Genomic DNA, 60265 nt, shown 5'->3' on the forward strand with positions numbered 1-60265 from the left:
ACATTATTAACAACCTTTTTCTCTAAAATACTCATATGAAATTTGAAATATTTTGGCCCTCATTTTATGTGTTTTTTTTGGGATTTGCTAACTAGTGACCCTAATACACTAGTTAAGAAGCATTTAATGAAACCGTTATTTCTTTATTAATCAAAAAATTATATTTAATGTGTATTAATTCAACCTAACAGATTCTATTTTTAAATGAATAATTAATACATATTTTCATATGTTAGGAAATTTTGATTTCAATAAATGATTCATTAAATGTTTCTTAACTAGTACACTAGGGACACTAGTTAGCAATTCTCTTTTTTTTTTTCAATTGGTATATAACCTATATAATCTATCGGATTTTAGTTTCTTATATACACATAGTTAGGTTTGTATGACGACGTTAGATAATTCGATGTTTCTTATATGTAATGATATTGTAAACATGCATATACATTCTTTGATTTATAATGTATTGTTTGCATCCATAATATAACCATATTTTATATTTATTTGAATTAATTTTAAGAATAGATAAATAAAAAGTAGCATGGTTTTGAATCAGTGGTAAATACTCTAGTCTCTGGAAACAGAGGTCATGGGTTCGATTCTCATCCCATGCAAATGTTTGAGGGCATTTTCTATCATTAAGGTAGAAAATAGAAGCTTCTACTTCGGTATAGGAGGTCTGGCTACATCTTAGGGCGCGTTTGGTTCACGGAATGTTTTTTGATGGAATGGAATCTATTGAAGGAATTGGAATCTGATGGAATGAAATTTGATGGAATGTTTTTCATTTTTGGAAGATTTAAGGGAGAGACGGAATGAGATTCCTTCCCCCATCATCATGGAATGGAGATTCCATCAAATGAGGGAATGTTGACATTCCAACGGAATGATATTCCTTTATCATTGAGCAACCAAACGCACTAAGGAATGGAATTCAATTCCAATTCATCAAATTCCATTAGAACCTGCGAACCAAACGCGACCTTAAAATCCAACATACACTGTCGAGGTATTAGGTTAAGGCCTACCTACATCTTAACCTCCCCATTTACCTTCAAGGTATTGAGGCTCAAAACTCACGAAAGACGCCACTGAACAATATCTTTCTTTCTTTTTATGAATAATTAATAAAAGATAGAAAATACCAAGGTTTTGGTAAGTTAAACTGAATTTAACTATAATAAACTGTGTAGAATTTTTTTAATGCGAAATTTACCTTTAAGTAAACTAGATATTGAACTGTTAAACATTGATAACGATCTTAGATTAATGTTAAGATTATATATAATCACTAGATTAAACTCGTACGTTGTACCTTGTACGGGAATAACTGAGAACGTAAATAAAAGTTGATTGATGTATATAAAATTGTTAAATTACGACCGATACAAATAATAAGATTATCATTTACGAATATATGATATATATCAAATATTTATATATTATAATGATCTATAGATATAAATTATTAAGAATTATTATGAAAAATAATTAAGAATTAAAATATAAACATAATTTTGATTCTGTATTTGACATTCAAGTATATGTATTTGATCATGATGTGTACCCATAACACGAATAGGTTTAATTTTAATCACCTGTCCTATGATAATTTGATAACAATTAGGATTGTTTTCATACTCTTTGATAACAATTAGGACTCTTGATTTGAGTGACAGTTGTAACTTTAAACATTAATACGCAAACCTAATATATGAAAAAGGAGAAAATTATGTACCTTTATGATTGAGATATATAATGAATTTTGAATGGAGTTCATATTGATTTCGATTTAGTATCCAAGTAACACTTTGTTGTAAATCATGATTTGTTATGTGATCATTTCATGTTTTGTGATTCGTATTGTGTTTAGGATAAAGATGTTGTATATCGTCATCTGTTATTATGTTTGAGTTATGTATCTAGAGTTAAAATTGTGTTTATATTAGATTAATATATTTATAACTTATAAAAATGTATTATAATATTTGTTAATAAGTCATTATGTTTTGATATAATTTTATGTAGACAATATTTAATATATTAAAATATTTTTAACTAAATAATGATTGTAAATTTTAAAAAGTTTTCTCAAGTTGATGCATAAAAGTAGATATAAATTAAATATTTAGGGCTAAAAAGTGTAAATTATTGATGGAAAACAAAAAAGTGTAAATTAGTAAGACTTTTTATACAAAATAATATAAATATTAATATAATAATATATTTGGATAATGATTATTAGTAATTTTAATTTATAGTTAATCTAAATGATGAAATAAGCGAAAGTCAATTTCAAAAAATTGAACAATTTGATTGGTTAATAAGTTATTAGTTCAACTGTCTTATAATATATATTAAAATACGTATATGTATATATGTTATAAATAAACATCCATATGTTATTTAAATGTAGCTCTAATTATGGATACATATTATATATATATATATATATATATATTTAAATTTACTAGTCCTAATACCCGTACGATGTACGGTAGCCCTCATACGGTAGCCATCTAGATTGTATCATAAAGAAATTTAAATATGCCTTATACTTGATGCATGAGTATGAAATAAATTATTATTAAAGTAAACCGAGAATCGAAGCTAAGTTATAATAAAAGGTAATGAGTAATGATAAATATAATATATATTTAGTTAAAGTTTTGGATTTACCTTAAATTTTTACAATTAGATCAAAATCGAAACTTGTAAGCATAGTGGATGACAACAAATAGTCTTGTGATTACGGATCGTAAATTCAACTTTTTAGAGTCTTCATGCTAATAACTTATTATTATAAATAAACTTTAAAAATTATAGTATACAGTCTGGAAAAAAAAAAACACGAAAGCTAAATCTGTTAACCTAAATCTAATCATATGCTCTTACCCAAACTAAACATATTGAGTAGCTTAAAAATTCATAAAGTAAAAAGTAGTTTAGAATATGAAAAACAACATCCTTATTATATAATTGAACTACTACTTAAGCATTGACCACTTATAAAAATATAATATAATAAGTTAAAACTAAAGTATTTGATAAATTACAACTACATGAAAAGAAACTTACTTTCAACAATTGCATGTGGTCTTTTCCCAACAAAGAATGTCTATCGTGACACATATTGGTATAGCTTTTTGATGGATTGAATTAATGTATAATTATTTCTAATGTTTTTCTTTTTTCGGGGGCATGTATTCAAATTGTATGTTAACTAAGTATGGGGTTTCAGTATGAGTCGATGTACGAAGATTATTAAAAGTATAACATTGTATGGAACAGATTATAAAATCTAAAAGTAGGAAATATAAAAAAAAAACTATTTCCATGGATAAATTTATATTATTACTTGCTAAAAGATTATATAAAATATATCGTATAGATTAAAAGTTGTTTCCATATAAATAATATTCACTAATTTAATTAATAATAAATAGAAACATAATTGTATTAGGATTCTATTTAAAAAATTATATAAATTATTAAATCAAAAGGACACATGTCGATCAAGGATCTTGCCACATGTCATTTCAAGAATACTACAATCCTGTTTTAGTATATTGGTAGATATTAATATGCCAACTAAGAGTCCATATAGAATTAATTTAAAATTTAAATAAAGACTATTAATCTAACAATTGACACATAAGAAAAAATAAGTTAGATAAAAATGTAACCTAACCTGTTTTCTATCAAATTAAAGTTTAAGTTTAAACTTTAAATTGATTAGCCAGCGAGCTTGATTAATAAGTTAATTTGAAACGTTCTGATTAAAAGTCAAGATCGAGTTCATTTCGAATTGTGCTCTCAAGTTTTTTGGGTAAATGTTTTACCCCTCAAATTTTGTGCTCTCTCAAGTTTTGAATATTATTCAAGCAACTTTTTTTATTCATCGAAAATTTATGCCACATTGAGTTTGGTTTTGTGAAATTCCTCTCCATCATTAGTCAATATCCAATAATTTCTTGCCACATGTCTAATGTAGATGAAATATTTCAGTCGATCTAAACAAAAAGGAATTTATTGGGCCTTTTATAGTGTTTTTTATGGGCCAAATGAAACGTTTGGTATGTATTTAATTGGGCTTTAAATTTAGGGGGCGTCTGGTAGGAGGGAATCATTGAGAATGAAAATGTAATAAAGAATGGAAATAGTAGGAAAGAGAATGAGTATTTTGGAAAGAGAATAATTACATTGTTTGGTAACAACAGAGAATCATAATAAGAGAAATATAAAAAATAAACAAATTAATATGAATTTTTTTTTAACAAAAACTAATTATAATATCATAATATAAATAATTAAAATTAATAATTAAATACATGAGAAAAAAAGAAAAAAAAATAATTTGATTCCATTCTCACTATTCTTCACCATTTTGGGAGGAATCATGAGAATGGAAATGATTCCCCCTTCTACCTCTTCATTTCCATTCTCTTGTGTAACAAAACAAGGGAAGTGATTCTCATTCCATTTTTACCCTTTCCATTCCACCCTATCAATCATTGATATAGTATTAACATCATGCACCCGAACAATACGTATAGGTTACATCTGTTTACAATTCAAATAGTCGCCTAAAAGAATTTGGCGGTTAGTTTCACTAGGTGCAAGCTATTTGTGGTAGTTGATATTAGTGATGTTAAAAAGAAGTGATCATTGATGGTATAACTTGTGTTGAAATGTCACCCATGAAACAAAGGACCTCTATAAATTTACGTTAAAGTATCATACATGATACATACATGTACAAAATCTAAAGATTTATAGGTAAAAGAAATGTACATAGTGTAAAATACCAAATTAAGAAAATTTGCCTAGTGGGCACAAATTAAGAAAATCCTCCATGTAAATAATAAATCAAAGAATATATGTTAAAATTGAAAGTTTAATATCAATCGAGATGTCTTAACAAATGCCCCTAGTATGAAACACAAGTTCGAATATAACACAAAGTAATATTTTTTGGAAAATAATAATGGCCTCCTTAAAAATTGTCATTAACAATTTGCTACATGCTTAAAATCGTGTACATCATATATTAAAAAAGAGAGTAATGATAAATCCTCCTAATAAATCAACATAATTATCCTCTTAATCATAAGATGAACCATATGGAAAAAATCAAGGGGAGTGATGTATGAAAGATAATGAGTGGATTATACATGTCAAAATATTGTGGTATTAGAAGGATTATTAGGCTAAAGTTTTAGGAAATCAATCATTTTCCATTAAAAAAAATCAACTACTAAAATTTTTAATCTATTATATAAATAAAGAAGAATTGTGATGACATAAGATTTTAAAAATTGGGTACTTTCATGCATTTTTTTAATTAATTATGACATCATCATATTAATTTTAAAATCTCCTTCCTTTTATAAATATATCTCATTAATATAAATTTTTATTAAATGTTCACACTATTATGTAAGTTTTTAATTATCTTAATTTTTTGTTATAATAGGCAAAAACTATAGTGTCTTTTTGGGCAGGTTTTACTTTTTTGTTTTTACAACCCATATGTGTTTCAATATGTGTCCACACCTACACATGTTCTGTTTCCCTTTAATTTCATTATCTACATCATAACTTATCATAATCTTTCAATTTATTTAACGTTGTTATTATACATTTTAACATGATAATATATTTTAAAACTACTCGGATATAATTCAATTAATTTGTAAAGCGTTTATAACTTAACCCAGTTTAAACTCGAGTTAATTAGCTAGTAACATAATACATTAAATTAGTTTTTACTAACAATCCTTGCGTAAAAAATCATCATTAACAAAATTCTTTTTCCCCTCAATATAGGACATAACATGTATGGAAATATGGAATTCTGACAGCTCTTTGTCGGACATGGGGTCATTATGAAACTATAGAATATAGATAACGTGTCAATTATCATGTACAATATATGTATCAACCTATCGGAGTATCGGGTGTCGATTATATGGAAACTTTAAATTTATTAAGGAAAGTAGTGTGTCTTGAAGTAGATAAGATCAGCTTAAACACCTTTCGTCAACATTCTACAAATGGTTTCATACCTCTTATAATATAAATAAATAAAGGGGTTTGCTAAATACAGCCTTTAGGGCTGTGTTTAAGGTGTATAAATTGTTTGTACATTTACCATGAAAATCAAGGGGCCGGCTTTTAATATGAAAGATACAAGTTTTTTTTATGCACGTTAAGTTCTGTATTTAGCATTTTCCATAAATAAATATGAAAGAGTTGCGTTTTTCTTATAATGATAGAGACGCATATTTTAGGTGTTTTTGGGTCCTAGACACGAGTCGAATCATGCATTAATCGCTCAAAAATATGATATGAAAACGAAATCGTTAATAAGATATTTTAAATATATTTTATCTAATCTAAGATAAATGCATAACTCGATCCTTGTCTTCTTTCTTGGACAACACACGTTTTATATCTCAGAACCACTATGAAGGTGGTTTAATGATCGGACGTGTTGGTATCTTTATAAGATGTTTCATAATATTGGAACGTTAAGATTAGGGGTGTAAATGAGTCAATCCTGTTCGCGAATTATTCGAATTCGATTCGGAAAAAGCTCGTTTTGAGCTGAGCCTAAAGGAGCTCGAATCAAATTTGAGCTTAACTATTGACTCGTTTACTAATCGAGCTCGAGCTTGAATTTCGAATACATAACTCGAATAAGCTCGCGAGCCTAAACGAGCTTTCATATATAATATAATAATATATGCATATTAATTATTAATATAGTATAGACTAACGAGCTTTTTTTACGAAATTTTGATAATCGAGCTTAGTTAACTTACTGAGCTCGAGCCCGACCTCGAACTTGTAGAGTTTTTTTGACAAACGAGCCGAGCTCGAGCTTTTTTAAAATATCGCAAGCCGAGCTTGAGCATAAACAATAAGGTTCGATCGAGCTAGAGCTTGAGCTAGAGCTTCTAAAACGAATTCGAACTCGAGCTTGACAGTATTCGAGCTCGGTTTGGCTCGTTTACACCCCTAGTTAAGATAAACACCTAGGGTGCAGTGGCGCATCCAGAACTAAAAATGACTTGCAACACAAATTTTTCCCACTAGCATCATATACGCATAATGTAACGATTATGAGCCGATGGTTACAACTTTCAACAATTTTTAAATATTTTTGGCTATTTTTAATGGGTCTTAAGAATTTTTGGCATTTTTGAAAGTTTTTTTTAGTTGCACAAACATCTTTATAAATTTAATAGGAATATCTTTCAAAAGTTTAAAATGACTTAAATTGACCGATATCCCATACTTATTTGACCCATATCACCGACAAAAAAATACATTATTTTTCAGAAATATTAAACTACACGAATTTAGCGGACTCGTAGCCCCGACTATCCCTATTACATATGTGGTTTTGACCCTGTTAGGGTATCCAGGGAAAGGACGCCGGAGAAATCTTAATTTTTTTTTTTATTAGAACGATAAGTGTTACATGTTAATTATTTGAACTCCAACAATGACATCCAAAGTGAATAGTATGTTGAAAGTTGGAACCGCACGTTGTAAAATGAACCAAAATGAGCAAAGTTTAAAAGTTTGTTGGATTCTTGAAACATGGAAGGTTAACTTTTATTCTAGACAAATATACAACACTTGTTTCCTAAAAATTAAAATTAATGAAAAATAAGTCATTGTATGAGCAGAATTATTTGGTAAATAAACAATCTTAATCATTCGAAGAACGATAATTAACATTTGGCAGTTATTGGTCATATCATAAAAAGGTACTTTGACTATGCAAAATCAAAATTATATAAGTTACTTCAGATGTGATACATATAGATATAGACATAAATAATGCATGTATTCAACTAATTCACATCCATGATCAAGATTATATTTATTGACTTCTAAGTAAAGTTTAAAGAACAAATTTATATTACATCTTGCAAGAAACTGTAAAGTTCTCTTACAACTAAACTCGGGTACTCTTCGTGAGGAAGAAGGGCTCCTGGCACTTCAACAAATTTGCTCACACCTTTAGCTTCTTTTAGAGCCTGCATTTCTGCTTTCGACCTCTTTGGTGCACCAGAAGTCGATACTACCAAAACTGGCAATTTACCCTCTAACCCTTTAAAGAGTTCAAGAAACTCTTCACGGGTCTTCACTGGGTCAAGTAGACCTGTCAAGAATGCAGCTGGGACATAACGGGCACCTTTCTGTTTTGTTAGTTCATATCTGTTTTCTATGATGGCGGGTGTCACATTTGTGGAATCAGCGTACACATGGGATTTATATTGAGATTGGATGGATTTTTTGTTGCTGACTAACACATTATACACCATCCAACCTACAGCCGGGGCCCTTAATGTCTCTCTAAGTAGTTCATATCTGTAAATTGTTGAATAACATAAGTGATTTGAACGAATACAATATGGTATGTAGAGGTGGCAATTTTGACCCATTTACTTGAGAAGTTGATTTGGGTTATGTTTTATCGCTAATGTCCGGTAGGCCTAAATTTAGATAATAAGCAAACAGGTCAAATGGGTTGAAAAGTTCATGAAATATATCTTCTATGCACAAAGACTAAAATCTCCTAAAGCATTTTATTAAAAAAGAAATATCCGACCCATGTTCTTGATATTGATATAAAATTGACCATATTCTAAGACTGTATTTGGGGTCAACTGAGCCCCATACAACCCATTCCAATGGGGACCAAAAAACTGCCATTTGTGATACTAGCCCGTTTTGACTCATTACCCAACTTGTCCATTTGACACATCTAATGGTGCATGTTTCTGAAGACATGTGTACCTTGATTCTGTCTTGGAATCACGACCGAATACAATAGGAAGAGGGCCAGACCAGGTAGGAGCAACAGCAGCAATGGCAGTTGGTTTGACCAAACCCTTTTTAGCGGCACGGATGGCTATTGTGGCAGCATGACCGCCTCCAACAATGACCAAGTCTTGTCCTGCATTCGAGTACACAACATATGCCAAAATAAGGCGAGTGGTACAAAGTAGTAAACACGAATTTTATAATTAACAATGCCAAATGTGATGATCGATATGTATTAGATAAAACATGCTGTGGGATCTTTTTGCTGGTTGAAGTTCTGATTATTGATAATTAGTTGTTTGATGATATATGTTTTGTAGATTATGTGAAGCTGATTATTCAACCCCTATATTTTTCAGATAATCTCTGCACTTATGATTAGTTTTTACGAATACTAAATGCAATATTCAAAAAATAAAAAGTTAGCATGAAAGAGCATATCCAAACACCACCAAATCAACACTGGAAACTAAATCTAAATGTAACACAGTAATACCTACCCAGGCTGCTTATTGGACTATTTGGCGCAAGGATAAAGTCAACAAGAAATGATTCCATAACATCTGCACTGTAGTCTAGCTTGGGACGGTCAGAATAACCAAGACCGGGCCAATCAACAATGGTAGCTCGCCAGTTAGCATTTCCAGATTGTTGAATGATATCTTTAGCAACTAATCTCCATTCTTCCACAGTGCTAACATCAGAAATAGTGGGCATCATGAGGATATTCTTGCTTGGTCCATTACTATCATTTGCATGCTCTTCATAATGGATTTTGATAGAGTTATCCTTATATTTCCATAGCCAGTTGCTTGTCTAAAAATACAACAATGAGATGCATAAATGGTACATAACACGAAACTTTAACCATGACCACTAGACCTATGCATGACAGCATGACGTTTGAATTGTAAGTTTCTGGCCTCAAAACATTAGAGACAACAAAACTGAACAACTTACTGATATAGTAATATCATATCACTTCCTTGATTCCAACTTAAAAAATTAACTATCTCATCCTCTAAATAGATATAACACACTTCAAAGTTTTCTTGTGACAGTAGAATACTACAGTATTTTTTTAAGTACACTACAAAATTAAACTCCAGTTTCCAGCTTATGCACATCTTATCCAGAGAGTTTCTAAATGTTATTAAATAGGGATGACATTACGGGTGTGGTTGATAATGTGCGAAAACAGGCATTTTTTTTACTACAAATTAAACAGGCTAGGTGGGATTGAGTTAACCCTCATACGACTGTGTTATTCTTCTATCAGTTAAAACTAGGGTACTATAAATAAATCATGTGTTATATGACTCGAGGTGCTGGTTCAAGTGCGGATGGTGATGCAGTTAGTAATTACATTCTATTGGAGCTGACGTGCCTAAGTATATTTAGGTGCGTCACAATTGTGTCATCTTTCGCACTTTAAGAACCCTCCCTTCACTCATGAACTTGACCTTTTGACTCAAAACTATACTAGTATCACTAAACAAAGTCTGCACTTTTCTTTTCTTTTTTTTTCTAATATGCATTTGTATACGATTACTCGATTAGGACAAATATCAGAATGCTAGTTCCATATCATTTTCAATTGAATCTTTTGGCTTCATCAACCTAACCATCTAAGCAAAAGGGAATTGGGTCTAGTGGACCAAGTTGGTCAACATACCGCGTAAAACATAACTCAAATCGACTCATTAAACTTAATAATATATTTCTATATCAAGATTGCCAATAAGATTCACTAAGCTACAATAAATGCCAATAAAATTTCATATATATTTCCCAACATCTTCAAAGTGGTTGGAAAACATTCCATTACACATAATATTGTTCAAACATTAAAAAGATTAATAGTACATGTAGTGGAAAAGGATAAAATATTAACCTTTGAAGAGATGGATGATTTTTCTGTTGGGTAGTCCAATGAAGTTGAAGCGACAACAGTGAAAGGTTTAGTAGAAAGATTATGAAATCGTGAAAAAAAGGTGGCGGCAGGACGGTGGATTTTGGTGGTGAGATTGAAGTATAAAGAGGGTGAAGCAGAGAACGAAGGTAACTGAGAGATTGCTGTGGAAACCATTTGACAAATTTGCAAGATTCTAGATAGAAGAAAAAAACAAACTATTTGTGTTGGAATACTTTTGGGGGAAATTTGAAAAGTTGTTATGGTTTCATGACCACAGAAAAATATATGACGTGTAAGAATTTGGAATACAATCTTTTATGGAAGAGAAATATTCATGAAAATGTAATGTATATTGTTTAAAAAGGAGATCAGTTATAAACTCTAACTTTTTTTTCTTTTAACAAAATTTAAGAAAGAAATAAACGGCTTATTATTGTATCATGCGGATTTTGAGCCTCAATATCTCAGCAGTGTTGTGGGAGGTTAAGTAGAGAGACTGCATTCTTTTTCTACCTAAATGAAAGAAAAGACTCTCTAACATTTGTATGAGATAAAAATCGAATCCATGACCTCAGTCTTCAAAGGCCAGAGTGTTTTTGACACAGATTGTAATGTTATATATTGATGTTGTTGGTTATACCGGTTTGGGAAAGCTAGATAAACCTTGGGAATTATTTAATATACGAGTTTGGATATTATCAAATTTTCCTCACGAGATAATCTAGTCATGAATACTCGCGAGATTATCTAAGCTTAACTCCTAAAATACGTGAAACAGACTCTGACTTAGCCGAGCGGAGCTTGAGATACTCGATTAGAGTTTTCAGTAAGGTCAAGTATCATAATGACCTGTTTGAAAAGTTTGCAACCTAATCGAACTTAACTTGCTTTATAAATTTGGATAGAGATTCTCTAAAGTTATAATAACTTTATAGGTAAAGTTAAGAGAATCTTGACCATTGATTCAAAGATGACTTTTTAATCTTAACCATTGATTTCAATCCAATGGTTGAAATCTCTCAACTTTACCTATAAAGTTCATTTGAACTTTAGAGGATCTTAATCCTATAAATTTCCCCTTGAATTTTGTATTTAATCAAATCAAGCTCAAAGTTGTCGAGTCAAGTATGAAGCTATTGAGTTCATATTGTTGTTTTTGATTATAATATGTAGTTTTCGTATCCTTAATATGTAGTTTTCATATCCTTAATAAAATTGAGTTGAGTGAGCTGTAAGAGGAGTGAGTAGTTAACTAACCTTGAGCTTGAAGATAAAGCTACATCGAGCACTGAGCCACTGAAGCTCAAATTGAGTTTTCAGCTTGGAGTTATGTAATTGAGACAAACTTGAGTTTGAACTTCGAATTGTGTGGACTTGACCTAATTACACCCATGTAACAAGCCGTTTTCGAGTCTAATTGGGAGGTTGATCGATAAACAACTGAGCATTGAACATGATTTAGTTCACGAACATTAACAAAACATCTTATTTAAATATGTGAATTATTTAATATCTCCATATGTCATTGTAACTGAATTTATCTAAAAAAATTTTAATTTAGAGAAGTAAAATAACTTAAAATAAACTCTAAATAAGTCAACATAAAAAAAATCAAGGTTTCGATAACGAATACTGTTTAGTTGATTTTAAGGAGTCTTATGTTTCGGTTTAAAGTCAGCAACCGGTAGATAGTCTCAATCATTTCGATTACATATGCTTGGATTAATGTTTAATTATTTTAGGGCCGAATTCGTTGTGAGTCCTGGCTCCAAGACCTAATATTATACGAGTAACATACACTCGCTAGTTCCTTTTTCATATGATTGAGAGTTTAAGTTCTCTAATTTAAGAGCATAAATGTACAAAATTCATATCAATTTATTGAATTATTAAAAAAATTTCACCCAAGCTTCCATAAATGAAAGAAAAACCAACCAAATATCACAAAAAATAAAAAGAAACGAATCTGAACCGTTAAAAGAGAAACAGGATGGACAGCCGTCAGATTTAGGGCAATAAGCAAAAGAGGAAAAAAGGGTTTTAACTTAAAAAGCTTAAAACAGCCTCCTTGGCCTTTCTTTCTTTCCGCCATTTTATATATTCAGTTGCAAAGAGGGGATCTGAAGAAGAAGAAGAAGAAGAAAGATGGTGCAGCGTTTAACATACAGAAGAAGACATAGCTATGCTACCAAATCCAACCAACACAGGGTTGTCAAAACCCCTGGTATATATTCTTATAATTTATATATATAATATATATATGTATATATTAATATATTATTTTGATTTGATATGTATTGTATTATAGGTGGGAAGTTGGTATTTCAGACAACAAAAAAGAGAGCTAGTGGGCCTAAATGCCCTGTTACTGGCAAAAGAATTCAAGGGGTATTCTTCCTTATTTCATTTTTTAAACTTATTATTTTTTGTTATTACAACTCTATATTGTATGTATAGTTTTTTGGGTATTTGTTGGATATGACCTGAAATTTGAACCTATTATTATGCTGTGAAAAAGGCTTGAACTTTAGGTTATTTGAATATGAATTTGGTAGGTATTGAGTGTTTACTGGGTATTTGGATATGTGTTTTTAAAAATGATTATGATTATATTTTGAGCTAGGATATCTGTTTGATTATGGTTAGCCTATGACCTGTTAGTTTTACGTTTAACGTTTTTTTCGTGTCTTTTGATTACTTTAGCTGCACCTAAAAACACTCTCTAGCTTTGTAGGTTAGTGGTGTGGAATGGTTTAATGATTTGTATAATGGATATTGTTTGCAGCTCCAAATTCTTTAGTTTTCGCTTGCGCGTCACAAGCCCGTTCATTGTAGTATGTGGTGTCAAGTTTGCATCATATTGAAGTACGTTATACGGTCATCTTGTGTTGGTTTGTTATTTTAATCAACTGCAGAGAAAGTGTTAGGGTTCAAAGCAAGTCGGATCTTTATATAAATAGATCTCTGACTGGACTCGTGACACCTAGTTTCTGTGACATTTAAGTTGAGAACGATACAGCTTTTGCCAGTTCTTTTACCTGTTTAATAGGGTCATTAGAATGTATTTTGATGGGTTTTGAATGACATTATTATGGTTTTGTAGCAATGACTGCAATGTATGTGCATGTCTTGATAGTGGGTGATTCGATGGTTTGCCTTTGGAAATGGCATTTTGACATGCCAATTGAGTGGTAATGTCAATGGGTGAAGATGAATAATAAAAGCTTTTTAACTTTTTATTTGTCAGTAATTACCTCAGGATGGCAGGTGTTTATGCTTGTGATCTGAAACTGTATTTCAAGATTGGTTACTTAGGTGGCCCTTTCTTCTATGGGAAATTGCATAAAAGGGTTAAATGCTCAGTTTATATGCTGTTTCTAAATGCGGTTTACTGTTGAAAAGTATGGTACATGCCCTCAAGTAGAGAGATTGATCTATGTCTCTATGATCCATTTTCTTACATCTACTGCTGCTGTCATATTGGAGTTGAAACTTTTATAACAAATTTGTTGCGTCTATCTTATATATGACATGCACATTTACCCTGAGAATTTGACGTCAAACAAGTAAACAACACCTAATGTTACATTTATCATTTAAGGCCCTGTATAAATAACTTTGTTGTCTTCTACCCATTCTATTTCATTGATTACACAATTGTGTTTTTACCTTTATGGTTGATCTAACTTTCGTTATCGTGAAGGTTTCATGCTAGATGGCTGTTTCATAGATTACATCCATCTATGTTGTCTTTTTTTTTAATTGACTGATGTTGCTTTGAAAATTATTAGATTATGTTTAATCTTGATCCTACAGAGTATCTAACTGCTGAATGAAATGTCTTTGCTGTATCATTGTAGATTCCTCATTTGAGGCCGACTGAATACAAAAGGAGTAGGCTATCAAGGAACAGGAGGACTGTTAACCGTGCCTATGGTGGTGTGCTATCTGCTGGTGCTGTGCGAGAAAGGTTTGTGAAATCTTCTCTTATGTTCATGTAAAATTTCTAGAGGTTGCAAGATGAATCGTATGGGTAAGAAGTTGAAGTCGTTATGGGTTAAGATATGCTCGACTATGCTGATGTTTATTAGCTAGATAGTTGATGTCAAAAAAATGATTACAAAAGCCAACTATTATAGCAGTCTAGCTGTTTTAAATAAGTTATTTTTGGAGGTTATATGCACCATGAAGACATTTTGGGTGACTTGATTTGTCAAAACTTGAACCTGCTTGACTTGTTTTGTTATTTAGTATTTCTCTGTCCGTTTTACACGTTTGAGATTCTGCACAACCCCAATACTCTCACTAGTAAGCCAAAAGTGCTCCGCTCTATTTTCACCAGGTCAATGTTTCTTAATCCGGCCCGTTGGTTTGTAATGGCAGGATCATCCGAGCTTTTTTGGTTGAAGAGCAGAAGATTGTGAAGAAGGTTCTGAAGGTTCAAAAGGCCAAAGAAAAGTTGGCTGGAAAGAGTTAAACAGGTTGAAACAAGTGATTTCGGTTAGTAGTGTGCTTGAACGAAATTTTGACTTCAACACAATGATTATAAGATGTGAACTTATAGATTCTTGTGGAAGATACTTGATTGATTATGAATGAGCTCGTTATGTTAGTTGCCTTTGATATTTATGTTTGCCATTTCATACCTTGTGGCTGGATCTTTATATTTGGTTTCCTTCGTTGATTTGTTGAATCCTTCTCTGGCAACTCCTTTAGTTTGTTGGTATGGAATGTTCATGGTTTAGGCTTGATGACAAAAATCATGACTTCATGGTATAGCTTTCAAGGAAACTTGATGCGTATAGTTAAAACCCAAATTTATACTTTCAGCTTCTCTAAGTTTTGTTTTCCGCCTCCCAACAGTTGAATTCAATCAGCTGACTACTTATCACTGCTTGACTGGCACCTTGCCCCTTGAGTCGATGCTAAAATTCAGTGTTCCTACCACAACACTTTACTTCATGTCTGAACTAATAAACATGCTTTTTGTTTAAGTATTTATGTTGTCTTTTCTTGCCGTTGTATCTAAATCAGAATATAAACGTGCAAAACACATCTTTGGACCAGTACCCAAACCTATGCTCTTTTGTAGACAGACCTGATTACAGTTGGATATCCTTGTGTTTTTTTCAGTTTCCTGCGAGTACATTACCAGCACAGTTATGAAAAGAAAAGTCACAGATAAACGCTTCTTCTAAACTATCACTTTACTGTCTTTAGAAACAAATAATAAATATTATGATGTATAAAAACTGCAAAATTCAAAGAAGTGGGGTGAAAATATCAGTGTTGAGGTATTTGCAGTATTTCACTAGGCCCTGTTTTTGTACATGGATATGTGATCTTTACATTGACTCGTCAAGTATAGCAATGAGTAAAACTTAAAATATGATACCATACTTGTGAGATGTGTGTATGATAGCCGTCCTAATGTATATTGCAGTATAAAAGAAGAGCAATGCTACACAAATAAATTTTTACCAACAAAACTTACAAACACATATGGCATCAATAACTACTAATAAAATTAGGGATAATGAAACATGCAGTTGAGTGCATCAAAAACTGGTGCAACTGAGTTATAAATGAAGGAGGTTTTTTTTTATAATTATGAAACTATATAGAGGACAAAATGGTAATTTCTGTTGTTTTCTCTTTATAACTGCAGCTATCATATATGCAATTAACTGCATATATAATTTCCCAATAAAATTATATGTACTTTTTCTTTTTAATTCATCCTTTTTTTTTCTATTCGTACACATGAGTTTGTAAATATTACTAATAGGCTTTTGTTTGTAACCATATCATTTCTCATAAAAGGACGAAATGAGACTCTCTACTAATCTCCCACAATCATAAAAAAGTTTATTTGAAGATATACGTAATAAATAAAGCTTTTAATTAATATTATATCCAATACGTTATTAACTTTGAAAAGTATATATATTGCATAAATGTTTTTCTATTTCTAATGCTATAGTTTTTTTCGAACATTTTTTTTTCCCGAACATTCTAATACTATAGTACATACATAGCACGTGGGCCACGTGAGTGTATAGATATGAGCCGAGAAAGAATAACTTGTAAGTTTTTAATTAAATGAACACATGTGTAAAAAAAATAAAAATAAAAATGAGAAACATTTGATGTGTCTCTCCCCGTCTGAATGGCCGGTTACATTCCATAACCATAAAATTTCCAACACGACCCACAAAAAAACCGATCATCTTTGTCTTAATTGTCAAAACAGTAATTTCTTCTGTTCATTCCATCATCATTATAAGAAGATCCGTAAGATTTTTCATCTTCTAATTAGAATTATTTACAACAATATATATACGTATATATATTTTCACGAAATCCAATCTTTCCCATGGTTTTATTCACTCCTTTTAGTGTGTACATGTTTTTTTTTAACGTTCTTCTTCTTATTATTATTATTGACATTTATGTAAATTTCCATCATTTTTGCACGTTACATTTATATTTGCAATTCTGTTTGTGTAAATATATGAAATGTAAGTATGTTGTTTGGTGACTTGTTACATGTTGCACATAAAGTAACAATGTATGTACTTGTATCATGCTGAATCAATTAGGATTAATATGGCAAACTTAATCGATAATCACGAACCAGTATTAGTACTCCGTAGTAGGCAGTTACTCCGCATTATTTCGGGTCACCTTAAAATAGTAAGGTAGACAGTTATTCAAATAGACCAAAGGTGAAAGTATATTGTTATTCTATGACAGTTGCTTGTTAATGTTTAAGTGTTTTATGAACTTAAAAACAAATACTACTAGCAATTCATGAGCAAAATGAGGGTGCAATGTAACACTTTTGTACGTGTAAGCGTGTAGCAATTTATTGATTTTGTGAATGAATTATGCAGGTTAATTATGAAAACCAAAGGGAATCCAGGAGACAACAGGACTAGAAGATCTTTTTCGTTATTTGTAGTATTTGGTTTGTGTTGTTTCTTCTATCTTTTAGGTGCATGGCAAAGAAGTGGTTTTGGTAAAGGAGATAGCATAGCTCATGAAATAACTAAAAAAGCCGACTGTAGTATCATATCAAATCTGAATATCGAGACCCACCATGGAGTTGGAGTAAAAAATTCTGACGAGTTACGTTCGGAGAGTAAGGTTTTTCAGCCATGTGATGATCGGTTCATTGATTACACACCTTGCCATGATCAAACACGCGCAGCATTTTTCACTAAAGAAAAGTTAATCTATCTGGAGAGACACTGTCCTCCTGATAACGAGAAATTACACTGTCTTATTCCTGCCCCAAGTGGTTATGTGACCCCGTTTCCATGGCCTAAAAGCCGTGATTATGTTCCGTATGCCAATGCACCTTATAAGAGTCTGACAAATGAAAAGGCCGGTCAGAAATGGATACACTATGAAGGTGATGTTTTTAGGTTCCCAGGTGGAGCGGGAGAAGATTCTCAAGGGGCTGATGAATATATTGATCAAATAGCATCTGTCATTCCAATGAGCAATGGAATGGTTAGAACTGTTTTGGACACTGGCTGTGGGGTAAGTTAACCTACCTATCTTAAGTAGAGATTGCAATTTTGAACCTTTACTTACGCATTCGTTTGGGCTGTGTATTATCTCAGTTGTGTTTGATCAAAATATTTTTAGCTATAAGGGTATTGAGTGAACGGGTCAAACGGGTTGAAAGTGCCTAAACTCTATTGTTAATGCATGCGACCTTGTAAGTAGTTAGTATTTAGAGATTCAGGTTGTCACTGCAATGGTAGTGCCTAGACTGTTGTTTCAAGCAGTACTAAAAGCGACCTTTATCCACCTGAACCGGTTTTGACCAGTTATCTAACCCACCCATCTTACCTCCCATGCCTTAAGTTTGATATGTTATTGTGAAAATTGTTTGCTTTATTCACGTTTGTTTTCATTAGTTTCGTATGATGGTTATTCATAGGCTGGAAGTTTTGGTGCATACCTATTCAAGAAAAATGTTATAACCATGTCATTTGCACCAAAAGACTCACAAGAGGCACAAGTTCGGTTTGCTCTCGAAAGAGGTGTCCCAGCATTTATAGGTGTTCTTGGTACTATAAAGCCTCCATTTCCTTCAAGATCTTTTGACATGGCTCACTGTTCTTGGTGCTCGACCCCATGGACCCTAAACGGTATCCCCATTAACCATAGTTGATTGACTTAAATATTCCAGAAACACTTCTTTCATAGTATAACTCTTCTGAGCAGATGGGAAATACATGATGGAAGTGGATCGAGTTTTGAGACCGGGTGGCTATTGGGTGCTTTCTGGTCCTCCCATTAATTGGAAGGCCAAGTATAAAACATGGCAGCATTCAAAGGAAGAACTCGAAAAGCGCCAAAGAAAAGTCGAGGAGATTGCTAAACTTCTTTGCTGGGAGAAGAAACACGAGAAAGGTGAAATGGCGGTTTGGAGGAAGAGAGTAAATCCAGATCATTGTCAAGAAAGAAAGTCTCATGTTACCTTGTGTGAACCAACAAGTGTTGACGATATCTGGTAATAGTTCACATTAGAAAAATGATAGGTTTGGAAGGGTAAGTAACAGGTCAAAACGGGTTTGTGCCAAAATAGAATGATTTTTCTACAGGTTAATAAAGGTTGTCATGTTGACCCTAAACACTTTTGCCCCAAAGTGAATAATTTCTGTTAGTTTGTAATTCTATAATTTATAAAAATACATTACTTAGTACAAGTAGTAATAACTTCTTTTTCTAAGAAAACTTTTTTGGGTGCATTAAAGTTCACCTTGGGTGAGTCTGACCCATTTGACCCGTTAAAACGTATCTATACTCGACCCATTCATAGTATTTGTCCAAATTGCTACCACTGGTGCACATTCATGTACAGAAACCTTCTGTTATTACAAAGCACCCATTGGCATGCAGGAACAAGGAGATGGCAGCATGTGTAACCCCTTACCCGAAGACAAGTAATAAAGATGAGGTTGCTGGTGGTGAACTAAAACCGTTCCCACAGAGACTCAATGAAGTTCCTCCAAGTATTTCGAGAGGATCCATTAATGGAATCTCTGCTGAATCATTTGAAGAGGACAGTAAATCATGGATCAAACATTTGAACGCTTATAAAAGTGTGAATAAGATTATTGGTACAGGACGTTATCGTAATATTATGGATATGAATGCGGGACTTGGAAGTTTTGCTGCTGCACTTGAGTCTCCTAGATCTTGGGTTATGAATGTGATGCCTACCATAGCTGATAAAGATACTCTTGGTGTTATCTATGAGCGAGGCTTGATTGGAATTTACCATGACTGGTAAGTTTTGCTTTGAATTTGTTATTTTTAGTTTGGAATCATTTTCTCCAGTGAATCTATCATTTTATACTTTAACATCAAAAATATATCTAGAATGGTTTTTGACCCACCCCACAGATACTATACTTTGAAGGTCTTAATTTAAACCTCCTCTTTGTTTGCTAATTTAAGAATGATGTTGGTTTGTTTTCTTGTTTTTTGTACTTTTCAGGTGTGAAGCATTCTCTACATACCCTAGGACATATGACCTAATTCACGCTCACGGTCTTTTCAGCTTGTACAAAGAAAAGTAAGTCCCTGCTAAGATACATGGGTTGGGTGGGTTGGAAATCAACAGGTTCTGGATATAATATGTGGTCAAAACAAGCTAGGATGAGTTGCTAGCATCTTTCGTCAATTAATTAAAAATGTTAATAAACAATGAGCGCGATAATTATGATTAAACAATTGATATTACTAGAATAATAATCTAAATATTTGAATAAAATTATTTAGGAAGCTGTATGCATTAAGTATAGACTTCTTTCACCTGGTTCAATGCGTAATGTGTGCCTGTTTTTAAGTACATGGATCAGAATTGCCACCTCTACTTCAAGTCTTATTAGTTGTTCTATAATATATTCTAGTTTTTTAACTGCTGACATACATGCAGGTGTAGCTACGAAGACATTCTATTAGAAATGGATAGGATTTTACGACCTGAAGGTACTGTTATAATCCGTGACCATGAGATTGAAGTGCTTAAAGTGAAAAAAATCGCGTCTGGGATGAGATGGAACACAAAAATGGTGGATCATGAAGATGGCCCTCTGATTTCTGAAAAGATACTCTTTGTAGTCAAACAATATTGGGTCGGTGGAAAATTCAACTCAACATCTTCGAGATGAAAACAAATAAGCATGGAGGGTGGTCAATTATGATTATAGGTTGATTTCCCAAAACTTTTATTGTTGGTTTTTAATCAAAGATTTTAGTAGGGATTTTAGTTTAGCCTAGTTATCAAAGCATATGCCTTTTTGCACATTGTAAACAACAGTTTTGATATTAGTATGATGTCAGTTACTTATTCCATGTATTTCATATATTTTGAATTTCAAGTTTTGATTTATATAACGTATATATATGTATATTTATCAAGTATTGATTGCTTGCTTTTATTTCTTTTTATGTAAAGAGTATATGATGTGACATTCTGAGGCATATCTTTAGAATTAAGTACTTTTCTTTTCCCTTTATTTATAGGTGTGTCTTTCTATATCATAAACATCAGTACACCACCTTTCAATCAAACATTATTTCTGTTTACAATGGAGAATGAGGCTAACTCTAGCTCTAATAATCTTCGTGTAGCCTCGTTTTCTTCATATCTTAAACCTCACGAAGACATAGAAGTGCCTTTCAATTTACAGCCGGTAAAGACAAATGTGATCATGGCAAGAACTCAAAGTATGCATTGTAAGAGGTTTTTTCAGATTTTCCGACGGGTCAGTTCTTGTTTGACTAAGAAAGCAGTTTATGTGAGTGAAATGGGAAATATTGGAACAAAAGGAGATCAATTTGCATTCCCGATTCTGAATTCTGAAGTAGAGATTACAACTTCTAATAATAAGCAATTTGAAGTACCAAGACGGTCTATTGAAGAATTTGGCTCGCTAACCATGAAAAAAGGCAACATAATGATAAATCTTGAAAGAAATATGTCGATTTTGACTTGTGATGCTATTCCTAAGGAAAATGAGCTCATGTCAATGGCATATGATGATGTGGCTAGTGATGCCAGCTCAGATTTATTCGAGATAGAGAATCTTTCCAGAAGTGGATCATTTGCAGAATTTTCATCTTGTTATTCTGATTATTATGATGAAAATACAACAGTAAGAAAACCTAAAAAAACCAATCTTGCTGGTTTATTGGGATGCAGGAGTTGCCAATCTGTCAATGTGGCTGAACCGATATCTAGGACTACCAACAAGTCAAACCATTAGCTATAACTGTAATTTCTATGTAATTGAGAGCTTCCGCAATCTGTTTATGCGGAATATGATCAAAGAAGTTTCTAATAGAATAATAATTCATTGGCCATTCTTGTCTAAAATGTTCATGCAAATAACCAGATACAATGTATCGACTTGTTTGATTGCAGGCCTCATTTACTTGATAGTTGATACAACCATAGGACCTACAATACGAATGAAATTAACGAAAACTGTCCAAAAAATAAAGAAATTCTGGCTGTAAGTTTGTTTTTGGGGATCAAATTGTATTCAACCTTTTCTATTAATGGCTCATGTTTAGAGCATCTGTTCAGTGCCCAACATAGTTGCTTTAAGTAACATGCTTACAATTATATTCTGTTGCTACATCTTTAGATTTAGAGTGCTTGGTTATTTGAACAATGAAGGGCCTACAGCATAGATCCTTGCTTCACAAAGTGATGACACTTGGATAATTTTATATTTTGGTGTTCCAATATTTCCTAAGAATTTTTCAAGGACAAAAGTGTCTTTATATTCCAGGCGCGCCATGTTTATTGTTTACTACGCTTTCACTATAGTAACAATCTGAAGACACCCCTAAGATCATCGTTCAACGTATAATGGAAACATGCTTATTGGTGTTTTTTTCATATCTAGTGTTTTTCAGGGCTTTGGAATGGGGGAAGTCGATCGCCTTGCAACTTTTTTAAAGACGTGCTAATGAATTATAATCTACCTGGATTTTAGTGCAATAATGATGATAATGTCACTAGAAATGATAGAAACTCTATTTTATGTCTTGACCCTTTGATATGTAACTAGTGTGTTTCCTTCACCTCTTCTCTTCTGATGCGCCGGATTCTGATTCAACTTGTCAAGATTGTATTTTGCTCTGTAGGCACAGTACCTTAATGCATGATAGAAGTGTAAGGCTTACTTTTTAACTTGTTAAGACAACGTACGTCTGATGTAGAGGTTTTACCATATATACAGCCCCAAAAAAGGCTAAATCTTTTGTCTTGGTATACAATTTCATTCAACTGGTATATGACTATTTTTCACTACTTTCACAATGTGTATTGTTTATAGATATAATAACACCCCATGAAAAGGATTAACAACGACACAAATGATAGTGAATGTTTTGTTTTTGTCGATGCATTCGTTTAATATGTATGATTTTCAGTGAAGCGATAGCGACGATTGGTGTTTAAGCATTCAGAATTTCAGGATATAGGATTTTATCCAAAGTTGATGTGTCAAAGAATATACTTGATGATGTAGGGTAAGTTGATTCTAGCTTTGTAGCTTTCAAAACAACTATATATGGTGGACTTATTATTTGGATTTATTATTATATCATGAATTTACCAACTTGGTTTGAATTATGGTTGAGATTCTTTGAACTGTGCCAAAGTAGTTATGGACATCATTTTTTTTTGTCAACATAAAGGTAGGTTTATGTGGTTTTTGTGCAACATAAAGATGAGACCTTCAAGTCTATGATGTTTAGAGCTATCTCCCCTCTCCTTCAAGTATATATGATATTTATGGTTACCTAAAAGTTAACATGTATCACACACTTAACCATTTGCTTAATTGAAGTATCCCCTTCGCATATAAACCAATCATATATATTTCACAGATATACTGCACTTATTATCTCTTTTTCATATAAATTACCAGTTAAATTGCCATTTCTATTTAGAAATTATCATTATTATGATACAAAATTAATTACCACGTAAAGTTAGCCAAATAATATCTAGAGGAGACCATGACATGTTATTGTCTATATTTACATATATACTTATTATATCTTTTTCATATGTTTCTTCTTTAGATTTCGTATTAATTAAACTAAAGTTGAAAAAAAAAATAAGCTGAAATCACTATCTATATAGAGTTAATTTTTACACGTTTCTTCTTTAGCTTCCGTATTGATTAAATTAAAGTTGAAATAAAATGGGTTAACTAGAATTACTATTTATATGGAGTTAATTTTCATATGTTTCTTCTTTAACTTTCGTATTGATTAAGTTGTGATATTGGTCATATTGATGATTGCTCGAATCATATTTTTACTGTGTAAATTTTTAGTAAGTATGATTCTGATATTTATGATAGGCCTTCCCCGAAATATTAGTTTATTATGCATTACTTCTCCAACCTTTTGCCTTATTTTAATCGTTTTATGTTTTATTTTTAGTTATTTAGGCATTCCCCGAAAGATTAGTTTTTTACGCATTACTTCTTTAACTTTTTGTCTTATTTTAATCGTTTTATGTTTTGTTTTTAGTTATTTTAATTTTATTAGGTATCTATTTAATATACTTGAATTTCAATTTTTAAGCTTTGATTGATATATATATATATATATATTGAGATCACCCATTCATCGAACGGACCTAAGCACTAATTACTACATAAAGTTGAGCCAAATATTATCTAGAGGAGACCATGACATGTTATTGTCTATGTTTTCTTGGATGTTAACATATCAACATGGGAATTATGGAAAAGTGTAGTTGACAAAATAACATGAATTTGTATATTCTTCGAAATATATACAGTATTAGTTATTAATTATAATTAGGAAAATGATAAATTCTCTTAACCAATCCTCCTAAAAATCCTCTTAATATATCCACTTGTTAACACATGGAATCCACTATGTCACAATTCTATTAATTAGGAGGATTTTTAGTCTAATAATTTAGGAGGATTGATCATTACCTTTATAATTGTACTAACAAAAATTGATGGGTACCTATTCTTAGATTTTTCCCAGGCAAAAAGAATTATAGGTTAAAAATGGAAACATTTGAATAAAAGTTAAAGATAAGAAATTTATCACAATTTTTTTTTTTTTAAGAACAGCAAGGGGCGGATCACTGGTATCAAAATACTAATTTTGTGCTTAAGAGCATAAATATAATAACTAAAGATTTGAAAGACTTTTGAGTTGCTAAATTAAGAGCAAACAAGAAAAAGCATTATCAATTATTCAGTTTCAGTTTCAGCCTTTAAAAAAGAAAATCACACACATGAAATCATTAGTCCACTAGGAAGTAGGAACCGCCAGAATTTTACATGGGCCTGAGTGCTTAGCCCAAATATGGGATAAGTGGCATACTGACATTTATACACTTTTAATTTCTAAATATTTTTATCCTGGTAAAATAAGTTATCGAAGTACTGAATCTGCATTTAAAATGTAATAATTTTACACATTCTGTGCGTTGTGTATAAATTTTTATTTAATTTTGTGTATTATATGTATTAACTAATAAAATCTTACAAGTGACAATTTATATAAGTATTATATATATATCTGGATATATAATTTAACTAGATTAAAACCCGTGCGTTGCACGTTTATCACGTTTCATACCATTCCTCGATAATCATAATTAAAGATAAAGTGATTCCAAACGTAAGAAAATTACATATAGTTTTAGTTTTCAAATATGTCAATTCAGTGATTTTAAACTATACTATCTTACGTATAAATAATAAAAAAGTAATGAATATAAAGATTCAGTATATTATTATAATTTTTGGTACGTGGGTAAGCGGGATTTTTGTCCTGAGTGCATATTAATATTATATTTTTATTTATTAAGGTCTCTCTTCATTTTTTCCTTGTTTTGACCGGAATTCTATATAAAAATAGTCTTTTTTACTTTTGAGTAGAGACGAAACTGTTTACATCTCACCTCACTATGCATGGATTGGGCTTTGTTGTTGTTTTTACATATAATCTTCTTATAATTTTGGGCTCTTTAGTCGACAAAGATAAAAAAAATGATAGGAATTATTTGTTTGGCAACAGATATAAAAGTGATTACTTTATTCATAAAATAAATATAAATGTAACACCCAATTTTTTTTTGATGAGTTTTGTGTCTCAATACCTTAATGGTGTATGAAAAAGGTTGAGATATTGACAGTCGTATGTCTACCTAGGTAAATTAACTTCTTTCATGTTCTATCCAAATAATATATTGGTATTTAATTAAATATATTGTAATGCAAAATGAATTATTCGATAAAAAAATCATATGAATGACACATAATATTTTATTTTTGCTATAATGGATTTGAGAGATAAAAATGAGTAATGACCGTTTGTTAACAAACTAAAAATCAATATAAATAATACATGGCTTAAAAGTGAATAGAATAAAATGAAAAAAAAAAATCTCGACAAAATTACATTAAAAGGTAAAAGAAACTAAAACCGATTGAACTTTCAAAACTTTTAGAATATAAAGACATTGACTTTTAACTTCAGTGTTTTGTCAAGATAAAGGTTCATTAGTTGGGGATATAAATCAATGAATAAAAACCAATTTTTTTTCAAACATTCAGTCCATATGTAACATTAGAGAAACCTCACTTTTATACAAAGTTATATTTGGGATTGATTGACTTGGAAAGTTTGATGTAATATGTAACAAAAAACAAACAAAAAATTAGGGGAATAGCCGAATACATGGACGATTACATTATGCTTCATTACTTTTGGGATATGTGAAAATAAACAAAAATCAATTTAGATTAATTGGCAACTCTAAGATGATACCTATACAACATGCATAGGTATAAGTTTACGTGTTAATTTTCTGAGAGACAAACAACGTGAGAATGCCACATAGGAAAAAGATAACGTGACGACAAAAGTATGTCACGTCATCGCTTTGAAATAAAAAAATTATATATATATAGAGAGAGATAACTTTCTGATGAGGACGGCTACTAACACAAAGCAAAAAATTTAAATAATTAACGAACTAAGAAAATTAATAATTTTAAGCAATATTACCTAATACTCACTGAACGAATAAACAAAGTCAGAATGTTATAAAAGAATGGAGAAAAACATATAAAATTTGAAGTAACCATAGCAATTAGCAAGTATATTGATCCTCATGTATATTTGGAATTTATTCTTTGAGCTTTTAATATAAGGGTTAGAAAATTGTTAAGAAAGATGTCGACGTCTTTTTCATCTAGTATTTAGGTTTTGGTTTTCAACAAATAAATAACAATTACTTTGAAGTTCGAGTGGCTAAAGTGTTACTCAATTGTACATAATCATCGCGAGTTCGTGTCCTTGTTGAAGTTGTTTTTTAATTTATATTTTAGGTAGAGATAGATATGGTATTAAACAAATGCTTAGGTGGCAGCTTACGTGGCAACGTTTAAGAAACTAACGGCGTGAGATCGCCACATAGAAAAAAGATGATGTGGCGAGCAAATAACCATACCACGTATGCATTTTGAGATAGAGAATTATATATATAAATAGAGAAGTTACATGAGCATGTTCTTTTTTTACTCATTAAATGATAAATGTATTAAAAGGAACGCATAAATAATGACTATAAGCATTAAGTAAACAATAGTTAATTGACAGTTATTTTTATTTATTAAGTAAAAAAACATGAATTTTGACTAAATACCAGTGTTGTAAATCTTGGCCGTCTCGGCCGAGATATCGGATCAAATATCGGAATCGACCAGAGGATCGGTCAAATACTGGGTTAACGTTGGAAAACTCGTTGGATCGGGTCAAATATCGGAATATCGGTCAAATATGGGGTCAAAGTCAAATTTTTATTTTTTTTTTATCATAATATATCATTTATTTATATTTGTTATTTTTTAAAAAAAGTTATACAAAAGTTCAAGATTTATGAGTTTTTAATATATATATATTTAAACTTTTATTACATATATTTTCATAAATTATTATTATTATTATTATTTACAATTCACCCAATCCGATATCTCCCTGATTTTTTAAAATCCCTCGTCTCTCTACCTTGTCAATCCCAATCCTCGAGTTCTACAACCTTGATAATTACATTAAGTTATTAATTATTAAATCTATTTTAAAAAAAAATAAAAAAGAACACGACCTACAATCCCTAGTTAATAATGCTACTAGTATAGTTATAGATTTAAAAAAATAAGTAAGTAAATAAAAATATGAAAACTACCAACTCAAAAACTATTTTTAGTAATTATTTTGAAAAAAGTATATAACAACGGCCAGGATGATACGTTAGCGCAAACAATCTATACATCCAAAAACCCTAACCCATTTGTTCTTATTAGCATATTCCCTTTTCCTTAAAACCCTAAAGCCAAACACAACCCCATTATTTAGGGTTTAAGAAAAATGGTGATTGGTGATAAAGGAAAGAAACCCAAGATTGGCGATAAGCCTGCTGAAGAAGAAGAACAAATTGATGTTGAGCTTGTTCAATCTATTGAAAAATTGCAAGAAATCCAAGATGAACTCGAAAAGGTACAATCTTTTTTGTTATTATCACTGTTTTATGATTTATTTATTTTTTTATGGATTTGATTCTTACTTTAGATTATTAAATCTGTGAAAATCTTGGGATTATTTATGAATTTATTGATTTCTTTTGTGGGTTTTGTTTTTTAAGTTATGATTTGGGTATGTAACTATCAAAGTATGTTACTTTTTTTATGTTAGATATAATTAGGGTTTAGGTAAATATTTCGAGAAATTTAATATCTGTGAGGAGTGTAATAGGCATACAGATTCAATAATTCTGGAAGTAAAGTTGTATACTTGGAGAATCAGTTTGCTTCGCAACGTTTATTTAGTTCTCGCGGGATCCTAAGCCTGTAAAGTTCTCTTTTTTATGAATGAAAACACCCTGAAAAGGAGTATTAGGAAGACTAGTTAATGAGCTCAGTTTGTTTGTTGCGTTTTCTGTTAGCGACATAAGTTGTATGCTTTTAATAGAGCTGTACGAAATGTTGTATTTGGTATTATTGTATTTGTCATACTAGAGGTTTATGCAGTTTGTCATAAGATCATTTAAGTTAGTTTGCTTCTCATCTAAATTTAGTTCTAAATGGATCCCAAGCCTTAGTAATATTACTTAAATGTCTCAGATTCGGATTTATCTGACGTCCCTATAATTACCTTTAAGAAAATGCATCTAAGTATCTAACCCCCCCTCCCCCTGAGAAATTTTTTTCTGCAAATGCTTAATAAGCTATATTTGTTTCCCTGGTTTTCCGTTATCCACGTATTGTTGCATGCTTTGAGTGAAGGTGTATAATTTGTTGTATATGGTCATATGGTGTTATCCTATTTGCCATCCTAGAGGTTTATGCAGATTGTTACCAAATCAGTTAACCAGTTCACTACTCAGGCAGTTATGCTTCTCATGAAAACTTAGTCCTCACTGGATCCCAAGCCTATGTAGAATTTAGTTAACTATTTCAGATTCCAATTTATGCTTAGCCTACCTACTTACTTAACCATCTCAATTTTGGAGTTTCTCAATGATCACTTTTAAGAATACACATCCAAACGTAGATTTTATGGTGGACATGTGATGAGAGCCATCAGACTCAAACTGTAGGCCTTTCTTTTATATGTTAAGGTGAGGCACATTCAAGAGGGTTAGCACTATGGCTGTGAGACTCTTAAGGAATTAGGCGGCACATGGCACATATTCGGATCCTTGATTTGTCATTGATTAAGTTTAGGGATTTGGACGTCATTACTCTTTTGAGCCAATCTATCGGTTATTCTCATCTCCATAGGGTGGTACTTAAAGAAAGGATGAAAATTTTCCGTGGCTGCCCTAGGGAAGGGTCAGTTCCAAAATCTTATTGTCAAGTTATTCTGATCTCCTTTATAGAGACATCCTCACATGTTCTGGTTTCTCGTCTCACAGTTAATTTATTATTTACTCTGTTTGATTCTTACTTTTTTAGCTCGTGCAAGATAGATATGGAGTCCAACAATGTTCCATCTTTTTAGTATAGAGTTTAGGTATGCTTGATATTTTAAGTGTGGAATTGAACCTTTTGTATACATTAAGTACTATAATTCTCTTTTTAGTTATAAAATATGATGTGCCTTGCATGTATGAGGCCCTTAACTAGGCCTGTACTTTTGGGCCTATCCCCCTGGGACCCCGTTGCACCTTATTGCACTATGAGACTTGGATAACTTTGCATCCAAATACCCCTCTATGGCTTTATTAAAAAATGTTTTAGAAAATACTACTTTTTGGACCCTATTATATTGTTGGGCTTTTATTAACCTCATCTTGGTGCGTGCTTTAAGCAGAGCTATTTAATTATGCTGATTGTTGAAAATTATATTTTATCTTGAATCGTTGTATTTATTATACTAGTTAACCGTTTAAATAGTTGTTAATGTCAATCTAACTAAATATAATCAATGCAAAAGGCATATAAACCCCTTCGCTCTGTATTTATGTGACAAATTGTTGAAGTGTCTGGGAAAATTTGTTTTTTTACCACTGGTTTTGATGTGTGCAGATCAATGAGGAGGCTAGTGAAAAAGTATTGGAAGTCGAGCAGAAGTATAACGAGGTCCGGAAGCCAGTGTATGACAAGCGAAATGATATCATCAAATCAATTCCTGACTTTTGGTTGACTGCTGTAAGTTGATTTTGCTTGTTCTTTATATTATTTGTTCACATTTGATGGACTTGTTTATGCAGTTCCTGAGTCACCCTGCTCTCTCTGATCTTTTGAACGAAGAAGACCAAAAGGTTTGTTTTTAATTTGGGTATAAGAACTTTTGGAGTTGCGTTCGTTCTAGTGACATCAATCTTTTATTGTAGATATTCAAGCATCTAACTTCTCTTGAAGTTGAAGATTCTAAAGATGTGAAGTCGGGTTACTCGATCACATTTGTAAGTAGTTCTTCTCTAGTTCTCTTTTAAAAAGCAATTTAGAGTGACTAACTGAATATCTTAACATCGTTATTGTATTTACTTACATTTAATTGTTTGTTCCTCCGAGGACAAATGTTGCATCGTTTACCTTTTTTTTACTACATCATACATGGAAATACCAAGCGTTATGTTGATAATGTTATAGTGAGCTTATGAAATTGCCCTTTTGAATTGATTCTTCGGTTATCACGACTTGAAGACTCAATAGTCAGCTTTTAATGTTTGGACTTTGGATTAACAATTGTTACTTCTGATTATCTGCTTAAAAATCAATTTAATGCGGACTGCAGCTAAAAATATTACATGTAAAGTTAATTCTCACACTGTATTCTAACCTACACGAATTAACATTTCTTCACATTTCACAAACCATCTCTTACCTTCACAAAAATGACATTAGTCAATTTATATGTTAATCTTTACGAATAATCAGAGTTTGCCAAATTTTGCCACTATAACCAATAAATGTACGTCTCAAGTTATATTGAATAACGCCGTTCTGAAAAAGAATGTACGTCTCAAGTTCACATAAGCACTTCAAAAAAGGTTACCCTCTTAATACATCTTACATAAAATTGTCCGTCTTTATATACATGACATATTTATACGATGTCACACTGATTTCAGAACTTCAGTCCCAACCCTTACTTTGAGGATACAAAGCTCACAAAGACCATCACTTTCCTTGACGAGGGAACTACAAAAATCACTGCTACATCGATTAAGTGGAAAGAAGGCATGGTAAGATCTTGTTACTTGTATGTTAATGAATACACATTTCTGTCGTCATCTGATTTTGGGCCGCCATGTCTTTTTCGTGAAGGGGCACCCAAATGGAGTTTCACATGAGAAGAACGGAAACAAGCGGCCCCATGAGGATGACAGGTATTAAATTCGATTTTACTTTTTATATTTTATTAGCTAGATTGTTGTCGGCATGACAAATTGTTGTCACCTGTGTTATCTTGATTATTCCTTATTTGATTTTTATACATAGAGCTTGTTGCCTTACGATCAAAATGGGTTTGGTTCAAAAGTGTCATTTTTCTGTAATGAGTGATGATTTGAGCTTTCTCTGTCCATTTCTTTTAGAAATTTCATAAATTTATGGATTAATTATTCTGATTACATTAAATATACCAGAAAAATAATATCATAGTTTACCTTAAGAACTCTCAACATGGTTGACTTGTTCAGTTGTTCGACCTATTTAGCCTGTTCATCACAGTTACTTTTTCTACATAACAACGTTGACCCGTTGGCCGTTGCTAACAAATTATAAGCCGAGCTGATCTTATGTCATATGTATGGGTTTTGAAATTGTGAAATTTAAAATATCAGAGTATTGGTAATGAAAATCATGAGTGCATAGATGGAACTTTTAACAAGTTCTCCACATAATCGCATCATTCTCAAGCTCATGTGCTGCTTTGTATGCTTTCTCTATTCTCAGTTTCTTCTACTTACCTAAATTTTATCTTTTTCTGAATTTTGTCTATGCAGCTTCTTTAGCTGGTTCAGTGGAACCCACAAGAAAGATGAGCTGGATGAAATGCATGATGGTGTATGTTAAAATATTTTTTAATTTCTCAAAAAAATTTCCTGACTTGAACCTGTACTGAGATTCTTGACTTTTATATGATGTATTTGCAGGTTGCTGAAATGATTAAAGAGGATTTATGGGTTAATCCTTTATCATACTTCAACAATGTAAGCTTCCCTCTTAAAATTACCCGTTGCAAATATTATAGTTTTTCATGATTAAAGAAGATTTCTTCTTACTAATTGTTACAAAAATTTCTTGATTTGTAGGATGCTGACGAAGAAGACTTTGGTGATGATGATGATGAAGAGGAGGTAAAGAACAATCAGGCGTAATTTGCAATTAGTATATTCGTAATCTAAGTTTTTCAGGGGTTTTAGGTGTCAATCTAATCGGGTTATTTTCGCAGGACATTGGCACAGATGACTCAGAAGAAGATGATGATGATGATCAAGAGAACTGAATGTGTGCAGGGTTTTGCTAAACTTTTCAGCTTTAGGGTTTTACCAGTTGTTTATCGATTAGTAGGTTTACAGTTAATTTGGCCTTTTGCTATGTGATATGCTACGAAGCTTTAATCTTATGATTTATTCTACACAGTTTAATCTTCTATGCCAGTTAATCATGTTATTATAACGTCTGTCCGTCATCTTATTAATGGTTAGCCACATATGGAACTGCCTGATTTATATGCAAAACAATGCTACTTTGCATTTGAAATTATTTCTGGACACGAGATAGTTGCACCACTCGTCTCATTATTTATTTTGTGTTTGAACTTGCCATAAAGGGATGAAGAGAAAGAAGTATTAAAAAAAATGGTAGCTAGTTATCAGCTAAAAGATACAGGACCAAAATAAATTCGATACCACTTTGTTTATATTTTTATTTTACAATTCAGATTGTATGGTTGGATTACGATGTTACCAGGAGACAGGAATTTGATTCAGTTCTCACATGATGTGCTGAAAACAATCTTTTGTTGGTCTGGATTGTCAAATAATCAATCTTTGGAAATTAGAGATGAATTTAGCTACCAAATTTGTTTATTTGAAACCACAGAAATATCAAGCGAATTCGCTCCGCATACAATAATGAGTTAACAGAAGCTATATATTTCAAAATGTTTATATAGTTGTTAAGTAGTATAGTGGTTTCTAACATCTTTATTATTATTATTATTATTATTATTATTATTATTATTATTATTATTATTGTTATTTTATTTCTATAAAAATTGGTTGCATTTTCTCCCAAAACAATGCCAAATGATTAGATAAATAGGCAAAGCTGAAAAAGAGTAAAAAATTAATTTGTAAAACAGAAATCTGTGGTTATTTTTTTCTTAACAAGTAGCCTTTAGGTGTTAAAGCATACTAAAGTTGACTACTCCTTTGTGGATGACATAATGATTAGATGACCCTATCTATAATCAAATTCCTCAAAAACCACTGATAACATGCCACATAAGCATTACAGATATCAATATCACAACTTATAAAATTCCATGCCCTCTAGTGGCAGAAAAAGGTAGAGAAAGAAATATAGAAAATCATACTCTTTTTAAATTTAAACTACAAAATTTCGATATAAAAAGATACATTTTGGATATGTTGAACATATACTTATTTTATTTTGATAAACATGAGCACATAGAATTTATACAAAAGCTATACATATGTACAAGTTATTGATGGTAAGACTAGCGTTTAGAAATTAACATTTGTTAATAGATTATCATAATGACAAACATTACTAGAACTCTAGAAGCAAGATCTATAGATGTATTAGGCCTTAGCCTATAAGTATGAATTTTTTTGAACTTCTTGACAGCCACCTAATTACTATATCATTCAGAATTTTTCGATGCGCTCTCTGCTTAAAAAGAAAACTTCTTCGTCACATTATCATTTGTTTTTATATTCTTTTTTATAAACCCAAATATAAATAAACACTTTTATTAACAAAAACATTACATATTACAAATTAAAATAAAAGAAAGCATTGCAATAATATATCATTGTTTTACAAATAAAAATAAAAAACGACAAATCACACAACTAAAAAGAAAACACATGACACAACTAAAAAGCATTACGAGACATATTTTTTTAAAATACGTCCTCAACATTGACATTAATATCCGGATGTCCACAGTTTTGACATTTAAAATAAAACATATTGACTATCACATTACCAGCTTGTATATGTCCTTGCTGAAAAATGATAAAACAATTTATTATTACTTAGTACAATAACACTATTCTACAAATGTATTTTATGAGGATGATTGTAATGTAATATTAGATGATAGAAATCTTAAAATAAAATTTGACTTATTATTATTATTATAATTATTATTGTTATTATTATTATTATTATTATTATTATTATTATTAATAGACACGTACACGAACTATCATTTATGTATCTTCTTTGAATTACGTCCCTTTTTTCTTGGATAGTAACCAAATAATCTAAGAAATCATTCAATTTATCTTAAATAAATGTTCGTTGAAGTGACACCAGCCCAAAAGTCTCATAGAGTCCAAAGATTCCAACTGTCTCCCTACAGGCCCTTCCCCACTATATTCAATTAAAAATTATCCCATGTCATCTTCTTTGTGACTCTCTAATTTATTATTTATACGAGTATAATGGAAAATGATAAATCATCTTAATCAAATAACCTAATAATTCTCTTAATGTATTAAGTAGATGACATGTGATATTCACTGATTTTCTTTCTTAATATTACCTCTTGATTTTTTCACATGTCATCATCTCATAATTAGAAGGATTATTAGGTTCATTGGTTAAAAGGATTAATCATTTCCCTTATATAATCATTCATTCATTTATGCTTTATATAAAATTCAATAGAAAATACGTTTTTTGAATCATATCTTTGGACACGACATGGTACAATATGCAAATTAAAAACTTGTGTAATGACTTCAACTTAGTAGTATACTAGCATAGGCGTCGGTGTTAGTGTTATTTCAGCTAGACTATCAATAATAGCCTGTAAGTTCTATTCTTATAATTTCACTTATATATACACGATATGTTAGTAAATGTATATTGGGTAGAGTAGATTATGTGGCTTTATATATAAAGAATTGAAAAAGATTACTTCTTTGTTTGTTAAATTTATACGTCTATTAACAATGTTTTCAATATAATTTGAAACTAATAATGACATCGTTAAAACTTAAAAGTTGTACATAGAGACATAGAGTATGCATATTCATTTAGAAGCCGGTATTTAAATGAGATAAAATAAATTGAGTGAAAATAAAGTAAAATTAAAAGGAATTTATAGTAGTTTAGCATAAATTAGATCAGATTATTTAATTACAATACAAAACTTTAATGTATACATGATATTAGTAAATATATATGCGTTTAATATATACCAAGACTTGAAAAACAAATTTGTTTTATATTATATTATATATATATAATCATAATACTCCATATATAAAAATTTAGTATGTTAGAATATAGTTATATTGTTGAAAGTTAATTCTATGTAGAATATGTAATTTAAAGTCAATACTAAAAAAAAATTTAATAAAATAAAAGATTATAAGTGAAAAATTAAATTAACAGAGTTATCTAATTGTAATTGTAATCAAATATAAATGAAGTTGTTTAATTGAATGTCAAGTCATGGATTGTGAACATTTCTCTTTAAAAAAATGTTAAATGCAGTTAAAAATATTATTTTTTTCATATCTATCCTAAAATTTTATAATAACTGTATAACTATTTAATGTATTTACCTATAATTTTTAATTAAGGTTTTGTTTAACCTTTTCTTTTATTATGTAGTGAGATATGATATGGTGGGAACAAACGTAAGAAGTGTTGTTAGTAAATAACTTGTATGTTTATTTTAATTAAGACAAGTGACTTAAAAAGTATGTTTAAGAATGGGGAACACAATTAACTAGAAATAATGGGTTGGAGATTTAGCCCATTTTAGGCTTTAATAGATAGAGTGGGGCTTATAAACGAGATCAAGCGGCTTCTTGTCTATTTGCTTCTTTTAATTATTATTCATTAAGATAAAGACTACCATAACCAATATCTTATACCACTATACAATCCCGGTTGTTGTAGTCACGTCTGTCTTGAATTATCATATCATGGATAGAGGATAGTTGTGGTACTAATGTTTCATCTACAATTTTTTTCTTTCTTTCTTTTTTTATTTTTTACAAAAATTACATGTATTTTAATTATTTCATTCAAAAAATGAAAAAGTTTACACTGGAAATTGAAAAATAATTAAACATAAGACATACATTAGTTTATTTATGTGCTCGATAGCAGAGACGAAACTAGCTAGCTAGTAAAAGGGTTAGTAGGTGCCCGGCCCTTTCGGGCTGACCAACACAACTTCTGATAATACAAGTTTTTATCCAAAAAGATTATATTAAGATGATATGTTTTTCTTTAATGACCCTTCCTAATTAAGCAATCAGCCTTCCTTAATGTCAAGTCATGGTTTAACCACGGTTTTAATCATCTTTGAATCATCCCGATTCAATATAGTTATTGGAAGACTTGAACAAAATATGGATCGGAAACTATCATCCGTTTGCATCGATGGTGAGAGAAATATACCTTATTTTGAATATAGAAATGCGTTAAGAAAAGAAGGTTTAAACTTTAAACAACATATATAAGAGTAAAATGGTTCCAATTGTATCAAACAAGAAGGTTAATAAAATGTCAGAAAATGTTTTTCTCATCATCATAATTAAATATTCTTGGCCCAGCTACAACAATTTATTATTATTTAAGACATTCATGTGTCATGTTTGTATAAAAATCACATATATCTTATTCACAATGTAACATTTATGTATAAATGTTAATCATGTCGAATCTTGTTTTTTCTAATACAACTGTCAACGTGTTGTATGTTTACTGTATCCTTTTTAATAAAACAAAAGCCGTTACAGTCTTTGACTTCACTCGAAAGACAAATAAATATTTGTTACTAACTTGATTTGTATATATATAAATTGTCACGCGACGACTTTAAATTTCATGTTCATGTACAATATTTTAAGGTTCAACGTACCATTGTCTAAAAGCTGATACTATTTTTTGTTTTTTAAAAAAACACCAGATAAATCATTAAAAAGTATATGGATGTTCGTACGATGCGTCAACGATGGTGATAGCAACAGTATGATGGCGGCGGCGAGTATTCATGTAAAAGTTATTGATGTAAAAGTGGATAATGCAGTTATTTTATATGTTAACTAGTTCTAACACCCGTACGATGTATGATAGTTATATAGATTGTATCATAAAGAAATTCGAACATGTCTCATACATGATTCGTGAGTATGAAATAAATTGTGGTTAAAGTAAACCGATGATCGAAGCTATATTATAATAAACAATAATGATATATATAATATATGTTTGGTTAGAGTTTTGGATTTACCTTAAATTTTTACAATCACATCAAAATCAAAACTTATAAGCATCATGGATAATAATAAATAGACTTGTGATTTCAGATCATAAACTCAAATATTTGAAGTCTTCATGTTAAAAACTTATTATAAATAATATAAAAAATAAAAGTTGCAAAATTGAAAAAGAAAATGAGACAATTTTATTAAACGATTAATCAAATAAGGTTATAATGTATTTTCTATCTATAAGTCAAGAATCAGAGTTTAATTATAAGTCTATTAAGGAAATTGAATGTATATACAATTAAAATATAAATTAAAAGGACACATGTCGATCATGGATTACGCCACATGTCGTTTCAAGAACATCTCAAGTCTGTTTTAGTTTATTGATAGATCGGTAGATGTGGTAATTTATATTTATTAGAGGTGTTAATGTATTATATAGAATTCAATGTGTAATTGTTATGAATAAGTAAAAATAGATTGGCAAATTTGACAGATTAAGAGTCAATGTTAGAGGAAGGCATTAGTACTATTTTGACACCTACAAGAAGATATCTTAAAGCAAGTAAAACTGTTGTATCATATGTTCAATCAACACATTCCTAATTCTTTCAATATTGGTGATATTAAACTCTTTTATTGAAATGGTTAAGAAGCCTTGAATTGCATATTTGATTATTGCTGTATATATATTTGATTGATGGATTATATAGTATATACTTCGGATGTACGGTTCTGCATGTTATATATAAAAAAAATTCTTTTAATGCAAATGTGGAGTGCAATAATACTCCATATATATACACAAAGAAAGATAGTTGAAGTGTCATAATCAAAAAAGGCAGTGCTCTGAAAACATGCAGGCAAACTGATTGGGGTTATGTTTATGAGTGACTCACTAGTAGCACCACCACCTGCTGGGTCTGGGTGTGGGTCTGGATGTGGTGGGGTTCTAACCACTGCTCAACTGGACCTCTACTTGTCTCTTTGTTTCACACAACACATCACATGTTTTCCACCTTTACACTTTTTCTGTCATTTTTCTTTATACAAGCCCTGAATTAATTACATTTCTTACACACATATTATACTAGCACATATTACATAGTAGTTTAACATGATATATATTGGTTATATTTTATTGTTGCTAATTAAGGAATGACTCCAATCTCCTTCTCTTTTGGAGTTGGAGTACTACAAGGTCCATGCCTAGCTACCTAGCTAGAGATCTAGAGGTTAACCCACCACCCAATTAGGCCACCACTTATAAAAACTACCCAAAAACTGTCTTATTATGCATCTCTTCTTTTGGGTCTCTTGATCATTTCCTTTTGGCCCATAAATATTTGTCATGGAATTATTTAGGAGATTATGCATGCTGAAATAACTAACTTTTGTCCTGTTGATTGGTGACTTGTTTTAGAACCTAAAATAACTTAGATTTTTCAACTATTATTGAGCTCAAGTTGACATAATCATCATGGATTTGGAGTAAAGAAATTCTCATCGATGATGAACTCAAAACAATAGACATGTTTATAAGAACTGCAAGGTGTTTGATCACAGAACATTATGAATACACTTTCATTGAATTTGGGAGACATGCCAAACAATTAAGTCGTACTCAATGAGCTGGAGCATAACCATCTTATTCATCGAGATCGAACAAGAATCAAAGAAAGCATTCCCTATCAGAAATCAACAGTGCGGTGCCTAGTATCCAGACAACACCGATGAAAAATATGACTTTTCAACAGCATAAGCATAAATTGGAAACATCAATTGTCTCTACATCAACTTATGATTTAGGTGTTGCTGGGTATTAGTCACAAACTCTTTAATTTTGGTTTTATCTAGTAATAAAAAGGTTATCTGCATTATTGCTGGGTATTAGTCACAAACTCTTTAATTTTGGTTTTATCTAGTAATAAAAAGGTTATCTGCATTATTCAAAATAAATATTTCAATGTTAACGATATTCAGTTATGCCATCAAGACCAAGGTATGGGCAACAGATGCTTAACCTAAATGGAGAGAAAATGATAAATCTACAACAAGATTTAACCATCTACAACAATACATACTTTATACAGTTGTATTCTATACACTATAATATATATAATTGTTGTAGATGGCTAAAAAGTGTTGTAGGTTTATCATTGCACTAAATGGAGTCATAAAAGTTTTATGATAAAACAAGTTCTTGTTGTTGAGACATTTTCGATTAACTAAATTAGTTTTATGAGTTTGTTTTTCCAGTCTTTTTGAAGAAAAGTTCTAGCATTGATTTTTTAACACTAATTTGGGATGATAAATGATACGAATAATAGCTAACTGTTAATCAATAAAAATTGAAATTTATTTAATATTTTATGTGACTTTTTTGATCGATTTTGTATAACCTTTTTTCAAAAGGAAACGATCTGAGATGATCACGTAAACATTTTTTAAAAAAAAATTACCTTCCATGTTTGTCCCCTTTTTTTGGTTATTAAATTGCTTGTTCAAATGATCATTTTCAAACGTGGTGTTTAATAATAAAAAAAAAATAGACATTTTTGCATATGCGTAAAAATGAATTGTTTCTTGAAGAAACCTTATGCAAAAACAAAAGCATTTTTTCTAATTGATAACTAGATTAGACATTAATAATTAAAATAATATCTTCACACGGGATGTTATTAAAGTTTTAAGGGCCCTATATATATGAAAACAATATTATAGACGTCCTATATATACATATACATATACACTATAAAATATAACGGAGTCGTTAATCTAATCGAACAATCTCTGTTCTTAAAGTTTCGGACAAAAAATAATTATAATCATTTTTTTTATCCATATTAAACGATTGAGGTTGCTTAAGCAAAAAGTTATTTCATTAAATTAGACATTTCTCATAACTTATTTAAAAAAGTAAAATACAATTTATTTATAATTATAACCTCTTATAAAACATATTGACCTTTTCTATTTTAGAAAATTCAACACTTTTTTATATCCAAAATACATTTATTTCTTAATCCTAATTCCCTTATATACTTAATCAATACTTTTATACTACTAGCTAATCAACCCGAGTTAACTTATAAACGGTTTACAAATAAACTGAGTTCTACCTGGATATCTTTAAAATATGTTATCATGTTAAAATGTATAGTAACAACGTTAATATATTGAAAAGTTGTGATAAACTATTATGTAAATGACAAAACTAAATGGAAACTAAACTTGTGTAATTATGAACACATGGTTGAAAACATACAGATGGTAAAAACAAAAGAGTAAAACCTATCCTAAAAGATATCATAGTTTTCGTCCTATTATAACTAAAAATTAAGGTGATTAAAATGTCACATATATAATAGTGTGAACATTTAATAAAAATTTATATTAATGAGATATATTTAAAAAAGGAAGGATTTTTTAAATTTTAAATCACATGTATGATGATGTCATAATTAATTAAAATGATGCATGAGAGTATATAATTTTTTTTAAAAACAACTATCTCTTTAAAAGTTATGGAGAAATTATCTAAAATACCATTAATGATTAAATTATAATATCAGTAATTTATTTAAATTATCTATATTAACCTTTTACATCAATTATCTACATCGTTGCCGCCGCAACCACCTTCACATTGCGCGGCAACTGTGCTAGTTTTATAAATGTTACCATTTCTAAGATTTTAAGACTAGTCTGTACATTATATAACTCTTGTGGGCATCAATCCAGTAACTTTTAGGTCATAATCTACGAAAATTAATGTGGTGTCTTTTGTTCTGTTTTTATCATAGAGCTAAATTCTACGACTATTGTTTTATTAGATTAACTGGAATATAAAAAATGTTGATCACCTGGATTGTTTTTACTACACATTTTAACTTACTCAAGTAATCATATTATTTGATCTACAAATTATGAAAGCTTTAAGAATTTTTATCCAGGATATTAGATGCTGAAATAGTAGTTGGGTTTTACGTAATTTAATTTATAATATTGATTACACAGTTATTAATATGAATCATAATTGACTTAACTAATTTCTTTTAAGAGTGAAAGTACTAATGGTCCTAATGAATAACAGGCCTCAATAATCTATACTTCTTTATAAAAATTATCACACTCTTTAATTTTGTAAAGTGTTACAAAATAATTATATACGAAATTACTAACTTATCCTTAATAAACACTCATTATGGAAAGAGTTTTTATAAATTACTAAATTTGCTCTTAATGAATTAATTTATCTTCTAAATCCTTATTTTAATAAATAACATTCTAAGCCCTTATCTTCTGAAATATTTCACTATCACCTTTACATCAACCTACATCATTTGTCACCTCCATCACCACCAATAGTACCATCACCGACACCACTAGACCGTCGTCCCTGTCACTGTCGCTGCATTGTTCAAATACCATGCTTGTATAAAGGTAATATGTACAAGTGCATTACTTACATATCTTCATAAACTGAAATATTGACATTCCTTCGTGGTTTCATTTCTTCTCAAACATTAGAAGACCCACTAATAATTTTCAGCGGGAAGTGATTTAATCCTCTTAACTAAATTGTTTAAAAATCCTCTTAATTATAAGTTGATAATAGGGGGCAAAATTAGAAAAGAAAATTAGTGGATACCACATATCATTTTTTAAAATGTTAATAGGATTTTTAGGCTACTTAATTAAAATAATTGATATTTTTCATTTTCTGCCAATCTATCTTATACGCTAATTGAAGGACGCAATCAGTGTTAATCGAATTGCTGAAAGGGGAGTGGGACCCACCACTATTTTTATGGATTGAATGATATATAAAAAAAAAAAAAAAAAAAAAAGCACCTCACGTGGACTCTGAACCAAAGGCCTCTGTCCAACCACAATTAAAGGAACAAACCAACTCCCCCTTCTTCATTTCCCATTTTCATTTCATTTTGTTTTTACAAAAAAATTATTTTGATCAATAAATACACTTTTATTCATAGAAGAAAACTAAAATTTTCGTCCGAAAAAGTATATTCCAATTAATTACCATCAGATACTCAAAAGTTGTTACGAGTATATAAAATAGTCATCAAAGTTAACTATATGATTAGATGTGATCATGCATATAATTATTAATATTAATATATAATGTATAATTATTTGGCACTAACATTGGTTAACTAACCATCATATAGACAGGTAATGTTAATGCTTATAATGATTTATTTTCCTTTTTCTTTATTATAAAGAAAAGGTTTAAACAAAAATGATAGCAAGATCTGGAAAAGAAATTCCTTTTTTGATACATTTCAATCAATTTTAAAGATACCAGCATACATGTCAACAAAGTGATCGCTCCCCTTTTTCTTTCTTCTGGTTTCACAATTTTACCCGTAATCTATTGTCCAATCTACATTGTTGTCCCTGTACTTGAAGTGTCAACCTTTCAAGCTAAGGTTATTCTATTTTCTCCTTAATAGAATATAAATACGAGTTTCATATTATAAAACATGCTCTAAATTTGAAAATTTTTTACAAGAAAATAGCTATCGAATTTTTAACATTTATATTTAAATACCAGTATATTAGACAATTTAAAGTAAATGGTAAGTTGGCTGCTGACCACCGTTATCCTTACCACACATGTACTAATCGAAATTTGTAAAAAAGGTTTTTGAACATGTTTACAACAAATGTAAAAAAAACTTATACCTCCTTCATCATATATCTTACATTATATAAGTATAATTACGGTACTATTGGTTAAGATGTTCTACTAATTTGTTTGTTTTACACTAAAAAGGTTTTGATCTAACTATTGTGGTTGTTCGTTATCCAAATTATAAATCCGTGTTGAATTGCAAGCAACAATATGACCATATTGGATAACTTTGGAACATGTTTGCTAACATTTGATTATGAATCCTTCTAATATCCATTTACGTACATGATGAAAGCTTGTGTGCAAAGATTACTTGCGGTTATCATGTATCATTTCTCAGACATTTGCTTAACCGTAGTCCATTGATATATAAGAGGCACATAGCTCAAGAGGGAATAAAGTCGACGTAGAATCATGTCATGGATTATCATATATCTATATCTATACTAACTTATAAAACATTTTTCCCTTTTCGAAAATTTCAATTCATGATTTGAAGTACCTAAAATATTTCTCTTCTTTATTCACTAATTTAAACATCCTTAGCTAATATACCTATAATACCCTTAAATCCCAACTACTCATTGTTTTCCCTCTCCTCAAATCTCAACAACTCATTTTTTTTTCTCTACTCCATAAATCATTTTATTCAACTAATTCATTCAAAATCTTTTATTTCAAAAACCGTATATCGATAAGTTATAAAAATTATATGGATGTTCTTAAAATTTCATGCTCTTTCATTAGAGATGTCATTTGATATACTTTCGACGAATTTTTAAATGCGAGGGCGGAGCCCGTACAGATAAAGCATTTGGCTATCACACTCTATAACTTATCACCTCCTATAACCTATCACTCTACCATCTCACTGCCGTAATGCGCGAACACTTTCCCTCATCATTTATAAAACGAGTTAACGAATTAACGAATTCAAACTCCATACATAACATACCAATAATGAGCTAGTAGCTAAGTTAATTAATAGGTTTTTAAAATTAAGTCATACGTACATATATAACTAGTAATTAGTACTCTTTGGAACATGTTTGCTATCATTTTTGAGTTGATTTAGCTGATTAATATCGATTTTTTTTTGGGAACAACAATTTCTCATTATAAACTTCTCTAGCAAGGTAATAGAGCTAATAGCAACAAATTACATTATTAAGAAAGACAAGATGATGGATTGTTGATCCAATCTAGCCTACTAATTCTAAAAGAGTGACAACGATTAGTTATCCAATTATAAGAGAAAAGTCTAATATCATCAAAGATTTTTTCAGGTTTTGCAGCTGAGAGTCGGAAGCATGCTTGGTTTTTGATTTTCCATATAAACCAAATGGTACGTAGTTTGGACAATTATGAGTTCTTGTTTTCATAAAAGCCATTGATTATAGGATGGGAGTTTACTACTATCTCACGAATAGATACCTTTCCTTTAAGGATGAACAGTTACAACAAGATTTCATTTTTGAACAAATATCCATTTTTTCATTTATTTATGTTAGAGTGGGAATCTCACGATAATTCTAACTATGGATTCTTGTAGTTCCAGAGGATCTATCTACATGAGAACTAGAAATGGAGAGTTTTCCCCCTTTTTCCACCGAGTGTCTTTGGCGTTAAGAACGTTGGTCTTAAGAATGAGTGATTGTCCTTCTCCGAATCTTATTGATCAACTTGAGAATGGACAACTAATGCGTTCCACTTATTAAAGAGGAGTAATATAAACCTTAAGATATTTGTTATAGAAATTTCTTGTACATGACTTATCAAACATTATATTTCGCCATTCCAGCTTGTATATATAAATAGTAATTATTGATCCCTTATAAGATATCGATTGTGGTCCATATAAATGTGTTACATCCAAATAATGGACTTACACAGTAACACAAACATGTGAACAATACCATGATATTAATTTTTCAGAAACCAAGCTAGCTTTTGCAAAATAGAAATATATATATATATATTGCACAAGTGGCTGTCGACTACTACTAATAATATTGTACGCGTCCATTTGGTGTTTATTTTCTAACATCAATCGTTTTCAAGTCGAAGGACTAAAACCGTATATTGACCAATACTTTATATACCAAACACGTACTTTTAACTTCTTTCTTTTATTTTTCTAAATTCATTTCCATTTATATTTCTTTTTGTTTTTGCTTTTTAAAGCTAGCTCACCCATATAATTCCCACTCATTATCTTTGTTGCTTAAAGCTTGCCTTCCTTCCTTCCTTATCCTCACACAAATCTCATTTTTATCAAATGTGAAAACAATTTTCATTTCAAAGAAAAAGACTGTTTATATGTTCTTGAAAGAGAAATAATATACATATCATAGACCCACAAAACCCTAATTCATTCCATATACATACTTTAGAATGAGAAGAGAAGACCAAAAAGTGAAAGAGAAAAAGAGTGAATATTAAAGATTAATTTGTGTGTGTGAGTGTGTGTTTCTTGTTATGTTTTAGTGTGTGTGTAGAGTATATTATATTCTCATGCAATCATGGATGGTAGTGATGATCATTTCCTCCACCACCACCACCATCAACAACAACAGCTCCACCACCACAACCATCATCATCACCGGCCTAACTTCCCTTTCCAACTACTCGAAAAGAAAGACGATGAAACGGCCACTACCTCCTCCGCCACCACGGTCACCATGGCATACCCTTCTCTTGCCATCTCCACCGACACATCAAATAATTTGCAAATAGCAACCACAAGTGCTACAACAACAACAACAACAACTACTTCTTCAGGAGAGCCATCAAAGAAACAACCCCCTAAAAGAACTTCAACTAAAGACCGGCATACGAAGGTGGACGGCCGTGGCCGTCGCATCCGTATGCCGGCTTTATGTGCCGCTAGGGTTTTCCAACTTACCCGTGAGCTGGGACATAAGTCTGACGGGGAAACCATCGAGTGGCTGCTACAGCAGGCTGAGCCCGCTGTTATAGCAGCCACTGGTACTGGTACTATCCCCGCCAATTTTACATCACTTAACATCTCACTTAGAAGTTCCGGGTCAAGTATGTCTGTCCCATCACAACTACGATCCACTTACTTCAACCCGAATTTTAGTCTCCCTCAAAGAAGGAACAATAATCTTTTCTCGGGTATAGGGTTGTCATCTTCAGAGAATTCTTCATCAAATCTATTAAGTTTTGGATCAACAATGAATCTTAACCAAATACTACAAGCGAAACAAGAAATGAGAGATCATAATAGTAATAACCCGGTGGAAGTGCAAGAAACCGAAGACAATATGGGACGAAAAAGGCCTCTGGAGCTTGATTTATCGACACAACATCAACAACAAATGGGAAGTTATTTGATGCAATCAACTACCGGTTTGTTAACATCTTCCCATCCATCAGTTCCTGCCAACTTTTGGATGGTTGCGAATTCTAACCAACACCCTCAAGTCATGAATGGAGACCCTGTTTGGACTTTTCCAAATAGAGGCACGGTCTCCAATGGGCTACATTTTATGAATTTCCCGACCCCGGTTGCACTTATGCCTAGTCAACAAGCACAACTAGGGTCGGGAATAGGTGGCGGTAATGGCAATGGTAATGGTAGTGGTTATAGTGAAGGACAATTGAATATGTTTGGTGGGTTAAATTCATATAGGCCAATATTTGGTCAAGGGCCATCTGAATCTCCGGGAAGTGGGTCTCAGGCTCAACACCGTGGTGGTGGTAACGATGGCGGTGATGATACAACTAGCCACAATTCTTAGGGATTCCCTCCCCATAATTGTGTTAATGTTGTTAAAATTATTGTGTAAAACTAAAACACACGTGAGGTTTGATTTTCTCCAAATTTTTTTGAGAATTTTCAAAAAAAAAACACTTGAGAACAATTCTTAAATTAATATTCCGATTTTATTATTTTTATTTATTTAACTTTTTTTTTTTTTGAATTTTCATTTGTGTGAATTTATATAATATATTGAAGGTTTTAAATGATTTGGGGAGAATGTGGTTTAGTTATAAAAAATTCCCATTTGCTTATTCTATTATTTTTTATATATGTAGTGTGATTTAGATACACATGAAATGATATTGCTCCTATATATAATCAACAACATATATAGCCCATCTAGTAATAAAATCCACTCAATTCTGATGACTCAATATGCATTATTATTGTTCAAAAAATAGTTCGGTGTTCCCATTGATTTACATTGTACATAAAAGTTTTTCTCATTCCCAAATAATAGCTCACCATTATTATTGCCTTGATTGTAGTACAAACTGTTAATTGTGGTTGATGACTTGCAAAAACTAAATATATATGTTACGTACTTTTTTATATTTTTGAAAAATAATTCTTATTGGACATATAGGATCATTGGGAATTTATAGGAAGCAAAAATCTTTCATATGTGTTATACATAATGGATTAGAATGAGAAAGTAAGTCAATATTTATCTGAAATATGTCTAATTTTATTTTCAAAGTTTATGAATTGGTAGGATGTGCTCACTGATCTGGTATTCCAGTCTTCCACTACTTAGGAGAGTGCACATATATAACTTTTTTTTTTTTACTGTTTTGAACATGTGTTCATGAACTACTCAGCTCGTATAAAGCATTAGGAATCTATATCCTTTGTTTAGAAAAAAGGTTAAGTTTTTGAAAGAGACTAATTAATTAGAGAGCATTCAGGCCGGGGTATATGTACTGGTACTATCAAATTACTAAATGAGGGTGGTTGGGTAACTAAATCAAATCGAGTGAGTTGGTAAGTTACATGTTACTCTTTAACTAACTAAGCTTGGTGTCATCATCATTAAATAATAATTTCAAATCATATAGAGAGGGAAAAAGGACTATGAAACTTCTTCCTTATTCATCACCAAAAGATAAAATAGGTAGTAATTACCTACCATTGTTAAAAAGGCTATGAAACAATTTACTTGTCTACATTCCAAATACATTATATATATATATATACTAGCATTGTACTCGCACGTTGCAGCGGATACAATTGACATCAAAAAATTATCTGATGTACACTTATTTTTCCTCGAATGGAGCATGTTTAATATATTAACAGGGATGAGTTGTGTGTGCTCAATGGGTAGAGAATAAAGAGGCTATAAGTGTAATTTCGTCATGTGTAATTTTAACATTTAAGCGAGATGGTGATATCATTTTTATAAAGGATCGAGTATAGATATATTATAATGGATACACTTTTTAAAAAATGAAAAAGTTTATAGATGAACATTTTTGATCCAGGTAAAGAAAGAATGACAGATGAATTGAATGATCTGATATACAGAGTGAATAAATTGACATTTAACATATTCTTGGTTCTGTTTTACTCAACAATTTTCAGTAGTTACATGGCTTAACAGCCTTAACTTAAAAAGAATGTAACTTTGATTATTATAATGTAAAAAAATGACCATAATAGTAATTAGTCAATTATGGCTTAGCTAGCTAGACACATCTATATCATTAGATCGACTAACTATAACTAATTATACCACAAATCTAGACTTACAAGATTCTAACTCTTACACTAATTAATAGTGAATTAATACAATATAGCCAGAACACACCCTAATTAACAATTGCCTATGGAAATGCGTATATAAAATGCTCAATGAATCAAAATATTTTCTTTTTCCACCGTCCCCATTTATAGATGAACTTATAACGGTTTTCTAGGATTTGGATGTTAACGTTGTTTTGCATGTACGTCTTCATCCCATTGATGAAGTGCAATGGATTCTATTTTAGCATTTTTTGTGAAGGAGAAACTTTATAAGACTTCTTACGCAAACTGCATGCCTATTTCCTAATTTGCTTTTTTCCTGTTTCTTTTGACTTACAAAAATGAGATTGTTCTTTTGATTCATATAGAAAATGACCAAGTAGTATTTCTCAAACTTAGTTATCCTCGCATGTTAAAAAACATTAAATGATCGTTGAGTACTACCTGTCTAAGAGTCAATATCTATTTTGTTGTCGTTAGGACCTTTTACTCGCGAATGACTTACATAGTAATAGTCCTTTCAGCTAATCACTTGTCCAATCCTTGGACTAACATTACATATGAATATTTAACATCGATCTATCATGTTTTTTAAACATAATTAAAATTTATAAAATGTAAATTAATTGATTGTATGTGTCGACTGCATATGTTCTCTTGTAACTTTTCAAAACACGTATGATCTCTTGTTCCTTACTCTTCGGGGTGAACAACAATAGACTCTTGAACCTCCAGCTAGTCGTCGTGTTGTAATGTTTTTATAGTGTAACACAATGATTATAGAGAAGTTCCGTCCCAACGCAACAATATGCATGAAAGGTTGGGTTGATGATCGATGTCTAATACTCAGATCTAATCGATTACATAAGTTTCTTCTTAATTACCTATATATATAGCCCCTCCTTTAAGGTTGTAAGACACTAATTAAGACGACCATTAGAAAATAAACTAATACTAATATCTACTCGTACATGATAGGATTGATAGCAGCTCGATCAGCTTGTATTTAAACCTTGTTATTAAGCTGAAGGGATAACTGCAGAAAATAAAAATGAACTTTACTCAATTTCACGAAATTAGCAATATCCTTTGGATAAATTCACAGAATTAGAAATGAACTTTGGATAAATTCACAGAATTAGCAATGTTATTGATTTATTGAACAATTAGTTTGATTGACTATCGAATTAACAATTGTACCTATGTGAAGATAACGTGGTACGACCAACCGTTATAAAACACGTTGGCAATTAACTGACTTGCACGCTTGTATCTTGAGGTCCACTACGGCGCAGTGGGCACATGTTTCCCCCACTGCGGCGCAGTCCAAAACCTCTAGTCCAGCACACTTCTTCAATCTTAAAAACTTGCTGAATTTTTCTATCTTTTCCACTTGAACAACTCTCGATCTCTTGAATCAACTTCTAGGCCTCAAAATAATCCGAAATCGCATCAAATGGACACGTAACCTGTTTAGAGCCTGAAAACACTAACAAACACCATAAACGCGCAAAATGCATACAAAAGCGACTTAAAACACTTAATAAAATGGCCGATAATGATGTAGGCGATAAGTATAAATTGGTCACATCACTTATCATTGAACCTTAATATTACTTGATATATGTTAGTTATTAAGAAATGGAAGTTGATTGTGCACCGAACTGCGTTGGCCTAATATGGTTTGAAGGTTATAAAAAGGGGGATTCGGGTTTATGTTTTATTAGCAATTCCCCAAAGGTAGCGCAATGCCTCTTTACGCCAAGAAAGTGTTTTAGGGTTGTTATTGATCGGTTGATCTTGTGATAATATGATTCCGATTAAACAAAGGTTTTCTTTCCTTATATAGGAGAGAGTTTTCTAGGAGGAGAAAATTAGGGTTTAACCTTTTTTCCTTAAACATAACTTCTATAGTTATCCGATTTCTTTCTTAAGATAATGATCTTAATTAAGGTCGGATAACTACTCTTTTTTCATAAAATATCTTCTTATCTAATTATGTTCTTTCGAGTTTATGGCCTTCGCTACTATTCTTTGTAAAAAACATCCTTCGTATGATCATTCGGAGCGGTATATCATCAAAAAAACAGATTAGTGATCTTTTTTTTCTTTCTTTTTTTTTTTTTTTTATCATTTTGGTTGGGACATAGCTTGGAATATCAATTATGTAACTTGGTAATCTGCAATTGACTGGAGTGGTGATTGAGTTTGGATAGATTCTATGTATGGGTGAAAATTTTAGCTAGCTAATATGAGATGCTTGAATTCAAGTTTGTTAATAAAAAAGGGTTTAATGGTCATGATATAAAATTTATATGATAAATGGGTAAACATGTGTGTTTAAAAGAAAATGATGAGTATATTTGTTATTTAAGTTTTTAGTTGGGGATATTAGTAATTTTGTTTGCATGTTTGGAGATATATGTAATTCTCCATAATAATAATAGTAATAATAACAGCAACAACAACAACAACAACAACAACAAACAAACAAACAAATATACTCATTATAATAATGATATTTAAATTAGTTTTAAGTAAATTTTAATTTAATCCTGTATGGATACCTGAAAACACCTCAATATCAATGACAATGACTCGCAAGCTTCACCAATCTGATAACTGAGTGAGACGATCCAGATTTCAGTTGAACAAATAAAGTAAAAATAAATGCAAGAAAACTAAATGACTGAAATATATAATGCTAAATAAAGTATCAAATATTAATTTATCTATTAGATTTATTTTGAAAATAGAAAGTAATTATTCACTGTATTATTATTATTATTACTATTTATAAAAGTTCTTTTATTATTATTATTATTATTATTATTATTATTATTATTATTATTATTATTATTATTGTTGTTGTTGTTGTTGTTGTTATTAATTAAAATAATAACATTACTAATTTTGTGAATTCATCCAAAGTTTTGAAAATGAAACTGACACGTCAACAGGTTAGCAGGTCAAATGTCACTTTTTCTGCTAATAAACAAAAGATGTTTTCTAAAAAGTAAAACTTTCAAAGGATATTGCTAATTTCGTGAAATCGAGTAAAGTTCATTTTTATTTTCTGCAGTTATCCCTAAGCTGAATATGACAATTTGATCGACAATTAATGTAAGGGATAACTGCAGAAAATAGAAATGAACTTTACTCAATTTCACGAAATTAGCAATATCCTTTGAAAGTTTTACTCTTTAGAAAGCATCTTTTGTTTATTAGCAGAAAAAGTAACATGTGACCTGGTAACCTGGTGACGTGTCAGTTTGATTTTTAATTCACGAAATTAGAAATGAACTTTGGATGAATTCACAAAATTAGCAATATTAATAATAATAATAATAATAATAATAATAATAATAAAGTACTTTTATAAATAGTAATAATAATAATACAGTGAATAATTACTTTATATTTTCAAAATAAATTTAATATATAAATTAGTATTTGATGAAATAGATTTATGCCCGCACAATGCAACCGTGGTAGGGGTAGTGATAGTAGAGGTGGTAGTGGTGACAGTGGTGGGGGTGACAATGGTGGGGGCGACAGTGGTGGGGGTGACAGTGGGGACGGTGATGGGGGCGGCGATGGTGGGAATGTAAAAGTAATTGATGTTAAAAGTAGTATTGTGGTTATTTTAAATGTAGGGGGTTTATACTGTAAATTATTTCATGAAAAATATTATAGGTATATTAGATGTAAATGTTTAAATTGGTGAATAAAGGTGAAGGATATTTTCGATTTTTCAAATGTAGAAAGTTTAAGAAAAAATGGGATGATTTGTTTTATTAGATAGTATAGATGGGTAAACATGTGTGTTTAAAAGAAAATAATAAGTATATTTTTTATTTAAGTTTTTAGTTGGGGATATTTGTAATTTTTATTGCATATTGGAGATATATGCAATTATCCATTATAATAATAATAATAATAATAATAATAAACCCACTTTTATAAATAATAATAATATTTAAATTAAGTTTTAAGTAAATTTTAACGTAATTTCTATCTGTATGGATACCCAAAAACACCTCAATGTCAATGACAAACTGGCAAGCTTCACCAATCTAATAATTGAACCGGTTCAGTGAGACGATCCAGATTTCAGTTGAATAAATAAAGTAAAGATAAATACAAGAAATAAATGACTGAAACTATATAATGTTAAATATATATCAAATATTAATTTATCTATTACATTTATTTTAAAAATATAAAATAATTATTCATTGTATTATTATTTTTACTATTTATGAGAGTGCTTATTATTATTTATTATTATTATTATTATTATTATTATTATTATTATTATTATTATTATTATTATTATTATTATTATTATAAACATCACTTATATTAGAAATTTGAAGAGTTTACAAGAAATTAGTGGGAAGCCGAGATACTATCTGGGCGCTCACTCCTCTAGCTATAGCAAAACTAACTCTACTAAATATTATTATTATTATTATTATTAATTAATTAATTAATTAATTAATTAATTAATTAAAATAATAACATTGCTAATTTTGTGAATTCATCCAAAGTTCATTTCTAAATTCGTGAATTAAAAATCAAACTGACATGTCAGTAGGTTATCAGGTCACATATTACTTTTTCTGCTAATAAACAAAAGATGCTTTCTAAAAAGTAAAACTTTCAAAGGATATTGCTAATTTCGTGAAATCGAGTAAAGTTCATTTCTATTTCGTGTCGTTATCCCTTAATGTAATGTTCGAATGTATTTGTTCTTGTGATATTGTTTCCTTGTGCTTAATTTGTTTGTAGGAACAATAACAGGGTAATAAATGACCAACGTTGACAGGTTTATTCAATTTATTGGGCATGAAAATAATTTGGTTTTTAGAATAACGAGAGCAAGTATCCGCGCGTTACGGCGGTGAGATTATGGGGTGATAGGTTATAGAGTGTGATAGCCAAATGTCTTAGCCGTACGAGCTCCGCCCTCGAATTTAAAAATTCGAAAGTATATCGAATAACATCTTTAATGAAAGAGCATGAAATTTTAAAAACACCCATATAATTTTTATAATTTATCGATGTACGGTTTGTGAGATAAAAAATTTTGAACGAATTGGAGGAATAAATGATTTATGGATGAGAAAGAAAAAATATGATTGGTTGAGATTTGATGAGAGAGAAATGATGTTTGGTAATATATAATTGATAGAAGGAGCATTTTGGAAAAGTAAATGTTGAATTGAAAGTTGAAAGTTAAAAATCCTATTTGTTTTATAATATAGTATAGATATATAAAACATAAAAAGATGAAACATGAGAGGGAGTTATATAATGGATCATTATGTACCTAGTGGGTTTAAATTATCTAATGTTGTCTACAACATATATAGTTTGACAAAACCACCGCAAAATATTGGAAAGTGATATTTATACAACAAGTTTTAGCCATCTATTATAATTTCTACATGTCATAGTTGTACATTGTGCAATAAATTTTATATCTTTGTTGTAGATAACTAAAACCTTTTGTATGAATATCACTTACCCAAAATATTGATTAGTGAGCTCTTACTAATTAACATACATAAAATCGTATTTAAATGAGGTTTGCTCATTTGATAGTATTAGTTTAACGGCTAACTAACGGAATCGTCCAAATTATACGCGTATATAATGATTCATTGGCGAAAGATCACCGCTCGCTATCCATTTTGGTTGCACTGAGCCCTTATACGCCCCAACTACTCCAAATCTGGGTAGAATTGTATAACCCATCTATAAACATGACGACGAAATATTGATAAATACACTTGTGTCAAGGATATGATTGAACCTTGAATTTCGAAAAGCCCGCGCCCAAGCTTCCTCAACAATTTAACTTAACCCATTTTTTACTTTACCCCCTTTCACAAAAAGTCGCCTCTCTAACTCCTCACAGTATTACGAAGCATATTTAAAAGAAGAAAAGGAGACGAAAAGAAGTATAGTCTAAAATCATAGCCCTAGCAGTCTATAATATTAGACTCGGGGGCTTGATGTACCCCTCTGATCCACTATACGAAGCTCGTATAACACGAAGCACTCCCACGAAGGGCTCAAGCCCGGAGGTGTTTTGAGTTAATGAAATGGTTAGAGTATAAATCCTTTCCTAAACAATAGCTCATCGTATCCCATTAATTAAGGGATATCGATAGCAACTTAAATCAAGATATACATGGTAAGTGTATATCGAATCCAAGAAGGAAAGAGAAACCTAACTTTCTCCTCCAAGAAACATTCTCCTATAAAAGGAGAATGATTTCTCCTTCATAGGCACGATCTCAATCGGCCGAAAACCCTAACACACGTATCATTAGCGTAAAGAGGCATTGCCTTATCTTCGGGGATTCGCCAACAAACTCTAAAAACCCTTTTCGATCCATCCCTAAATCATCTTCTTTATTACAAGGCACACGACGCAGCTTAGTGCACAATCAATAATCATGTATATATATTTTGAAATCTGACTCATAGTAAATTGAGTGTTAATCTGTTTTTAGACTTGGTGACATGCGTTTTTAAGTGACTTAATAGGAATTGAAAAATCCTTTATCATTAGATAATTTTGTTTCCTTTCTGTGTACTCCACTTTCTTAATGGATAATTATAGTAACATCGTAGTTCACACTGTCAAATCCACGTTTGTTTATTTTGATATATCATGCCTTTAGAAATAAGTCATGTATGTTGACCCATAGAATTGGTACATAATCATTATTTTACATATGTACTTGGCATTTGCTTTTATATTTTGCCATAATTAAATCTCATGTCCTTACGTAGATAGAGTATCTCACGTAGTAAAGGACATATGCATGACCCTCAAGTAAATGTCATTTAAAACTCTACACAAGGTGACTTAATGGCAAAAAGCAGGTGATATATATGTTAGAATATATATATAAAATATATCTTTAAATAATTCTACGTATTACTTTAATTTTATTTCCTTTATTTACGCATGACGGGGATAAATTAAAATGAAAATTTTGTAATGGGTTTGTTGCGTGTAATCAGTTTTGATTATGTAAAAGAAACCTCTTGATACCAAATTAATACACTTTGTATAAAACTAACCATCACTAGATGTATCAAGTAACACATAGAGCCCTTGACATCTTAAGGTTTTTATTTCAAACCAGGGTGCAAGCAAAATGCTACCCCATCAAAGAAAAAAGTATTCTTAGAAATGTCTAAGTTTTCTCTGAAGTTGAAGTTAAATATATGAAAAGGTAAATGAATGTCGCTGAATTGAGAGATAATTTTATGAAAAGGTCAGTCACATCCTTGAATGAGATATATAGTTTTGCAATGATCTTAATTATGACTCGTATGATATTATTGTGTCAGGAATATCGAACAAAAACTTCAAGAAATTATAATTTCATCAATGGAAACAAAATGCAAATAAATAAAAAAAAAATTAAGCTATTTAATTTGTATATATAATAAAGTAGCAAAAAACAGGAGAATATGGATTGGAATTGAAAGTTTGAAACTGAAAGGTATCTGGACTACAAATCCAATCTATCCGATTGAAGTTATACATTTTAAAGCCCAACGTAAGTTATCCAAAATCTCTCTATATAACTAAGAGAGGATATGTTTTTACTTAGTTGATATTTATAAGAACATGCCAGGATTTTTTATGAGTTGTCATTTTTTCATTAATTTCCTAATTTTAAGGTGTCATATGTTTATCCATGTCATTTAAATTATTCTTAATCATTAATCTTAATCATCATTATAATTATTAAAAATAACTTATTCCGTTATTTGTTATACACGTGAAGTCGGCTGCATCATATCATAAACCTGCAAAATTAATATATATCAAGTTGCACAAATATTGAATCAGCAAATTAGTATATAATAAGTCGGTTGCAAACCTATATCATCTTGAATCAAATTAATGCTATCATATAAGTTCTCTTAAATCTGTCCCAAAGATATATTAAATTTTAGTAATTATTTAAATTTAATTCTTTATACATAACTAAAAAAATTATGTATTTTTAAGTGTCATCTTTGCATATGATTTATAAATATTTACGTTACATTAGTCATGTTTTAACATACTTGATATATATAATATAATCATAAATTATAATTTTATTATTTGCATCAGTTGTAATCTAGTTAATTATTTATATTATCATAAATCATGAATAAAAATGTATTTATCTGTTACCTTTAAATTACGCTTTTAGTCAGCCCTGCACAACGTGCGGGTTTAATCTAGTTCCAAATAAATGAAACACCTCAACCTCATCGCATGGTAATTATAGAATTTTTCTGAAGTAAAATTGATCTTTATTTCAGGACGAAAACACAAAATGAGGAGTGATATTAATACAACAAAATTTAGCCATCTACAACAAATGTACACAATTTATTATGCAGTGAACAACTGGTACAGGAACGTATCAAACCTCATGTGCTTGAAACCAATGTGTGTGGTTATATCTTCTTAATAATTATTTATCGGATTAATTGCTTCAAAGTTATGTGTACTTAATTAATAATTTATTTTTATCAGACTGTTAATTATTTATATATATATATATATATATATATATATATTTTATCTATTATAGGTTATCATATTCTTTTTTGTCTTATTTAGGTCATCATACATTTCAAATATACTTGGGATTTCTAAGTACACTACAAGAAAATTGTCATTAGCGACACATTTAGCGACTCGTTTAGCGACATATTTTAAGCTAGCGACACACTTAATTAGCGTTGTCAAGTGAGATGTCTCTAGTTGTGACGTGACCACTCTGACAGTAACCTTGTCGCTAATTTTAAGCAAGTCGCTATAGATGTTGCTATCCGTGACGCTAAAAATAGCCAAATTTTCATGTTGAATATCATTTGTGTGGTTATACATACCAAATATTTGCTTATATCAAAACGAAACTTCTTTGAGCTAAATAACTGGATCTCATTTATATTCAAACTATTATATATTAAATTAACAAATTATTGTCATTTAACATTCAAAGTAACTTCTACAAACAGCTAAACATCAAAAAGTATTCTAAGTTTAAACCAAAGATCTAATGCTTAGGTTGACGTTCATCTCGTATTCTCGTCACAAAAGATCATAGCATTTTCACTATTGAAGGGATAACATATCCATTTTTGCACTTCTTGAGCATGACCTTTCCGGCTTTCATGAGCAAGTACAACGGGTTTGAACTGAAAAAATAAAAAAATAACGGTTGGTTAGTAACAACAATCGCCAAATATGCACAAAACATCAATAAATATAGCTTCAAAACAACTTTCAAATACGTACAAAACAGTCTCAAAACAGCTGCCAAAAACAGCAGCAAAATAACCTCATAATAACCATGAAAATCTGCACAAAACAGCCTTCAAACTGTTATATATATTCATTATAAATTAAGTTTCACTATGTAGTGAAACTTAATTTAGTGAAACTTAATTTATAATGCATATATATAATAGGCACTATTTTTCAAAGTTTAAACAATGTCGCATTATGATATACATTTTTTATTGTTATAGTTTTGTATATATGCACTAAGAGTAATAAAATAATATTAAATCAGGTTATAGGTAAAATAAAACAAGTATTAAAGTAAAATAAATAAAACAATCAATTTTCTTTGACTAAAATTTATTGTGCATCATGAAAATCCCTGTGCATTAGTTTATAATTGTATTTTATGAATTTCTGGACATCAGTTTTTTCATGATCCAGTCAAGATCTTATCTTATTTGTTTTATCAAGAAATATACTTAGCATATCATTTTGTAAATAATTATCTCCATGACCATGATAGATTGGGTTTTCACTATCAGCTCTTGGGAGTAGGAGCGAATCAAGGAGCCACACTAGTCCTTGCGAGGTTTGACACTGTTGATGCCGGTTTAATTTCTAATCAGAATAAAATTTGATACACCGATCAAGAAAAGACTCACATTTACATGGCAAGAAGCCGATTTAGAATTTAATTATGGGGCCAAAAATAGAGGATTATATGGCTACTTCCATTGTTGTTGAGGAAAATCATGAATTTATTTCGATGACATAGTTTTTTAAAAAATGTAGCAACCCTCCCTTTAATAGTATTTATAAATTGGGTCCATCTATCATGTCCCCGTGGTGAATAATTTCATCGTTTCAAGCTAAGGTTCTACTTATATACTCTATTTGTTTTCATTTTTGTGCAATTAATGAATGCCATGCATACATCATTTTTCTCTATCAATTTTTTATTATATAAAGAAGAAAATTTAAAGATGTAAATCGATCAAGGTAAAGCGAAAAGTTGTCGTTGGTATTATGCGTGGTAGTAGTACCTATATGCAAACATGAAGCCTTGAATTGACGCCCCCCACACGAATGGACAACTAAAGTTTACATTTGAATTCCATTAGGGTCATGTCGTTCGTATCAATTCCCGTTTCTTATATATGGTTATTGCTGTAAATTATTTTTTAATTAGAACCTTTAAATAATTGCATTTTGTTCCGGGTTGGGGACATTTTTTTAACTCAAATATGGCTTCTAAACCCTCAAAACCGACCCTGACTAATTTTTACATACTTTACGTACAGTTATTCAAAGGAACTGCTTCAATCCGTATGAACTCCAAAAACTCTATCGAGGTTATGGGAGCTTGCTCATTAATGATGATAGCATTAATAAAAAGTAATTGAAGACATAATCAATAATTAGTAAATATTGAATATAAATTTTGCTTTCGAATTCATATGGTAGATACAAGAAATAACACTAACCTCTCCTCTCTTTCTTCTTTTTTCTATATATTTTTTTTCTTCCATGATGATGATCGTATTTCATATAAATAAATTTAATTAGTAAAAGTTTCTTAAATTCTTTTAATATTTATATATCATCATTTCCTCCAAGGCCCTAAGACAATAAAGATATGGGCCAAGTAAATATGAATATGGCATGGGCCAAGCAAGCAGGTTATCGCTCCAGGTGTTTGGGTCAGAATGGGGGACCATCTTTGTGTTAATCATTTTCATTCACGAGTACCTTTTTTTTATTCGAAGGTAGCAGCAGCCTCTCTGGCAGTCCCACCATACCATGCACGTAATTATTATAAGCTCATTAATCAACGGACCTTGATAAATCCACGACACTTTTTACCGTCGATTACAATACTTACATCAAACGACAAAACAGTATAGCGTAATAATAATATCCGACTAATAATTTTTAGT

The 60265-nt window shown here is 30.7% G+C and overlaps 5 protein-coding genes across 5 annotated transcripts; 4 read left to right on the forward strand and 1 right to left on the reverse strand.

The window, feature by feature from the left end:
- Window positions 1-7885: 7885 nt before the first annotated feature.
- On the reverse strand, window positions 7886-10970 carry LOC122578161. The gene is made up of 4 exons (XM_043750060.1): window positions 10742-10970; window positions 9348-9663; window positions 8821-8980; window positions 7886-8391 (listed from the first exon to the last, which is right to left on the reverse strand). Exons 1-4 carry the CDS (start codon window positions 10934-10936, stop codon window positions 7935-7937), a joined length of 1128 nt encoding a protein of 375 aa, XP_043605995.1. The 5' UTR covers window positions 10937-10970; the 3' UTR covers window positions 7886-7934.
- A 1848-nt stretch (window positions 10971-12818) lies between these two features.
- LOC122580332 (60S ribosomal protein L34) lies at window positions 12819-15387 on the forward strand. Its single transcript, XM_043752604.1, has 4 exons — window positions 12819-12986; window positions 13071-13150; window positions 14623-14732; window positions 15146-15387. Exons 1-4 carry the CDS (start codon window positions 12908-12910, stop codon window positions 15237-15239), a joined length of 363 nt encoding a protein of 120 aa, XP_043608539.1. The 5' UTR covers window positions 12819-12907; the 3' UTR covers window positions 15240-15387.
- A 2277-nt stretch (window positions 15388-17664) lies between these two features.
- LOC122579992 (probable methyltransferase PMT2) lies at window positions 17665-21135 on the forward strand. The gene is made up of 6 exons (XM_043752259.1): window positions 17665-18310; window positions 18717-18927; window positions 19004-19292; window positions 19682-20071; window positions 20283-20360; window positions 20724-21135. The coding sequence occupies exons 1-6, from the start codon at window positions 17666-17668 to the stop codon at window positions 20956-20958; spliced, it is 1848 nt and encodes a 615-aa protein (XP_043608194.1). The 5' UTR covers window position 17665; the 3' UTR covers window positions 20959-21135.
- A 6986-nt stretch (window positions 21136-28121) lies between these two features.
- Window positions 28122-32997, forward strand: LOC122578517 (NAP1-related protein 2). The gene is made up of 10 exons (XM_043750492.1): window positions 28122-28366; window positions 30397-30519; window positions 30582-30632; window positions 30705-30776; window positions 31446-31559; window positions 31642-31703; window positions 32322-32382; window positions 32472-32528; window positions 32631-32675; window positions 32771-32997. The coding sequence occupies exons 1-10, from the start codon at window positions 28238-28240 to the stop codon at window positions 32822-32824; spliced, it is 768 nt and encodes a 255-aa protein (XP_043606427.1). The 5' UTR covers window positions 28122-28237; the 3' UTR covers window positions 32825-32997.
- A 12709-nt stretch (window positions 32998-45706) lies between these two features.
- LOC122578704 (transcription factor TCP15-like) lies at window positions 45707-47394 on the forward strand. The gene has a single exon (XM_043750722.1). It carries the CDS (start codon window positions 45996-45998, stop codon window positions 47235-47237), a length of 1242 nt encoding a protein of 413 aa, XP_043606657.1. The 5' UTR covers window positions 45707-45995; the 3' UTR covers window positions 47238-47394.
- The last annotated feature ends 12871 nt before the right edge of the window (window positions 47395-60265 follow it).

This window comes from Erigeron canadensis, chromosome 8 (assembly GCF_010389155.1).
Source record: "Erigeron canadensis isolate Cc75 chromosome 8, C_canadensis_v1, whole genome shotgun sequence".
Taxonomy (NCBI): Eukaryota; Viridiplantae; Streptophyta; class Magnoliopsida; order Asterales; family Asteraceae; genus Erigeron; species Erigeron canadensis.

What these genes read in the sequence shown, in the direction of transcription:
- LOC122578161 (XM_043750060.1), bottom strand. Translation starts at nt 10,936, where the DNA reads ATGGTTTCCACAGCAATCTCTCAGTTACCTTCGTTCTCTGCTTCACCC. An exon ending in AATCATCCATCTCTTCAAAG is followed by an intron (nt 9,664 to 10,741) that starts GTTAATATTTTA and finishes TTGTATTTTTAG; the next exon opens with ACAAGCAACTGGCTATGGAA. An exon ending in TAGTCCAATAAGCAGCCTGG is followed by an intron (nt 8,981 to 9,347) that starts GTAGGTATTACT and finishes ACTCGAATGCAG; the next exon opens with GACAAGACTTGGTCATTGTT.
- LOC122580332 (XM_043752604.1), top strand. Translation starts at nt 12,908, where the DNA reads ATGGTGCAGCGTTTAACATACAGAAGAAGACATAGCTATGCTACCAAA. An exon ending in CAGGGTTGTCAAAACCCCTG is followed by an intron (nt 12,987 to 13,070) that starts GTATATATTCTT and finishes ATTGTATTATAG; the next exon opens with GTGGGAAGTTGGTATTTCAG. An exon ending in GCTGGTGCTGTGCGAGAAAG is followed by an intron (nt 14,733 to 15,145) that starts GTTTGTGAAATC and finishes TTGTAATGGCAG; the next exon opens with GATCATCCGAGCTTTTTTGG.
- LOC122579992 (XM_043752259.1), top strand. Translation starts at nt 17,666, where the DNA reads ATGAAAACCAAAGGGAATCCAGGAGACAACAGGACTAGAAGATCTTTT. An exon ending in TTTTGGACACTGGCTGTGGG is followed by an intron (nt 18,311 to 18,716) that starts GTAAGTTAACCT and finishes GGTTATTCATAG; the next exon opens with GCTGGAAGTTTTGGTGCATA. An exon ending in ATTGGAATTTACCATGACTG is followed by an intron (nt 20,072 to 20,282) that starts GTAAGTTTTGCT and finishes TGTACTTTTCAG; the next exon opens with GTGTGAAGCATTCTCTACAT.
- LOC122578704 (XM_043750722.1), top strand. Translation starts at nt 45,996, where the DNA reads ATGGATGGTAGTGATGATCATTTCCTCCACCACCACCACCATCAACAA.
- LOC122578517 (XM_043750492.1), top strand. Translation starts at nt 28,238, where the DNA reads ATGGTGATTGGTGATAAAGGAAAGAAACCCAAGATTGGCGATAAGCCT. An exon ending in TCCAAGATGAACTCGAAAAG is followed by an intron (nt 28,367 to 30,396) that starts GTACAATCTTTT and finishes TGATGTGTGCAG; the next exon opens with ATCAATGAGGAGGCTAGTGA. An exon ending in ATGATGATGATGAAGAGGAG is followed by an intron (nt 32,676 to 32,770) that starts GTAAAGAACAAT and finishes TTATTTTCGCAG; the next exon opens with GACATTGGCACAGATGACTC.